General features: G+C 46.5%; 1 protein-coding gene across 3 annotated transcripts; it reads left to right on the top strand.

Moving 5' to 3' along the window:
• The first annotated feature begins 16,016 nt into the window (after window positions 1-16,016).
• On the top strand, window positions 16,017-31,213 carry LOC146188489 (uncharacterized). Of its 3 annotated transcripts, XM_084603119.1 has the most exons (5): window positions 16,017-16,073; window positions 18,305-18,398; window positions 25,466-25,590; window positions 27,361-27,613; window positions 30,476-31,213. In XM_084603119.1, the coding sequence occupies exons 1-5, from the start codon at window positions 16,020-16,022 to the stop codon at window positions 30,685-30,687; spliced, it is 738 nt and encodes a 245-aa protein (XP_084459245.1). In that variant the 5' UTR covers window positions 16,017-16,019; the 3' UTR covers window positions 30,688-31,213. The 3 variants fall into 3 exon arrangements, with proteins under 3 accessions (XP_084459245.1, XP_084459247.1, XP_084459246.1); XM_084603121.1 differs by lacking the exons at window positions 16,017-16,073; window positions 18,305-18,398 and adding an exon at window positions 22,049-22,379 and having other exon boundaries at window positions 25,475-25,590; XM_084603120.1 differs by lacking the exons at window positions 16,017-16,073; window positions 18,305-18,398 and adding an exon at window positions 22,054-22,379.
• Window positions 31,214-67,317: the final 36,104 nt, after the last annotated feature.

Below are 67,317 nucleotides of genomic sequence, written 5' to 3'. Positions count from 1 at the left end.
CGGCAACAGCGAGAGTACAGGCTGATCAACGCGTTAACATCGCCTTGGAGAACCAGGAAAAGAGAGAGAGAGAGAGTAAACAAAAGCTCAAAGAGGGCCACTGATCACCCTAAGTTCTAAAATGGGCTCTGACAGCCACTAAAATCGGTATACATAGTCATGCTCCTCTTGTTACAGCGCTCTTAGACGATGGGAGCGGTGAAAAAAGGAAGAGATAGAAGCAGCGTGCAGAGAGCGTTCGGACTCTGGGTTTGGCACGGGAGAGCGAGAGAAGGAAAACATTTATTGCGAATATACTTAGCAGAGAGAACTGGGAAACCCTGCTGTGCCATGGGCCAATGCCTGTCAGCCAGCCTTTAACGCGGCGGCCCCTCCTTCCAGGACTGCGTGCCGGGGGCGATCACCTTCTTCTGGTGGAAAATGAAGTTTTTCAATCAAATCGGCACATTGAATCCTCCAGCATTAAACTAGGAAGTAGGGGTACGCCACAGGGTTCGGCGCTGTCCCCGTTCCTCTTCAATGTGGCTATGCGAAACCTCCCGGCAGAACTCGCGGACGATGTCAATCTATGGGCCACCCAGGGGAGTGACGCGAGCGTCGAGGAGCACTTGCAGGCGGTGGTGGTGGTGGAAAGCATTAATTACAAAATGAGAGCTAGGTTACTTGGAGACCCACCCCTAGTAGGCCGCTCCCCTTACAATACTAGGTGGAGTCCCTTATTCCGGGGCTCCATTGGTCTAGGCAGCCACACGAGCTCACTGGACCAGCGCTTGTTGTGCCGCTAGATCCAGGCCGCCTCCCAGTCCTCCCGTGTAGGGGAGGGGGTTATAGGTAAAATAGAAGGATTTAGCTGGCATGCTCAGACCATGTGAAATGTGTCAGCCACCTCTCCACAGAAAGGGCAGAGGCCAGAAATGGAAGGGTCGAAATGTTTGAGTACTGCCGGGTACAGTAGAGTGTTAGCAAAGTCTAAGAAGTATTCTTTCGCCCGCTTTCCCTAGCCCATTGAGAAGAGCCGGCCACTGACGGTGCGAGTCCCTGTAATAGGCACAGACTTCTTGAAAAGTTAAGAGAGGATAAGCGTCCTGGTCCTGATCGGTAAGGTCTACGCTGGGGGCCCGGTTAGTGAGTGCGCGGGCGGCCGAGTTGGCGGCCTCATTCCCTGGTAGGCCCTGGTGGTCTGGAGTCCAAATGAGAAATCGGGTCTGGGGATCCTGATCCCAAGCTGTTCTCCGAAGTATTCTTTGTGCTGTAAGCGTTATCCACCCCAGCTCATAATTCCGACAGGCCCCTCGCGAGTCGAATAGGAGGAATTTAGATTGAGGGTGGGAGGAAGCCAGGGCGATTGCTACCTCCCCCGCGTGTGTTGTGCTAAGGTCCTTAAAAGTGAGGCCATCCACCTGTCTTTCCTCGTGAACAACTGCCGCCGTGTACCATCCTCCCCTGGAATGGTGCGGACCCGCAACATCCACATAGAAAACATTGTGTTTAGAGCCATAATGGCGGTTCAGGGCATTTGCCCGTGCCTGACGCCGTCCATTGTGGTCTTCTCTGTCCATTTTGGTAGGAAGGGGTCGAACACGGAGGGCGCCTTTCCATAGCTCTGGCACTCGTACCCTTTCCTCATTGTGATGGTTGTGTTGTTTATGTATCCGGCTCAAAAGGTGACGACCGGACACGGTCTGGGCAAGACGCGTGTATTGATTAGTGAGGTGCGCCTCGCGTAGCTCCCGATATGTGTTCACTACCCCCAATGCAAGGAGCCTCTCATTGGAGGTAGAGATGGGAGGTCGAGCGCCTTCTTGATCATCTTGCGCTGTCTTCATGCTTGCGCAAGTGCAGTTCGAAAGAATTCGAATCGTCACAAAAGCATGGGCGAGTCGCATCGCATCCCTGCTTCTGAAGCCCCCACGCTTATTGGAGACGCGGCGGACCATGCGGCCCACTTGGTCGCCAACCTTGCGAAGCTTGGCTAGTGTTGTGTCATAGCCTCCGTTGTGTCAGCGCGACGAGTTTGGTGAATAAAGAGTTCGAGGACTCCAATCTTTGTGGCTTCGCGTACGGGTCCACTATAGCCAGAGAGAGAAGTATTGGTGTCTTGCATCTCCGCGAGGGGCGTAGATGCACGAATTCTGATTTTTGAGGAGAGCACTGGAGACCACAGTACGTAGCATAGCGATCCACTATGCCCACCGCTGTTTGCAGGCAGTCCTCCAGTTAACCAATGTTGCCCTCTGTAGCCCAAATAGCGATGTCGTCGGCATATAGTGCATGCTGTATACCTCGAACCTCACTTAGTTGGGCAGGAAGATGAAGCATTGCCAAGTTAAAGAGTAGTGAGGACAGCACTGCGTCTTGTGGCGTGCCCCGCGTACCCATCGAATAAGAACCGTGTTCCTTGTCCTGAATGAGGATAAAGGCTTCACGGTCCTTTAAGAACTGTTTTACGTAATTAAACGTGTTGTGTCCGCATTGTGTCTCATTGAGGTGAGCGAGGATGACACTGTGTTTGACGTTGTCGAAAGCACCCTTCAAATCCAAGGCGCGAACCACCTTGTCATTGTGAGGGCGCTCGACAGGCGTGAGTACCTCGTGGCCGAGTTGAAGCAGAATTTGTTCTGTGCTGACTTCTGAGGTCGGAATCCGAAAATCGTGTCTGCGAAAGTATTGCGGGCCTCCATATATTCAGAGAGGCGATCTCGAACCATGGCTTCCATGAGCTTGGCTGCGCAAGACGTTAGGGAGATAGATCGGAGGTGATCGGTATTGATCGGCTTACTCGGCTTAGGGATGAAGGTGACAAGCGCTGTTTTTCATTCTAGGGGGAGGGGTGTTTATTTCCAGATTGCGCTCATATATTTTAGCAGGGACTCAAACACCGGATCAGGAAAGTTGGCCAAAAGTTTGACCGTAACTGCCGGGAGCGGTATACCCCGTTTCATTTTAGCAAGCGCTGCCTGCACATCATGGAACTGGAACGGACGATCCATATCTGGATTATCTCTGCCTGCATAGAGATATTCCTGTCCACGGGTGTCTTGGACTTGACACAGATACTGATCCCGTAGAGTCTGTGCAAGTTGGTCCTTATTGCCCTTGAAATTATGAATTGCTTGTTGCAGATGTTTCTGTGTTTCTGTGCGGGTCTGAGTGGGATCTATGAGGCTACGGAATAGCCTCCGAGTATTGCGACTAGAAATTTGTCTAGCAGCAGAGTTACAGCGATCCACCCAGTTAGAGTCGGTGAGCTGGGCAGCATACTCAGTCGCCTTTTGGGTGAGATCGCGAATCCTCAAGCGGAGTTTCGTGTTATGTTTCTGACGGCGCCATCTCTTAGTGAGGCTGAGCCGCGCCTCCCAAATATGAAGGAGATGGTTGTCCACATCCGTTACATTATCTATGAGTTGTATTTGCTTCTCGTGTTTATGTAGTGTTGGATGAGGCTCTGGGCACAGGAAGAATAGTCGTCTCCGGGCATACTGCAGGCTGTCAGGGATTTACGGAAAGCCGTCCAGTCTGGCAGGAGGGCCTGTGTTATGGCGCGGTGTAGGGGACGAGTGTAAATGGTTGTGTTGATGATGCAGTGGTCGCTGCCAAGAGTGTCCTCGGTGTTGATCCAGTCTGCGTGTCTTATGTTGCGGGTGAGGGTAAGATCGGGACAGGTGTGCCTGCATGGTTACGGAGTTACCCACACGTGTTGGACGGACGGGGTCAGCATGAAGAGTAATGCCCAACATGGAGATTAGTTCCGTAAGCTTTCTGCCACGCGACTCTTCCTTGCGATAGCCCCATAACCGACTGGGGGCGTTGAAATCCCCCCAAATTACAAGGAGATCACGACCTAGCTGCTACCTTTAGCGCCTTAATTGCTAAAGATGTCCGAGAACGTAATGTTCTTAAGTTTAGGGGGCGGGGGGGGGGGGGGGGGGAGCAGTATATATTTAAGATGTGTACGGGTGAATCAGTACGAGGCCGTGGGAGGACTGTCACCATCACATACGAATAAGATAAAGTTCGAGATCGACCTCCTGCGCGGTAAAGCCTTTGTGGACAAGGAGACAGGTGGACGGATCCCGTTGAAAAGTGTTGTTCACAACACCTTCGAAGAGATCAAAGAAGCCCAACTGGTCACGCAGATAGCCAGGCTCCAGCAGACTCCTACGAGGCGTTCGCTTCTTAGGCGACTGGGGCTAGGTGGAACTGCGGAAATCGAGAATTGTACAATTCGCCAGACGCTAAAGGTTAGCTCCCTTCCCCGGAACATGGACCCCAACTTGCATGTGGCCCGTAGGGCAGCCCGAGCGAAGTATGTACAACAAGATGTAGCTACAAAATCCACAACGGTATACACGGACGCGGCTCCGTATACAGGAAGCTCAGAAATAACAGCGCAGTGGCGGTAGCTATTGATTCTAACCTAAAGGAACTAGCTAGCGCCTCAGTCAGGGATTGCACGGTAGCTCTAGCGGTGGTAGCCGGGTATCGAAGCAGCACGTTCCTTATCAAGCTTAGAAAAAGGCTCAGGTCTGTGGGACATTTTTAGTGTTTATAGAAGATTTAAATTTACCATAGCTGCAAGCAGGAAACCTAATTTACAAATTCCGTTGTGACTTCATCAGTGGTTAGTGGTGCCGCTCTTTGGGCTGTTCGATGCATCAGTGAAATCCACTTCCGCCGTTTTTTACGTCTTCAGCGCTTCATGGCTTTAAGATGTCAACATAGTTTAAAAAGAACTTCAGCGTATATGACTGTTCGCCACCCGCACTTCAGCTAGCATATATTGCTTGCTTTTTTTTTTTTTTTTTGGTGACAGATGTATGCACATCTGAAAGGCGCACAAAATGGTATAGGGAGGAATGGCAATTCTTTCTCCCTTATGTTTGTGAGTTTGTTCTTTTTTTATTTTCTAGAAAAAAGAAATATATGCGGCATTTTAAAGTTTAATGTCTAGTTATACACAAATTTCTGAAGTGATTATGAGAATGTCATTGAGGTCACAATTTTATATGCTTAGAAAAAAATAAGCCAGGATATTGGCAATCTTATACAGATTCTGCCTGGAGCTGTACTGAGCTTCGACTCCGGTTTCCTTAGTGCAATGTTTTCATATGCCGTGTCCTTAAATTTATTCGTTCAAAATAAAGGTTTCTGCTTTATTGGTGGCCATCTACCACGGGGTGCTACAGTTGGCTGCCGGCTGTGCACACTTCTTTCAATGTATTCATTGATTTCGTCATGTCATGCAGTTAAATAACGCATCCAATGCATTGTGGCTTTGGTGAAGAGTTGGTCAGGCGTGACAAGGTGCTTTTCCCAGTAGAAACCATGCTCAATGTTTTAGCCAACCTAACCTAAATGTACTACACTGAGCGTTGAAAGAGTCAGCGCCAGAAGCGCCAGGAGTAAGTATCACCCAAAAAACAAATCATTATGGATGCCTCCTTATATAAAGGCCTTCTCGGGGTTAAGCATGGAACGTGAGAGAAAACCGTGAATATTTAACCTTCACCGGCAGTCGTTCTGCGATATCAGACGGAACTCTCTGGAAAACTGTTAAAAGGTTACGTTTGGACTCAAGCTCAGGCCTGGCGAATATACACTATCTCTAATATAAGGCAGCCACTGAGCTAATCTTTAGGAATTCCCCAATAAAATTTACCCGAGATACGAGATTTTACGCCGGTCGTGAAGCTGTTGTTGTATGTGCAGGCTGACATATTTTGTAGGAGTGTGCTCGCTCATTGTTTCTACTTGCAGCTCGTGGAGCCTGCTCCCCGGCTGATTACAGCGGTAGCATCACTAAATCATCATGAAAGATTACCTGTCTTACTTCCCTTACTTTGAGTCAAATAATGCCCCGTCTTGAGCAATAGTTCTGCTTCTCACCAAACCGAGACGGGCAGCTCTGTTGGAGCTTGTCCAAAACTGTTTTGTTTGTCGTCCGGAGAATGCGATGAATTTTCTTTTATGTTTAACGGAATGACGTTAAAGGCCTTCTTCTCCAGAAAATCCGCCAGCGTGGGTGTTGTGACTGAAACCTCACTGTGCCTCTAGCGGAGGTAGTTGGCAAGGGGCAGGGTTAGGTATTAATTTCTCAGCTGCTTGTGCGGCGTAATGTGACCACGTGCCATCTTTCCAACCTATGATGGGAACAGAACCTACCGGTACCCCTGTATCCCGATCCGAATCACGCTACCTCTAGGCCATGAAGGCATGTTCATTGACCTGGGCTAAAGTGGGGCTTTATATTTATGCCGGGTGATCTTACACATATAATACAGTAGCTTACAACTGTGTGCTAAGGAGCATATGCGAGATTACTCACACACTAAGACATTTGTGCATATGCGATTAGAAAAACGCACGGACGCGCAAAAAGATTCGCAAGGGGAACTTGAGTGTGCACCGTACTATTTGTTGTGTCATTTGTTTGAGTAATATGCAAAATTGTCGATAGCAGACGTTAGCAAAGTATCCTAACACTAGTATTAGTACTATAGACGTTATGATGTAATGTTAGGGGAAATACATGCAGAGAGCCGCTGATCCGGTAAAAGAAGAGAGCAGGTATAGTGGCGTCGTCCTAAAGATGCAGTCCAAGAGCAAAACTGAGCACTTATGTTTTCGTAGCCTTATCGTATTCTTTAGCACAAGCGTCAATAGTCTGGACATAATTTTTACATTCTCGATAACTTCAAAGCACTGTCCATACTGTGACAGCCAATTAACCGATAGTTTTGCATCACTATAGCAATTGTTCTGCACCATATAGTTCTATTGTTCCCTGCCAGAGGGCAGCGTAACATATTGGTGCAGCCCTTGGGTACCGCACTACACTGGCTGCACTCTTCCTTTCATTTCTCTATTTCTGTCTAAAGTGCAGGTTCAGTACAGTGGTATCTCGAGGGCTCACGAGCACCACACATGCGGTTTCGCTCTCTTGCACACGGCTGCCGAGGTGCTTCACGTTAACGTAACTCGTTCGCGGGAAGTGCCATCCTGGATGTGGTGAGCAACCTGGACTTTTGCAAGCGGACATAATATGAATTAGGCAACGACACTGGCTTTTGTGTCGAAGAGCCACAAAACGATAGACCAACGATATCTCTTTTTCATGACTCTGTCATAAAGGTGTCCGTGTATGACGAGCGCCGTGTATGACGAATGGAAGCAGACAACGACGCCATCCAGGGCTTAAATCGCTCAAACCGGCGTACAGCTGGCAGATGCCGGCTGTTAACAGAGTATATAAGATCAGCGAAACTCAGACGAAATGGGCAGAATTCATTTGTGTTTCAGCCATGCTTTGAGATATTTTCGCTGCATTTTGAGTCTTAAGTACGATAATGGCGATGTTTGTCTAAAGACAAACAACTGTAAGCATAAGAGAATTACCTCTGTTTAATGCTTGCGATTGGGTTTGTGGGTGCACCATGTTTGAGGAAGACGGCAGTGCAAGAAATGACCGCGGATAGGAAATTGCCGTAGGAGAGAATAGCAGCTGATCTTGTCAACTCGTCTGAGTTCGCGTCTTTCCTTTTACGGTAGTCTTTATTAAACACCTGGCTTTCTTGAGCAAACCATAAACTGAAATTTATATCTCTATGTCACAAGCTGCCTCAACTATTATACAGCGGAAGATGCGGGAGCTTATGGCTGGAATATAGAGCGAAATTCACGGGACTCCGTCGCTCCTCTGGACAAGATTCGACAAGCCGATGGGGCAGCGACCGCCTGTCCTTGACGCGGCTGCTGCATAGTCGGCAGAGGGTATAAAATATCCGACAGCAGCACGCCCTCACCAGTGCGTTTGGGAAGATTCAAACTTCCGGCCACTCCGCGGTGCTCCGAAAGCGTATTGTGTTCTTCGGGCCCGCGATCGACGCATCGTCCTCTGCACCTGTACGGCCGCCGCTACCGAGCAACACAGCCTTCGACGCCTCAGCAAACAAGAAAGACGTGAGAATTTCATTCGCCACGGACTGTTGTTCAATCGAACATTATTTTCGCTTTGTTAACTTTTGACCTGACTTAGTAGTATTTTACGCTGTGTTCTTATGTAACTTTTGCTCATACTTATAATATCTGAAATACCTGCTTTATTATCTTTATAGTCTTCATATTTTTTATCACAGTGTTTTGTTCATTGTCGGGTTATTTTTTTTTCTCTTATCATTTATTTCTTCGTCTTTATCAATATCTTGTCGTGGCGTTGTATTCTCTTTCATTGTACTCTATTATTATCAGTGTAATTTTGGTCTGCTATTTATAAACCTTCAATTGTTTGTAAAAGAAAGTGACCTATTTGTACTTATTCCTCAATCACACACCGACACACGTGCTTCACGGGTTGACCGGCCTAACTTTTAAATGTGTTCACAACCCTCATAGAGGAACGACGAGTAATCGTAAAGGGGATCCCGCACCTCTTTTGACCGTAAAGGCGGGGGTTTGTGACACTCTAAAAAACAAATCTGCCTGCCTTTCTTCTATTGAGAAGTGACAGAGAGCTAATGCCTGCGAAACGTAAAAAAAGGAACGTCCTGTAGCTATATTTTATCTTGCCCCCCCCCCCTCATATCCCGTCTGTCTCTTCCTTACCTAGGAGAGTTGTATGCCGGTCTTGTAGCCCACTTCATTTATACTGTCGACTTCATTTGCAAGTCGGTCAACGAATAGATTAGAAGATTAATAGGTGAGGAGCGAGTATTATTATATCTGTGTTACTTTCAATTTGAATATCTTAGGGAAGCCTCGTCCAGTATGAACAAAGGCGGGACGGACACCTCTATCAGCTGCGCAGTACATCCAGACAAGAGGAGCCAATAATCTTCTGGAACGTACTGGTAATCTTGCCCTTGTTCGTTGAGTGTTCTCAAAAATTTCATTTTCTGTTTGGTTCTGTCACAAGGCGACATCAATGAGAGGTACCACATATTGATAAAATTATTTATTTTATGTGGGAAAGAAACAAGAACACTTACCACAGCAAGTACTACAGAACTATCAGTAAGGTTCTGAACCCAGAAGACGTACGAAGCTCTAGGTAGGTTATTTACTAATTAATTACTTCCTCATAAGCAATTTGGTGAGAGCGAAATTAATATGAAGAGGGACAGCAAAGTTCGTAACTAACTAGAAAATTACAAAATTGCTAAAGAATCATGTAATGTATTTGTACACCCAACAACAAAGACATAAAACGAAGTCATCAATAATTTATTTCAACGTTATTCCTCAATCGCAGTGCTCAATCACCGCAGGCGAAGTATATCCTTTCTTGGATAGTTGTAAAAAAGCAAACGCAAGTACTGGTGGAGCTACTGACATAGGCGCCTTTGTAAAAGAAAAAAAAAAAAAAAAACATTTCACGTGAAATTTAATTGCATATTTTAAAACGAAGTGCAGCATGATTAGTATGGTATTAATTTATTTCAACAATTTTTTTTTCGCACCAAGAAATATGCGCTTACAAGATGTTCCGCGTTTTAAGACGCACTATAAGAAGCAACTTGGCCTCTGAAAATCAGGTGAGCGAAATTAACGCGTAAAGAGGTTTGGTTTGGTTTGGTTTGTGGTGTTTAACGTCCCAAAGCGACTCATGGCTATGAGAGACGCCGTAGTGGAGGACTCCGGAAATTTCGACCACCTGGGGTTCTTTAACGTGCACTGACATCGCACAACACACGGGCGGCTTGCTTTTCACCTCCATCGAAAAGCGGCCGCCGAGGCCGGGATTCGATCCCGCGTCCTTGGGAGCTCTTAGGATATAACAGCGGGTGCTCTTATGACACCAACAACACCCCGCATCATGTTTGCGTAGGAGTCCATAAGTACTCCCCACAAAGCTCGTTCCACGTTCTCGGATGCTTTCTTCGCGAAGATTTCGTCGACGTCGGGTTGAACCAGGATGCTCTCCATCTTCTGCATTGTCACGTTCAAGGACTGCAGGCTGAAAGCAGTCAACTGCGTCCGCCTCCCTATTAGATAGCAAGAGAAGCACCATCGGTACTTTAGCGATGCAATAATTCAGTCATAGCTTCTTGATAAAAATCAACTTTCTTTTAGCACATTTCATTTTATGGTTTGCCCTTGGAACTTTGTCCACATGAATGTCAATCGAAAAAGCCAGTTACAGGTGACCCAGCATTTGTTCAGCCTTCCGAAAGGGTCACCCACCTGATAAAAAAGAAATACCTTGGAAAACTGAAATTTTATTTTGGAGATGAACATTTCGCGGTGTTTACAAAGACGAAGTTCAATGCACAAAAGCACTAATTTCTGTCCCATGCAAATAACACGTTTCTATGTAGCATGTTTTTTGCTCCTTAACTCCCGGATTCAAGTGCTTTGATCAGCTTTCCTTGTCTTTCTTTCAAATAGTTCGCTAAACAAGCTGGTAGTAAGCGAGGGCGCATCGAGTGTTAGTTCGAAATAAAAGGGAAGCGGGTTAGGGAAAAAGCCTGCGAACGCCATTAAAATGAGTCGGCAGGATTCTTACCAGTAGAAATCCGCCGAATGTTTCAGTCTTCTGCGCTCAAATAAAATAAAGAAAATAAAATGCTATGTTCAGCTAGACAAATAAAGTGTATAAGATAGAAAATGGTTTATTCGTACTTAAGCTAGGTTAAATCAGAAATTTACGGATTAACTTTGCCTGCTCAAGTGAATGTTTGTCCAGTCATGAAGGAATCATCGCCAGCAGCCATCGCCCATGGGCGATGGTTGCTGGTGAAATAGGAAACTACGATATTATGACCAGTGCTGTTGACAAGCGAGGAGGTGAAGTGCCATGCTTGAATCACATGTCTTCGAGACCGCCTGCAAGAAGGTGGTGCGCGTATCTAGAAGTGCAAGATAAGCTTTACCTCTGAGAGTCATTCGCGCTATTTCCCTAGCACTGGAGTAGCCCTCACCAGAAAGAGTGAAACCTCCGTTTCGTGGAGGACGATCTACTGTCGCCCTTCTTAATAATTATTTCACAGTGCTGTCCAAACAACACTGAACGACTGTTTCGTTTACGATTGTTTTCTCTGACTCACTGGAGAAACCTCAAATAAAGATTACCCATCATCGCTGGCGTTTACAGAGTAAGTAGAGGCAATCCGGAACCTAGCTTTTTTCTTTTTTGCGAAGGATGCCTTTTCAGGCTGAATAAAAAGGTCGAATAGCTGGTTGCTGGCTCGAAAGGTAGTTTATCAATCACAAGTGGATGGCGTTTCTTTTTGCTTCTCTTTAAGCTCGATTTATTGCGTCTGCGCAGATTAGTGAATTTTTAAATTATACTCAGCGAAATTGATATTTAGAGTCGAAGCCCTTCAGAAACCTGATGGATGTTAATAATTTTGATGTGACCGGCCCTGGATTCACGGTCACATGACAACCACTTTTCACCACGCTTCCAGGTGCCAAACACTTGACTACGCACCCTTTGCGAGCTTAGCAGAAGCCCATATCTGCCGCAAAGAGAGTATAGATCCCTGACTTTACTGTATAATTCTTAGGCCTTAGCAGAACAGCCGGCAGCACGGTGACAGCTGAGTTCAGCGCGCCACAAAGCGCAGACACTTGCCAGTTTGGGGCACAGAAAAGTAATAAGTACGACTTGTATGTTTATTTTGTTATCGCTAAATAGAGCGCGTGAGAAAGTAAAGACACCTAATGCTGCCTTCTGCGACCATTGAGTCTCGGACACTCATTTCGACCTTATGGCTGTAATGTTAGCTAAGGCCTGTGGCATTCGTAGACTGCCACAAATATTTATTCTGACACTTATTAGACTTCTAAACTATGCCTAATTTGACCGCACATAAACTACTGCAACATTTTGACGAAGGCAGTACTTAAGGACAACTATTTAAACACTCGTTTTTATACAGAAAGAAAAAAGAATTGGGTCACTGTATTGCAAAAATACCAAACAATGCCTAAAGTTGGGATTCGTTACATTTACCAATGCTCCGTTTCCTGTTTGGTGTGCGTATTATATTTAATATATTTACGAAGCATGAATACAGGGGAAGATCTTGCAAACAAGTATCATGAATTCACGACATATCTCTTGCATGCCGTGCGCTTATTCTACACTGAAGTTGGATGCAGTGTTCATTGTCCACATGCTCTCCGTAGCCAACACGTTACAGTTAACATGCTTGATCACACTGTGGGCAAGCCGTGTGAAGGAAATCGAGGCTCGAATAGGCGATTTTCAGTCAGCCTCCAATATGTTCGTGGCATTTTCTGCAAATGTTGCGGGAAGATAGAGAGGCATTCGTCATCTAAGAAATAGTTTCCTATCTTTCAGCTGCCAAGTCTATGCGCGGCCTTATATGCCGCTCTCAACCCAACTCGTTAGCTGCATTAGGTGCGCGAAATGCTTTCAATGGTTGCCGATTGGCAACCTACTGATTGCTCAAGTGTTAGGAGGCCATTTGCAGCGGTGATCCACAAGACTAGCAATGCCTGGTGAACAGGGCTGAAGCTTAGCTGAAAGCCAATGGAAAAGCCAATGGATTGCCAGACTACACTCTTAATCTGGTTTCACATAGGTTCCAGTTATAAGTGGAACTTTTGAAAATGTTCCGCTTATAAGTGGAATATTTTTAAAAGTTTCACTTGGTATGTGGAACAAGATTAAGAGTGTAGGAGCTCCATCTATTTGGCTCTAAAATAGCCTATTCAAAGCTAATATTGAGTTTCATCCATACATCAGGTGCGATAACAGAATGCTTTTGAAAACAAAATATCTTCGCTGTGTATCTAGGTAATAAATGCGTTATACCACACCAGGCTAACAACACTTTTATGTTTATGTCTCCGAAGAAGTGAATCTCTAATACGTATGCCTAGAATGTATGTGCAATTTTTTTTGTTCGCTGTTATATCGGTTGAGGTGTAAGTGCAGCTCATATGTTATAATCAAATAGCATACTACTTTGTTTCGCTGCGGAAACTGCACCGGTACCATGGAATGAAGGTGCACTAACCTCGTCCACCTGTCCATAAGAGCATTTTATCCATGCCCAGGTGCTGCTGTCAATGTATGTCGAAAAATGCTGATTTAAAATTTATCAGATAATAAAGGTGTTGGGCACGTCTGCATTGCTTATAATGTCCGCAGCCAATCTCACACTACGACGAGGTCAGATTAAATTCAGGTATAAGTAAGGTGTTCCCTTCTTTTTCTACTTCGCCATTGCTTCATTTTATCAGACAAGGTTGAGCAGAAGGACATGTACATATCGGTCTACATTTACAGGCGTAGATATAGAATTAATAACCAACCTCACTAGCTCTACATATGTTACAAATCTCGCTCGAGAGTTTAATGGCGGAAGCCTTTACCCATTTTCTTCGAACCCGACCTCGGCGGCTGCGTTTCGATGGAGGCGAAACGAAGTGGCGTCCGTGTGCTGTGCGATGTCAGCGCACGTTAAAGATCCCCGGGTGGTCGAAATTTCCGCAGTCCTCCACTACGGCGTCTCTCATAGCCTCAGTCGCTTTGGGACGTTAAACCCCACGAACCAGCAACCAACCTTTTCTTCATCCTCCTCTTTTTACTTCTGTATTGCATATTTGTGTTCTTGTTGTAGTTTCATTTCTTACTTTCGTTTCATTTCGTTGTCGGTGGCATCGGCATATCAGGACTTTATCCTCGACACGCGAGACTGAACGGACTTACACGTGTCCGTAAGGGACTCTTTATAGAAACTAGGCCTAACTAGCTAAACTGGGAAATCATGCTGACGCCAGAGCCTACTGCGACGTCCTGCGGACACATCTCGTGCACTCTCGCAGAATCTCGCGAAGAAATCTCACTGACAAATCTCGTGGGCGCGAGATTTTTATGACGAAATTAGAAATGTTGTCGCCTAGGGCAACTCCGCTGGTTTTTTCATCATTTTGTGTTTTTAATTGAATTACATTCCTCGGCACGCCCTGACTCCAATACAAAAAACCGTTTTCCAAAATTCCAATTAGAAGTATTTTTAAAAAAGAAAAACAGCAAATCGAAACCGAAACTGCTTTCACGGCCAGAAACGACGTCCCATTTGACGAAATGGTGACGTCACACTCAGTACTAGAAAAACACTCGTACGTGCGTTGGATGGTGAAAATAAAGTATTGACATCATGATGCTTAGCATAAAATGTCTGAGGTAGTTCAATATAAGTCCCACAATTTCATAATCACGCGGGAAGTGAACAGTAACGCCGGTATGCTGTTTGTGACGTCAGAAACTCAGTGTTGCCTGCAGAAATACTCTCAACTTAAGCCATGAAAACGGCATATTTTAAAGCCGTATTGCGCGTGAACGGATTATCGTACGGCGCCCAAATTTTGTAGAATGCGTCAGGACGGAGAGGAGAACCTATGGTAAAAGTTTCACTACAATATTCGAATGTCAAAAAACCCTCGGAGTTGCCCTTTAAATAATTGCAGGTCAATGAAACACAAACTTCGTGCGCCTTGACAAGCTCACCAGGTGTCGCGGCGACCTCGATCTGGCCTTGCCCTTCGTAGACGAAGAAGCGCACGCGACGATTAGCCGCATACGGCATCTCGGATTGTGCGATGTACGACGCCGTCAGTCCGGCAAAGGACAAGGGGCAGGTGATGACATTGGCGCCACCAGAGCGCGCCATGCGACAGTCGCCCAGACGCTGGACCCGGCGGCGAAACCGCATGGCTGTGCCAGCTGGAAAGAGTAGAACTCGAGAACCGTGTCGTTCTGGACGTCTACTTCGAAGTCGGCATCCCGAAGAGGGAAGGCATCTTTAGGTGCGGCACGCAACAAGTTGTCCATGAAGTAGTTCAGAGACGACTGACCGGATTGCACTCCATCTGTTAAAATGAATGATAAGCGAGCGCGTTAAAATTACCTTAGTATATTAACTCCACAGTGCTTACCTCCATGCACCTCCCGGAACGTCCCTTTGGGGAGTAGATTTAAAGGCAGAGATTAAATACCAATGAAGCTAAAAATGAAACTATTCAGGTTACATGCTTTTCCACTCATCATGAAATCACATATTATGAGAAAGAAATACTAAATTTCAAACCCTGTTTTAGCTGAAGGGCCTTTTTTATCTCGCTCCGTGAACCATTATTTCTCGGTGACAAATTGAATGCGTAGCCCTCAGGTGGCTCCTCTGAGAATGTAACGGTTTGTATTGTTGAAAGGTGTATAATGAGTCCCTCAGACTCGAATTCAAACCGATGTCAAAATAAACCGTCACACCATCGCTGATAATGATTGCACTAATTGAACCATTTGCAAACGCGCAATGCTAAATGGTCGAAATGCAAATCACTGATTTTTACTAGTGTAATGAGGTCACAATGAGCACGAAAGCATACTAACATTGATTAGGTACAGCATCGCTATTTTATAGCGAACCTAGTTAGATTAGCTGATGGAGCGACTTCCTCCGATAGACGATGATCCCGGGCTCCGTATCCTGACCAGGATGATTTTCCTTGACATAAGTCATTTTCAGCAACCCGTAAAGGTTTTCTTTGTCGTCGTGGGGTAAGAGTTAAGTTGAGTGGATAAGTATTTGTTCCAATATTACAGTTATGCGCCTGATTGTGGGTTGAATTTGAGATTAGACTGGCCACAACGGCCACACTCGTAACGTTAAGAAGCATGTAAAAATATATTATACACGATAGTAATGGGAGTGTAGAGGCGTAAACGTAGTAGGAATTCTACATCCGGGTTTACTCAGCAGTCAGATGGTCAAGGCAATCTTGTGTCACTCCACTTATATAAAACATTTGCTTTGCCAAGATGATAAGGCTTTATAAAATTATCCCCCCCCCCCTACCCCTTTAGGACAGGAGAAAAAAAAAAGACTCACGAAATAGGAGAACAACAGCCACTATAACGGGAATCAGCATCTTCATGTCTCTGAAAGGAAACAATGAGGACTTATTAGCGCATCTGATGTCAACTTCTCAGAAAATTGTTTTTGCTAATGAATTATTTTACCTACGCTGCACCATCTAGCTTGAATATGAAGAATCCAGCACACACGGATCCTCGTCCGTCGAGCTACAAGTGCTCCCAGGTGAGATAATCAGCCTTATTTCTACGTTCGCGAAAATGTATGTAGACAATGATATATAGCTACTACCAGTGAATGATTCAAGTGGTCCCCCTCAACGTTTTATAGGGGGGAAAAGAAGGGGAGGGTTGTAGTTTTCGTATAAATCCTAAATTTCGGAACAACCTGGGTAAGATCCGCTTTCTCCTTTATTGGAACGCTAGCTGCACGCTAAAGACCCACAGCTTTGCCCAGAAACCAATTCCTCAGTGTTCCACTTCTTATAAAGCAGCACATAATTCGATAACTGCTCAAGTGTGTCGTTCACACCCAAGAATCGGCTACGTCCTATGTCATCCATACAAACGGATCCAACAGGCGAAGACACTGAAGAAAGTAGGGATTTTTTTTTGATGCCGATCTTCATAATGCGCTCGTAAATGCATATTGCTTATAAAATTGCAGCGTGGTTTCGAATTCTAGCGGCAGCATAAGATGTTTTATGTTCTAATATATTTTCTTCATGTATGCAATAATGTTTCACACTCATCATTGTACAGAAAAAAATAGCAAGCTTTTGTTTGTGTCAGTGAATGTTGACTCCCTTTCCATGTCACTTATTAAGAGCCGCCCATTTTCTCCGTAAGAAAAGCCTCGAATCTGGCAGCCCTGTCATATGTAGCGTAAGATAGTTGTCACACAGAGTCTTCTCTCCCGTTTAGACCACGTTCCACGCGATACTGGCAGTCACACAGGACACTCCAAATCCGCCACTATGGACGAGGGTGAGGCTGGCAACACTCTCAAGGATAGGTCACACGCAACATAAATGGCGATTTCCACTGGTCGCTACAGAGCACGTTTTCTTGCTCCGGGACGACGATTTCGATTTCCACTGGTCGACCAAGATCGGTTGCGCGTATTCCGCTGGTCGTTTGGGGCAACTCGGGACACTCCAGCTCGATGCGCCGACCGAAGTCGGATCTCGCCGGAAGTCCTAGTCGCTGATGCGGTCACTTCCGGATGCTGCTGGATTCTTTTGGCTGTTTTTGACCGTTTCAGCGACATCGGCAGAGGACACTGGGCATTACCGTTTTTTGCGTGAATATGTCGAAGTGCGTCTATCGAAAAACGTCTGCACCGTTAAAAAAGTGAGAAATCAAGTTGTTGAGGGCCGCACTCCTGCCTATTTATCAACCGCAAACATTTTGGCTCTGGGATGCGGCTACAACTTTCGAAACCGGCTCAGCTTTACTTCCGCCGCGCGCTCTACACGTTCCGCTGGTCGACCAAGGCTGATTCGCTCTGTAGCGCTTTAGGTCGGCTCGGGCGCCCAGCTCCGATCGACCAGTGGAAATCGCCATCAGATAGAGAATTGATCTGCCACCACTGTAGCTCAGTCGGTAGAGCACTGGTCGCGAAATTCGGAGGTCGTTGTTTCTGACCCCACCGCCAGCATGTCGTTGTTTGTTCTTGTGGATTGCAATTACTCCCTTTCATAATTAGACAATTTTTCACTTTGATTAACATCAACAAAATAAAAAAATAATTGAAAACGCTTCGCTTTTTTTTTTTTTTGCGCCAGTGTCTGTAGGCTCCCTTGAAATATATCGCATAACAAGCCTCTCATTTTCGCTACTTACATGTTTTTCGAACTGTAGGCCGTACTGCATTAAAGGCCACGAACGCTTTGACGCCAAAAGAAGCGCTTCGAGGCACCTTTCTACTTTCTTTTCAACAGAAGGAGTTCCTCAACATAGGGACGTTGGAGTGAAGCTATTAACCACATTGCATTAAGAGCAAGTACAGCATGTCACTCACACCCTGTATCCGTTAGCAGTACAACAGAGTAAATAACATGCGTTCACTCCTTGGCTCATGCTTCTTACACTGCACCAAGTGTTATATCACGGCCGTGGTTATATGTAGATACCATTAAAATAACCTGGATAGTGAAGTATCGCGGTAGCAGTGTATGGTGCTGGTAAAGGTATAAACCGAGCTATGCGGTAAGCTTTGTGTGCTAGGGTATCCATATCCTAATCTGAAAGGGCTAAGCATGAAGATCTCGCGACCCCTTTTGTTGCATTGTGACAGGTCCGCTGAACGCACTCTCAGTAAACAATCTGTCGTCAGCACAGGTGACCAACTTACATTGCAGCAATTCTTCCGATGAACAGCCTTTGTGGAACAGAAAGCAAAACACTACCTACGTTCTGTTGGCAATCCTAATTCTTCTGCTGACCGCTTCGCAGGTGGAGCCCCCAGAAAGAAGCAGTGACGTCACGGGCCGGGCCCCTCTTACTACAGATAAGAGAGCAGAGTACGGAACAGCTTCTATCTCGATCGGTAAGCGATTGTCTGGCCGCTGCTCGCCTTTGTATGTTTGTTCGTCGCCCACCTTGTCTACACAGCAACTGAATGTGTTGACCTTGAGCAGGGATATAAGTGAGTAGCTGTAGAATGCTGATAGCGCAGAAAATCTGCACGTGCTGGAAATGTTGGCTTGTCACTGCTTCGTTTGATTGTCGGGCTTTTTATGCTTGTTGCTTTGGTGTTTTTCATCGTACCACTGTGCAGGCTTGCAGCCGACGCATAGCGTTTCGGAGAATGCGGTGAACAGAAAGGTGGTGTACTGTGCCCAGTAATGTGCCTCGGCTGCGTAGGCTTTTGAGAGTGAAACAAAGGATGGAAATCTGCAGTTCTAGCGCGGATTTCGCATGCGGTTGGCTGAATAATGGGATGTAAACAGGTATCACAAGTTTCCCGCAGAAACCTAAGCTCCCTGTTATGGTTTTCAATTCGAAGCGAAAAAAAAAAGTAGCATTCCGTCTTTACGGCTAGGAATACTGATGAGAATAAATACCGTTTTTTACACAGTAACTGCCAGACTCTTTGCAATGCCGGTTTTCTGCCATTTTTCATAGACAGCGTTTATCACAGCGGCTAACTCTTGTACTGCTTTTTCTAATCGAACTCGGCGAACAGCAGTGGAAGCGTTAAATAGTGCTGTCACAAGTTGGGCTTGTTAAAATTTGTTTGGCCTACTTCTTTCTATTCAAACGTGTGTTAACGGGTTATGATAAGTATATGGATCGCCTTGGTTAATATAAATGCTGCAAAATCTAATGCGATATTTTGTGTACTCACTGGGGTTTTTCTAGCTATAATTCAATGTTTTAATTACTTTGAAGCTTTTTTGTGCTTTCTGTGTGGTATAGATTTCAACTTTCCGCTGGAAAAAGAGATATATCAGTGTACATTTACTAAAAACAAAAAAACTGTCAGACTTATATACTGCTCACTTTTTCCACATTGTAGATGTTGAACATGAACCTAAGGAAAATGTGTTTTCGCATTAGCCTAACACCCCTTTATTGTCATGCGCCAGATGTAATGGACTTGAATATCAGAGACATTCTAATAGAGTGTTTTAGAGTTATTACAAATCAAACTCTGAAATAGTTAAGCTTGATTATTTGCAAGACATTTAAATGTAACCTGAAGTAAAGTATGCAGAAAAATGCCGTCGCATTCTCGTACTTAACATTTTTTGATAATATTACAAAATGAAATTTCATCGCAATGAGTTGGTTGAACATATTGTGAGAAAAAAATGCACTTTTTAAGCTTGCGCTTCTAAAAGCATTATTTAGAATACACTTATGGGATGTATAAACTTGAAGGCTTTTTTGTAATTCTTCCTGACGTCTTCATTCATAATCATCTCCTGAGTTTAACGTCCCTAGTTTTATAGCAAGCTTCAGAACTCAGCCCTTTTTACACGCTCCTGCAGGGGCTCTTGACACCAAACTCAGAAATACTCCTGGTTGGAGGCTAGTGCTGTCATTATTAGCACTTCCCGTTTCCTTGCCATGGCTATAGTGCATCAAAGCATAGCAAGAGGCAGTTTTATTGTGTCAGTTATGACAAATGTTGGTTTAGGACAGCGGCAAAAGGTTTGGTAATTCAAGTATTCATTGCTGTTCTGTGTCCCGCCAAGAAGATATTGGAAGGCTTCGTTATGGTAAGGGCGGGAGGACTGACATAACTGCTTCTGGAACGGTAGTTAGCATGCTGTTCTTGATATAGTATGCGCTCAGGTTACCTTCGTGGAAGGCACGGTTGCAACGACACCATTACTTAGAAACCAGCACTTCGATGCATCGGCTCTTTGGCAGGAAATCTCCCGTTCGCCCTCCGTTTACTTGCCGCTCTCACCGGGAAGAATCGGAGTTTAGAGCACACTTTTGTTCTGTAGACACCTGAAGCGCAATGTAATAGAAGGGAGGAAAGTAGGAGACAAAGTGGAACGAGAGAATGAGGAGCCTTAGTGGAGAGCTGCGTAGTAATTTCGGCCACCTGGGGATCTTAAACGTGCACTGACATCGCAAAGCACACCGACGCCTCTCTGCTGCGTATGTACCAAAACAGACACAATCTTTACCCCCACCCGTGTAAAGGATTAACGAGACCGGAGGAATGCGTGTTTCTTCGCCTCCTTACGAACACCATGATGTGCCCGGCGTCACTTAAACACTTTGACAGTGCCTTCTCCGGGGAGTGCCCACACTGTAGGGAAATGTCGTCGGCCCTCTTCCACATGGTGTGGGCGTGCCCTTACAACCCTGCCGTTGCACCCCCCCCCCCCCCCCCCCCCCCCCCCCCCCCCCCCCCCCCCGGGAAAACTGGGAGACGATACTACTCGCCTGCTCCGACCTGAAAGCCCAAAAGGCGTTATTCAAACGAGCAATGGTGGCAGCGGAAGCCACTGGGACTCCACCTAGTGTTTGTGAGGGGAAGGGCACTATGCCATATCCCAGTGCAACCTCCATGTAACTCTATTTTTAATAAACGTTTTCACCACCACCACCACCGCTACCGGAACGCAGCTGCGTCTCAATGGAGATGAAACTTCAATGTGACCGGAAACGCTACCACGGGTGTAGAACCGTATTTCGCCATGTTATTGTACTCGAAGAATAAAACTCTAATGAACGAAATGATCTTGTTTAATTCACGTCTGCATGGCATTGGCCGCCGTACTCTCGAAATGCAGATATAAAGCTATCTCGCCACGTGCCTGTGCTTCAACCTTATCTATAAACATACGCTGCCAACTGTCACTTGGATACGCTGCCTGACGCGCACAATTTTCTTATCAGAGGCCGTTTCAACGTTGGGAATCCCCTATCTTTTTACATCAGATACATCCACTGGCAGTTCTCATCCGCTTTATTGCACTCGAGGCTGATAAGACCGAACCCGCTACGGACATCTGCGAAATTAGCACTAGGATTTGTAGGCGAAGATAAGTATTGACGAAAGTAAGCGGAATAAATTTGCCTGTTGGTGAGTCTGTTGCCTGTTGATGTATAACGAATCAAGATCGCCATAACATAACTTCTGACATTGTGGAGAGGCACTTAATACTATAGAGTAGTCAAGCAGATTGTTACAGGCAGTTTGTTTTCAGGATAAATAATTAGAAGGTAATAATTGCACTGAAAGTGGACTTATAGCGAAGATCTGTTAGTACAAGAGAATTAGAGAGGTGCACGTACGCGTCGAGTTCTCGTAACCTGGATTCGAAGAAGGAACCGCGTTGCAGTCTGTGAAACGCAGCATGTCGCACAGGTAGGACTACATACATAGACAATCAGGCATAAAGATTGTATGTGTATGTATTTTTCATGATAATTTGATCACGATAGATTTGTCTCAGTGGTTCTTCCCGTGCCTGCCATGGTCATGCTTTGCGATTTTCACCTTTAACGAAGCCGCTGTTTCGAGCGCGTTTTTTGTACTGCGAACGGTACTGTAATTTCAACACTGGAATTCCTACGCATGTTTCAACATGCTCGTGCGTTAGAATGCAATGTTTTGCTGTTACCGCTAATACATTTCTGCTTACACACATATGGAATCGCCGGGACATCACATACCGCTGATAAGCATCCCTCTTGTCTATTCCCTGCCCTGCACCCATTTTTCTCCGAACGCGTTATACAGACACGTTTACAAAGATAACGCGTGACCCTGCCTCGGAAATCCCAACCGGCACGTGTGCGAAAAGCAGACGACTCGGGAGAGATATTTATGGCCCGATATGTTATCCAAATATTGCACTGCGCGGCTACGTTCCACCTCATCCGCAGCTCTCGAAGGCTAGAGGAGTGAAACCTTTAACTCATCTGTCAAACAACGAAGAGTCACTTCTGAAGTGAAGCGCAACCTTTTTTTTTCTCCCGAGCTGGATACTTCATCCGTATTTTGCTTCAGCAGAAATCATGAGGGGCACTGTCCTCGTGGTGTGCCTCTTCCTTGCAGGTGAGTTGTTTTAATGTCATTGCATGCTCAGAAGCGTTTCAGCGAGCGCTTCAAGCAGTTGACACGTTTTCTATGAACCACGCTATGTTTGCGCCGAAAACCTGTGAGCAACCGCAAATATGTGGTACCTAATACTATATCTGTCAAGATATTCATGTCTATATTTTTGTTATGGCCGCACCAAGGCACGCTGAAAAAAAAAAAAAAAAAAGAAAGACACGCTACTAATAAGAAGAATACTCAACAACGCTTGCATAGTGCGTCAAAGTTAAATCGCTAATGGTACCTTAAAATGAAATCTTTTAGTGCAGTTTATAAAAGGGCATATATCCTTTCCATGTGTTTGTCCCCTCGACGACCCAAATGGCTCCGCAGGTAGAACCTTATTTACATGACGTCAGGTCTTCTTGTCTTCTTTACACATGATGAAAGTATATGGCCTCAATAACTGCCTCGAAGCTATAAAAAAAAATAAAGTGAGGTGCAGCTCCACAGGCAACAGAAATGGAAGCATTTTCCAAACTTCTTTTCTAGATTTAAATAATATCAAAATAACTGACACCCAGCGCGCTTTACTCATTGGGAAGCGCATTTGTATATCTCCAGTTTCATCTCAACTCTTTACAATAATTTGTTTCAATCATTGAGCCTCTCCAAATATTTGCGATATTTTGATTATTGCTGTGGTTTTAGCAAGTCAGTTGCGAAGGCATACCTTAAATAGCGCCCAACAATGAAGAAAGGAACATGCAGTGGAAGCGCTGACCCGTAAGTGGCTACATGCCCTTCGTTTTTTGTGTTTAAGGTGAAGGCTCATGGTGAATTCTGACATCTGCTATATGTGTCAGCGGGATTCCGCGAGACGTCACAATAGGTTCTGATGTCCACATAATACCCCTGTCACACGAGCAAATTTAATGTCATTCGTATCGAATGACATTAGCATCTAATGTCATTATTCCCATGCTACACGAGAAAATTTAATGTCATTAGGTTCATGTCATGTCTTCATCGAATGAGTTTGGGGAACTCATTCGCATTCGATCGCGAACCGAATGTGTACTCTTGACGCCAGATACGCAGCAGAAACAAGTAACGCAATAACATATTCTGCGCACATTGAATTTTAAAAATTATATTTCTAAAGCGTTGTTTTAAAACCTGTTAATTTAGGTGTAAAATTATTAGCACTGCAGACTCTCGCGGAACGGCATTACTCTCGGTCACAGCAGTGGTCCAGTAATGGCAGCGACTCACGATCATTTTGGGCTCTGTGTTCCTTGGTAACCGCATCTCCCGGTATGTTTATCTCGGAACTATTTAAAGTTTTGACTGAGCGCCTCACAGTTTGGACGCCAAATGCATGCTCTACGTGTCTCCGTGCGTCTCCGCACTGTGTATCCGCGCTCCGCTGTGTTAGCCATATTGTTTGTTTACATATTTCGGATTTCTGGGTGACTCGATACTTGGCTTGGATTTTTATGGCTAAAGTGCTACAGTACAGCCAAAAGTAATGGTTTTCGCTTGAATTATCGTACAGAAATGTTTTGATCACCGTTAAAATGTTACATAGTGATTTCAAACGCCTTTTATGCGCACTGATGCTCCTTAAGTGCAGCATTTTTTGTAGCTGATCGTAATTGCTACCATTTGCGAATTACATTATATTTTACCGTGTAGCACCGAAAGAAACCGAATGAAATTCGATGCATCGAATGACATTCGATTCGAATGACATTAAATCTGCTCGTGTGACAGAGGTATTCCCCCTTTCGTAAAGTTGCGCTTTCATTTTCGCACGTCTAGGAGGAAAGTCCTGGGATGCCGATGTCGCTGACGACTCAGCCAAGGAAAAGAAAGTAATGAAATTATAGCACGTACACGAGCGTGCAAAATAGAGCAAGAGAAGTAGACATAAGGGGTGGAAGAGACTGAGGACGAAAGGCTTTCGCCATTAAGCTTATAAGCGAAGCAAAGTGCAATCCTATAATTTTCGCTTTTCTGTTTTGTAAAGTCTAGATACCTTAGATATCGCCTTTGACAAGGAGCCAACTAATACAAGAAGTTTCCAAAATGTAGATGCGACTTGCAAAATATTTTGATGCACAATAACATTTTCTGTTCGTATCTTTCCCTAGCCTCGCACCAAGTTGAGATAGCTATTAATACCGTCAAAAACAAGGACACAAGCTGGTTGCGTTTGCGACGACGATTGTGAGGTGACTGTGAAATATTTGTTAATATTCGCACATCAAAGGAAAATTATGGAAGTTTTAGGGTACTAGCCAAGTTGTGCTCTTAGAATTTTTTACTGACCTTGCAATCAGTGGCTACAACTGCCATAGAAAAACAGTGGAATGAATTTTTACAGATAAATTAGAAAACGCGCACACTTCTCGAAGGAGGGGTTCGAATATGTTGATTTTGCCACTGCGCTGTCTAGAATTTATTAGTACATTTAACTTATGTAATAAGGTTCTGAGTTGTAACTGCTACTTTTGTTCATATCTTATAACAAACTTTATAACAATAAACTCAATTTGGATTCCGGCTTGTACTTGCGACCGCCCGGGAGACTGTCATCTCGCACTAATCATTCCTTTGCAGTGATGTCGTATGTGCCGAGAGTTGATGTATTTAAATTTTCGTTTCTGCCTAAAACAATCATTGAATGGAACAACCTTGACCGAAGCGTATTTGAAAAAACTTGTTCTTTAGAAACTTTTGAGAAAGAGTTGGAAATTTGTTGTACTGCTTGAATGTACATTGCCCACCCTGTAACAGCCCGCAAGGGCTAACAGTACTTGCAAATAAATAAATAAATAAATAAATAAATAAATAAATAAATAAATAAATAAATAAATAAATAAATAAATAAATAAATAAATAAATAAATAAATAAAATAAATATCTTCAAGACAAAAAGACAGTATTTCAAGACTACGCATCCTCATTAACATCATACATTCTTCATGAGCAAAGGAATTAGTGTTTCCCAAGAGTGAAAAAAGGCAAATGGCAATTAAATCAAATTAATTCACGTTCAGGCTGAAGTTTTCATAATGTTTATATAACAAGGTTTTTAGCATCTTCAGGCACAGGAGCATGGCCCGGGCAGTCACAGGCGAATTACTTCTTGGACGAAGAGCTGCTGAATTACCCTAATGACTGGGTCCCTATGCCGGATTTTGGACTCGATGTTGATATCTTGGTGAGTATTGAACTGTCTTAGTGATTAATCGCGTATTCGTAAATATTACAGCAGAACCACCCATGTCTACTGAAGCAAAATAGGTTGTGAACAACTCACCGTGTTTTTTATATCTTCACAGTTGTGTGCACGTAAAGTAATCTCAATTTCACTGGACGTCAGCTACATTAAAAGCGGTAATCCCATACATCATTGCTACTCACAGTTGTGGCATTGTGCCACGAGCCATATTCATGAAGCATAATATCTGATGCACAAAGTCAAAAGCGGTAAAGGATAAAAATGATACATTTCAATACGTTTACTCGAAAAAGCGGACAGTGCTCATGTGTTGCAGTGCACCATTGCTCCTATTCAACACTGCAGTCTGAATACCGAGTTGGTGAAGGGCAAACATGCGAAATGCAAAAAAAAAAAAGCAGAAGAACGACATCAACTGTGATCCTCCTTGCTTTTCAGGTACAGGTGACAGGTGTGCTGGTTGTTGAAACGGTCTTTTTATGGTTTCTATAAATGATCCATCGTATAGCAGAATACCAGAGCCTGGTTTCGGTGCTTTAGCATTTATTATTTTTTTCGTTCGCTTTTGTGCTAGGCAATGTGGTTAAAACAACACATATAATCGCGCTCAATATGACTTACAACCAGCGAGCGTGTGGCTGCAGTGCTTTCCGGAAGCATGGTGGGGCAGACAGCGGAGCACCTGAAAACTATCTGGAAAGGATTCTGCTTCTCCACAAGCCAAGTGCAGCCCCTGTGTCTTCTGATAAATGAAATCCGAGGTCGTTATCACAGGAGCCAGCACGTTTAACTTTCCAGAGGTGGGTCTTCAAGCTTGGGCCAACGAATTCATTGGGAAAACCAGGTGCTAACAGAATGGACCAACCAAATACAGTGTGACATGCGCCCAGCATTCAACAAGCAAACGATGACGGCGCGACAACGCAATGTCAATGCCAAGACCAGACCACACAGGAGACAAGGCTGATTGCTGTAACAACAAAATCCTTTGCTTCTTGTTTTCAAGCGCTTCGCTTGTCAGCACCACTCCAAAAAAGCCCTCCGGCCATGCTTCATGGAGCTGCAAGTCATATAGAGCGGCAAGTTCTTACGAAGTTCTGATGGCCATGAAATAAGCGCAGTAATGCTTGGCCTCTGTTAATCATTATTGGCTACTGCAACATTAATGTAAGAAGCGAATTCCTCGCCAGGTGGGTAAAATCACGTGCACCTAAATACTTAGCTTTGGTTAGGGACTAGAAAATAGAGGAATACATCTACAAAGAGTGGTCATAGTTGCGGTCATTCGCCTTCAATCGATGGTTGAGCCACTGAGCTTAGAATGTTTAAACATCAGATCAGATGGTGCCGATAATGATGTGGCGCAGCAAACTGAATGTCTTACCTAACATTTGTTCTTGATTGGTTTGGTTAGCTTTACACCGTTTTTTTCTAAAGCGACTGCAGCTATGACAAACCTCGTGGGGAAGTGCTTTGGATAATTTAGAGCGCCTGGGGTTCTTCATTTTGCCCCGACACCGCTCATTACCAGGGCGCCATGTTTCTCGTCTGCGCCGAAACGGGGTCGCTGCGGCCAGAATCGGACCTGTGTCTTCGTGTTCAGCGGTTGAGAACAAGTGATCTACTCTGGCGGGGCTCACACTGATTTTATGCAGGATTTTGGTTTTGTGAGCATTACAAGACCTAATTTAAGAAATTTCTCCATGCTTTGATTCAGCAGGGCTCACTTTTCTACCTCCTTTGTCACAGGTTGACGACTTCTTGGATTACGTCCAGTTCGAGTTCTCCAACGGGACCGCTAATCGATTTCAAAGGCGAGTCCAGCGCCAAGGGGACTGCCACAATCCTTACGGACAACGGGTCTCCTGCCCAATAAGCTTCGTTGGCCTCACTGTCCGCTATGGATTCGTCAAGGCAACAAGGTCCAGCGGCGACAAGATAACCACTGCTGATTTGTTCGTCAATGCTGGATCAGCTACCGTAGAGATAAGCTTTCCGCGCGGTGAGTCAATCACGGATTTACTTTGTTTCCGACGTCTATTATGCCTTTTCGGGGGTGGTTCATAGTCAGCTTCGAGGGAAAGGAAGTTTTCTTCGGGCGCTGGAGCTGCTCGAAGTTTAACCCTGTCAGTAAAATAAGCACGACACCTTCAGCCTCTTTTTTCGGTAAATGCCGTTTCTAAAATGCTTTCATCAAAGGCTCGCTGATACTGCCACTTGTAAGTTCTTAAAGGGGCTGTCTACTGCCGATTATAAAAAATTGGCATTAGCTGGAAGATCTAATTTGCTTAGTTTGGTTTGTGGGGTTTAACGTTCGAAAGCGACTCAGGTGATTCGAGATGCTGTAGTGGAGGACTCCGTAAATTTCAACCACCTGGTGTTCCTTAACATAGACTGACGTCGTACAGTACATTGGCGCCTTGCTATTTGCCTCCGTCGAAAAGCGGGTGTCGTTGCCGGGATTAGATCGCTGGATGATCTCACCACATGATGGCAGTAACGAGCGCAGGCTCACGGTTCAAGCAGACATTTATATTTTAAATTGATCATAAAAGTCGGGCTTAAGTCGATGGTGGCTCCATGATATGTTTTCTCACTGCGGCTGACACGTTAGCCGTGTGAAGAGTTTGAAGTGAATCTACTCAATGCTTGACTATGCGACAGCGTCATACGCAAGGTTACTGTTGTTTATATCAACCTAAGGAAGCATAATGTGGTCTCTTTCAGTCAGTAGAGGTACTCTAATTCTTTAATGCTGCTTGACTAGATTTTAAAAGGCTTTCAGATAACAACTCAGAAAAACAAAGATGCGCTGCCATCGGCAGTGCCGATACAAAATAAAAACCGCGCTTAGTTTGTAACTGTGGTACGATCACCGGGTTTATAAAGCAGTAGCTGGTTAGGCTGAAAATTCGTCAGCGTCGTAGTTGTCCGCACCATGTGCCGGAAGTAATTAGCGGCCGCGTAAAAAAGTCGTATCGCGTTAATTTCGGGTTCTAGTGGTTGGTAATTATAGGTGTGTGATAGGTGAGGACAGTTTAATGAAATCATTGTTATTAATTTATTAGTTAACGGAAAAAAAAATACAATCTCAGATTAAAAGGTGTCAGAGGGCACATTATGCAAAGCCAATGTTTCTTCAGCCAAATAAAAAATTGCAGTTTAGATAAAAACAATTGAAAAACAATAAATATCGGAGAAGGAATATTCAAAGGTGTCAGATTGCTTACAATAAAAAAGCCAATGCTTGCTCATGCTAATTAAACAAACGTGGAAAGAATAATTGATGTAGTTATAAATTAAAATAACTGAAAAATGGAAAATTGGGGAAGGGGTATTTAAAGGTGTTAACATGGGCAGCATAAGAAATCAGTGCTTAATGATGCTGATTAAGAACATTTACAGCGTTAGTCCCTAAGTTATATAATTCAAAAAGTAAAGAAATGGAAAAAAGTAAGGGTTCCATTTTCAAAGGTGCCAATTTTTTGAGTAACAAAATCAGTGTCCCCCGAATTATTATGTTGATTTATGCGTTTCACATTATTTAAATTAACTTTAGTAATTTTAAGATACAGTTTTGACAAAATCTGTTCATACTTATTCCCTCCTAAGTCCTTACTTAGTAGGCAATCTTAGAAGTGCACCAGTCATCTTCTCTACACATCAGAATATAGTTACAATACTGTCTATCGTGACCACAATGTGAAGGTTTGCATACCGGATAGTGTTGAGAAACATGACTGCCAATAAAAATTAAGTTTTAAAATGAATATCAAGTATTCTTTATTTGGAGGCGGAGTTTTGGAATGATGCAAGAAGAAAAAATTAGCGAAAATATTTTAATGTCTCTTAGATATCTTTTAAGAGGAGAACAACGAAAGCCTAGGCTTCCTCTCCTATCATTCGCTTCTGATCGCTAACTATTTTAACTCCTTTTCAGTCAAGTGCGCTGATACAAGTCGTCGTTTCACATATTGGTCGTTTCGTAGTCATAATGAGTCATACCTAGCCATTGTAGTCATTGCCACTCATAGCTAAGCACTTTACTCATTTCCTGTCAGTTTCGGCCTTTAAAAGTTGTCGTTTGACATATTGGTTGTTTCGTAGTCATTAGCAGTCAGGATGAGTCGTGCCTAGTCATTTTATTCATTTCCAATCAGCTGTGGTCACTTGAAATCGTCGTTTGACACAGTGGTCGTTTCGTAGCTATTATGAACCATGCCTTGTTATCGTAGTCATTACCACTTATAGCTAAGAATTTTTACTCATTTCCAATCACTTGCGGTCATTACAACATGTCGTTTGACACATTGGTTGTTTCGTAGTCATTAGCAGTCATGATGATCATACCTAGTTATAGTAGTCATTATCACTCATCGCTAAACATTTTCACTCATTTTTAAAAGTCACATTCGGTCATATAGGTCATTACAAGCCAGCTTTGGCCGTTATTAATCATTATTATTCATCATTAGCATTAGTCATTAACTCCATCGTTGTCCATAACTTTTATTCATTACCTGTTCTCATTAACCATTTTCGCTACTAATCTTCTTCCTCACACGGTCACTCTTTGCGAGTGACACATCAGCGCACAGATGCGACGCGTAGATCATACGCCAAGCTTCCGCGCACTGATTTTCGCTCTATGAACATTGAAAGACTTTCGCCCTAAAAGCCAACAGACAGTCTCTTTAAGCCTTATAAGGCGCGATGCTCCAAGCTTTAAATGCGTCCTAGCAAGTGCTTGCTTACAGGGTCAGTGAACGTCATTGTCACTGGGCAGAATTTAGTTTAGAGCAATCACTTTCTCTTGTTTTCTCTAAGCTTTAAATAATGAGAGCTTGTTCCTTTTCCATCGCAGGTGGGAAAAGCAAACTGGAGACGTTCACGATGAACAGCCTCAAGATGACCATGCGGCTTCCTTCACAAGTCCTAATTACCGAAGAAGTGGATAAGGTGTTCGTACAGAAGACGACGGAGAACTGTGAGCGCTTACTTTGGAGGATCCTGCAGACTGACTACGCGAGGACGCTGGCATCTCGGATTGCGAACAAGCCGTCCATAGGCATTTGAACTGGCCCTACTGCTTTGGTTTCCTGGTAGTGGACTTATTGAACATCTTGTTCACAGCTGTTCTGACTGGTAGCAAGATGAAGGTAGAAAAAAGGGCTGCTTCTACAATATTTATACTCTACCACGTAGATATGTTATGACTGTAATGTTTGCGCAGGCAAGCAGTGCACGGTCAGAACAATTCATGAGAGAAGCCACATTCCCACACATTACAGTTGCCTGAATGGGTCTAAAAACTATAAAAAGTTTGCGCAAGGATTACACTACTTCAACCTTGTTGTATACGTCTCCGATTTTTCTTAACAGAATGCGGGATAAATAATTTACTAAACGCATAGGTTGCTATATTAACCTATATTCACTCTTTCCAGACTTTACGCATTTCTTAAAAATCTCCTCAAAACCCCTGTTTTGAAAAGAGTAGCATCCCATTTGCCAGTGGAAATTTGAACGGCAAAAGATTAAGTAGAGTGGAGTACTTCAAGAACACCTTTTGTATTATCAATAAAGTTTTGTTGCTCTCAAAGGCTGCGTGAGATACACCAGTGCGGTCTCTTCATTTAAATTGCAGGGCAAGGTGGACGTTATAGACATTATATTGGCTAATTACTAGAGGACAGAAATTTTAACCAGCCATTTTTTAAATCTCTAAGACAAGCTAACAATGCGAAATTGATCAATGCGAAATTGGTTAATAGGACAAAAGTTGCAATTTGTAACTTTTAAATTATAGGTACACAAAAATATGAAAATGTGCATCTTTACAAAGGCTACCGTATTTAGAGTGAAATACTATGCCGGAGTACCCGGGTTTGATCCCAAGCATCGGCAGTTGCGCTTTGATGGAGGCAAAAAGTAGAGGCGTCCATGTGCTGTGCAATATCCCCAGGCAGTCGAAAGAACTACGCAGCCTTCCACTACGGCATCTGTTTCTCTCTGTCCATTTTTACTCCCACCATCCGCTCTTCCTTTACGGTGCAAACAGGAACAAGTGTCACAGACATGGCGCGTTTCCCTTCCTATGAACCAATTATAACCAACGTAGCAAACGAGCGTGATCGTTATAAATGTTGTTGATTATGATCTCAATTTGCACACCAAATGACTTCTAAATAATAACACGGCGCTTGAAAATTAACCCGCTTTCTTCGTATAAGATTACTGAGTTGTTATCAGTGACTCGTGCATGGCCATAAATAATTACTCAAAGGGCAGGATATCAGTGGAAGCCTACCGGGCAATCGACAACCTGGAACGCGGTCTCCGGACATTAAGGTCGAGTTAGTTTGGTTCCTCCCAAATCGCTGACCCGCGTGCGCGTACAGTCCTCAGTGACTCAAAAAGAGCAGTTCTAAATTTTTCGGCAGGCTACATCTGCCTTCCTGCTGCACGCATCCTGCGCGGCTGCACTCCCGACCACAAAATTAACCTAGTCTGGGTACCCACTCACGCGGGCAACTCTGGAAACGATGGGGCCGACCAACTTGCCCGAGGATTAACAATCCGGGTGGTCGGTCTCACGCATCCAGACGCACTTGCTGAAGCCCCCATACTTTCGCCGAAATTACCCATTTTCACAAAGAGACGCGACGCCTTTTCCCTCCTCCCCACCCCTACCTCGACCGAGCACAAGCCACCCTGCTCCGCTGATTACAGACACAATCAATTCTTAGTCACTCCAGGCTAACACTAATTACTAACGGGGAATACGACCCCGCATGTCCAAATTGCAACAACGGAGAACCCGCCACTCAGGCGCACATCCTCTGGGGATGCGAAAATAAGCCGCCCCCAAGGGCCCTCCTGCCAGCTCTCTCTGCGGAAAGCTGGCACCAACTCCTTACCAAGACAGACAAGAACACTCAGCTTGCGCTTATTTCATTGGCCCAGGATGCCGCTCCCATCTGGAGGTCACACAGGACCCACTTGCCATAATTCACTACATCTGGGGCAAATAAAGTCGTTCCTCTCTCTCTCTTCTTCTGCATCTCACCAACCTCAAAGAAGTCGGTCACTCCGTCGCACGAGGTCTCGCAAAGCGTGCCCGAAAGAACCATGGTGACGAAGAGGGAGCTGACGAGCTGCAGTGACTTAACAAAAGCCTATTATCTGCCTCGCCGGACCTCCCCTCTGCATAACAGCAAACTATGCAAAGCTCGGCCGTCGCCTGGAGACAATTACAAACAAGCACGTACCCTAACCCGCTACACAAGAAAAGCATTCACGAATAAATATATGATACCAACACGTGCACGCCTTGCAGTACATAGTCACGCCCCGCGGGGGTGGCGCAGTGGTTACGGCGCTCGACTGTTCCCCAGGAGGCGGGACCGAATCCCGGCCTCGGCGGTCGCTTTTCGATGGAGGCAAAAGGCAAGGCACCCGTGTTCGGTGCGATGTCAGTGCACATTAAAGAACCCCACGTGGTTGAAATTTCCGGAGTCTTCCACTACGGCAGCTCTCATAGCCTGAGTCGCTTCGGGACGTTAAACCCCACAAATCACCAAACCCCCCCACCACAAGTCACACTTACCACATACTCTGGGAGCGTACGGCACAACTGAGCGGTGTTCCGAAATGCTCTCGTCGAGGCGGTCCGCCTTTCTGCGCAGCTCCCGCCTCAAAGATCAACTCTGGGCCGTCCTGCAAACTCTCGGTGCGGTGAAGAGACGTGATCTCGACATTCCTACGTCGAAGACATAGGCCCAGTCGCGGTGAACTCTGCCAGACAATAAATAAATTCATAAAGTGGTGGATCAGCGTACCAGCTCGGCCAGAGCTAGCTACAATATGCCACTTAAGCTGTTCTAGCGACAGGATGCTGTGTGCTCCCGCCCTAGAACACGCAGCGGTGCCAATGCCGTTGGCGACAAATGAGGAGTCGAAACTTGCGCTCAAATGAACTCTTTATAGGGCTGACTTGTGCCCGCCAAAGAATCGGCGGCGGCGATAGCAGAAAGCGTGTTCGGCGGTCGTCAATCTACGAGTTCCCGGTGCAATCGGCAGGGCCCTGTTGAAAGTCGTCCCAGAAACATCTAGACAAAGAAGTAAAAAGTGGCAACCACAACCAAAAATATTGTAGAAACAGATGCGCTTGGCTCGAACCTTTCATGACACATCTCAGTGCATCTCGCGCAGCAAAAAAAAAAAAAAAAAAAAAAAAAAAAACACCGCATCTCGCGGCAAAGACCACGATCAAAAAAAGAGTGGAGAATCTTTCCGTGAGCAAAGGGATAACGCCGCATGCTGGCGGCTGATGAAAAACAACAAATAATGTTTTGAATGGTTTGGGGGCAATATAGAGCGAATTATATGTGATGAATACATGCAACAATGGCTACGCAGTAGCGTGGGAGTGGTCGGAACTTTTTGTATTTTGAAAATTGTGCACAAAGCTCATCCCGTCCTTTCTCTCTATTATTGTCCTTCGTACTTTTCTCCCCGTGCAATTTATACCATGGCCAGTATCTCTGGTTCTTCAGTTGTGGGATAGAAGTTACCACTGGCATTAATATTTTCACCACCCTTTTTGTATTCTAGGTGAGTAAACCATTACTTCTAGTTTTGCGTGACAACGGCTAAATTGTGTGGCTTTGGATGTCGTATGCAAAATGGCAAGTCGCCTTGTTTTTAACTAAGTAATTTTTCAATGAAAACACCCCCTAACACTATGCTTTCTTGCTCTACTCATTTTGAGCGATTGGAATAAGCATTAAGAATTAATATATTATAGGAAATGCAATGTTCAGACTTTGTTTTTTCGGCGTATCAACAGGAGCCTCTTTTTCAAGGCATCAAGAACGTTCGGGACAGTGCCGAGCCACCGCTATACTTTAGATAAGGAGGCCTGCTGCCAGGTGTGCGAAGATTGTGCTCTTTCTTCATGAAACCCAGGGCCCATTGTAATTGCCAGTTTTTTACGCGATAGTTAACTAATTAATTAACGCTTTTAGAAGACACTCGATGAAGCGGTTAATCTTCATTTTTGCTTTCATACAGTGAAAGCAAGTGGTTTTTGCGGCAATGTACCTGGCGCCTTGCGTTATCAGTTGTACTCGTAGCGCTGTCCGGGAGCCACCGCTCAAATGGCGTAGGTTTAACCGTGGCCTCCGCTATCAACTCTGGTGCCGCGGCGCACTTCATCCAGGAGACAGCTAGTTTAGCCCTATAATTGTGGCACCATATGGGAGACGCCACGTCGAATGGGGGACGTTTGACACTGCTTAACTAGGCAATAGTGAGCGGAAGCTGCCGGCGCTGTAGCTCATTGCTTAAGGCTCTTTATTACTGAGCGCAAATACCCGAGTTCAAACTCGAGAGCTTCTCATGTGCTCGTATAGCTTTTTGTGTGTGTAGGAACAACGGACACAACGCACTATGCTAACAGGCATCGAGTCCGTTCACACGTTCATATTGCGTGACAAACATCGGTGAGCGAAATGTGTGATGCAGTCAACACGACTAGCAGACGACAAGCGACACGAAACCTAAGGCCACACGCTGAAATAAACTGCGTCATTTTTGTCCTCATGAGGCGAAAGCGCGCAAAAATATGCTTTGCTCCTTGCGAGTCTGCGCGCTACTCTCACCGGCAGTTGAAGGAAGAAGACGCATTCTCCGCGCGCCATTCCGAATTAGGGTATCATCATCATCTGCATTATGGTTACAAATCGCAAGCGGAGGCTGTGCCATCGCCTCTACGTCAGCGCTTCGCAGAATAGGTAAGTACCAGCTGCCACGTCTCAAGCAGGCTGCCGTCTCATGTAGCCCATGTAGCCATTTATTATGCTCCATTCTCAGACGCCGGAATGAGCGTAGCCTTTATTCGCGGCAATGTGCGCTGTACCTGTTCCTATCAACAATACTGCTACAATTAAAGCGATGCTTAGCGAGCAAAGGAGGCAAAGCTTCACTTGAATCATGATGGTTTTTTACGGCACCAAATTTTGTCTTATATGTGAGCCATCAGCTTGAGTTCACGCAAAAGTGGGCGCATCACTGCTTTTGTGTGTGAGGCAGTGGACACCTAAGGTACGTGGACGCTCCGGTACAGTGTTGCATACGGCATCCGGTTTCAACAGCTCTCTGTGGAACGCTTAGTGGTTCTGTGTGTTGTTGGCAGTAGCCACATGCAGTGGCTAGGCCGGTTAGCTTGGCTGCACTGCTCCGTTCTCGCGCGACGCTCGCTTGCGAGATGCCTTGCGGTTGGGGCTGGATTTGCGACGCAGAGTTCAGAACAGGGAGGCATGTTTGGTTCGCGGTCACTGTGACGACGGTATGAACAAGGACAATGCGTCGGGAGAGGGGAGCATCAAGGGTTGGGGTAACAATATAGTGTCCATCGGAAATAGAGGGTAGATGACAAAGCGTAACATAAGCTGCAGCTTCTGGTGGCAGGCGGACAAAGTCGACACTACAAAGGCGGGGCAGAACACGAGAGTGTAGGTCGAAAGGAGAGGGCAGGTGAAGTTCAACGACACTGGTAGCACAGTCTATGATGGCTGCATGGTCAGAAAGAAAGTCGAGGCCAAGAATGATGTGAGGACAATGCTGCAGAACTGTAAAGAGGACTGTGGTATGGCGGCCAGAAATCGTTACGCGGGCAGAGCACAAGCCAATGACCTTTGACGTTGCTCCATCTGCAACATGCACAAGCTGTATAGGGGCAGGGGTCAGCACTTTTCGCAAGCGAGAGCGGAGTTCTGGGCTCATGACAGAAACTTGCGCACCTGTATCAATGAGGGCTTGGACGGCTGTACCATCCACGAGCACGGTGAGCAAATTACGGCGCGCACGAAGAGCTAGACGAGGATTTGGGATCATGGTCCATACTGCAGCATCCCCTCTAGACGCTGCAGCACCTAGTTTTCCGTCGGAGAGCGGTAATATGAACTGGGAGATGAAAAGCGACGGCGTTGAGGCGAACGGGACTGACGGTGGTGGGGGGTGATCAATTGAGGCGTGAAGACTCGGTATTAGCGACTGTGCTTGAAGGGTCGTGACGAGTCTGTGTGAAGGGAAGAGAGTCGTCATCGTAGATACAGGAAAGTGGCAGGTGGGACCTTTGGGGCTGGAACCATCGATTTCGGCAATAATGGGCGATACGGCCGACGCAGGAGCAAGTAAAACAAATAGGTCGGTTATCAGATGTGCGCCATTCGTCTGGATTGCGTCGCCGCTCGGCAACATAGGCAGGTCGGCCAGAATAAAGGTTGTGAACGTCGAGGTTATAAGCAAGTTAGCCAGGGTAAACTGTGCGAACGTCGCAGTCATAAGGAGGTCGATCAGGATAACTTGAGCGAACTTCGCCAACAGGGGGCGTGCTGACGGCAGCAACGGAGCTGAGTTCCAAGGTGGCGAGCTCTTGGCGGACAACGGCTTGAATTAGGGGAACGTCCGGGTGGTGGCTGTCGGCCAAATGTGGCGGCAAGGTAGCAGGAGCTAGCGATGGCCTCGAGTTCGAGGCGGACGATACAGGCTACATTTTCGGTCGACGTTGGCTGGTGTTGGGATGGCAAATCTTGACACGAAGGAGTCGGATCAGTATTTATAAGGTGGGCAAATGAGTAGGCTATGCGACGACTTTTGGCGTCTTCAAAACGGCGGCATTCTTTGATGATGGCACCAACTGTGTTGCAGTCTTTGTACACAAGTAGGTTGAATGCATCGTCTGCGATACCCTTCACGATATGACCAACTTAGGTGGACTCCGACATGTTGTGATCTACTTTGTGGCAAAGGGCGAGAACGTCCTGGATGTAGGCTACGTATGATTCGGTAGCTGTCTGGAGACGGGTCTCGAGGGTTCGCTGTGCGGTAAGCTCTCGACCAAGAGGTTTTGCAAAGAGTTCGCGGAGCTTCTCTTTGCAAGTATCTCAGCTGGTCAGCTGGTCTTCATGAGTCTCGTATCGGGCGAGCGTAGTGTCCTCGAGGTAAAAACAACATTGGCTAGCATGAGGGTGGGGTCCCAGCGATTATAGGTGCTCACACGTTCGCTCTTGCGTATCCATCCGTCCACGTTCGTAGTGCCGGTACCAGTGAAACTGCCGGGATCGCGCGGTTGGGTGAGGATGACCGATGGCAAGGCCGTTGTTGGTGTAGGGACGATATCTTGAGGCATCTTTGGGCAGGAAAGCAGGCGGCCGCTGCGAAGTTCCGTCGTGCGGAGGCTGACGCCGGGATCAACGGCCGCAACTCCACCTAGATGTTACGTGGAAACTCGATGTATTTACAGTATATTTACAGCACAGTTTGAACGGGTATAGCAGCGAGCAGCAACACGGAACCCGTTCCACTTCGTCATCGTCACCTTGTCCCTTCCGCGAGGCAAGGGAAGGACACACTTCGTCGTCGTCATCGCGTAACAGCAGGGCCGCATGTCTGCGGCTGTCGAAAGAGAACAAATAAACATTTGAATGGCTCGCGGCATTACTCCCGCCTTAAAAAACATAGCCTCGATGTTCCAAAACAAACACAAACATTACAAAATGTAAACGCAATGGGTTCTTTAACGCGTGTATGATGGCTTCAGACGAACAACATGAACGATTTATGGGTGTGCACGTCGCCGTTGGGATGCTGTCGTTCCGTACGAAGAGCAACTAGGTGTTTCCTTCAACGACGTCTTAGGTGGTTTCGACGTCTGAATTGCCCACGCAGGCGATGAGGATTGTTCGGGGCGGCACGGTGAAGTCTCCGTCGAGGACGTTTAGAGAAACGCGTTGCGTCGAAGTCGTCGTAGTAGGTATGGCTTTGTCCGCCGAGAGCTTGATGAGCTTAGATCGCATGTCGATGATCACTCTATGATTATTTAGGAAGACCATGCCCAAAATCACGTTGCGCGAACACTGCTGTAGAACAACTAAGCTCGTGCGGCAAATACGCCAATTTACGGTTACTCTTGCAGTGCACCGCCCCGATGGAGTAATGAGGTTACCACCAGCGGTGCGAATCAGCGGGTCATCCGTAACTTTCCTGAGCTGGGAGGCTAACTGTCCGCTGATGACTGAATAGTCAGCTCCGGTGTCTACTAGGGTAGTGACTGTGCGACCGGAAACAGCAACTTCAAGGTCGCTTGTTCACGTTCTCGCATTGCACGTGGACCTTGGTGTCCGATCTCAGCTCCGTCGTTTATTGAGGTCACGGCCGGGCCTTACCTTTGTCATTTCACCTGGCGGTGGTGACGGCTTGCACTGTGGTCATGTTGTCATCGATGTCGTCATCGTACGTAGCGGCGGTGTCCCTTTAGAGCCTGGGCGCATGATCGTCGAGGTAGTTTCATAGGATGCATCGTCGTGAAAGCGGTGTCGTCGTCTCTCAGCGTCGTCGGCGGAGGATCTTCGGTTTTTCGCCATAGAGCAACCTCACCTCCGAAGGTTGCTACTTTTGTTCCCGCTACGGGGTCTAGGGTACCTTCCTGCGCACTGTCACCATAATTGCAGCCTGACGAGGCAAAGTGGGCCCTGTACGGCGATGGGGACCTGAACCGACGGCTTGATGGCCCAAACTATCCGCTGAGCAGATAGTTCTCGATTTATTGCTGTCGTTCAGCGGGGTGGGGCTGTGGGCCATCGACTGCGACACCTCACAGGCCAATTCGTCGGCATGGGAAGTGGCGAAGCATGTGGTCGGCTTCACCACAACGAAAACGGCGATCGGGCGGTTGTTCGAAGTCATCCAGGCGTCGCATTTCCTGGGGCTTGAGGGTCGTACGTAGGCTTGGCGGGCGGGAACCAAGGCGCGTTGTTCAAGAGCGGCTTGTTCGTATCGAGGGAGGCTTGGAGTGTCTCGTCAGAAAGCAGGCCGTCGTAACGCAGCAGCATAGTTCATTGCTGCTTGTTCTTGCGTCAGAGCTGTCGGAACCGTTGTTTGATAGACGACCAGTGCCTGCTGGACTTCTCAGATGAAGTCCGTGAGCGACGCAACCTTCGGCAGGATTCGGAACAGCTCTTCACGAACGACATTGCGGATGAGTTCCGGCAGGCGTCTGCGCTTGTAGCTGAAGTGTCCCATCGGCCTGCAGTGAGCATGTGGAGAGGTCGGTTGTACTGGTGCATCCTGGTGTCCAAAGTCTTCTCAATTGCTGCTGCTTCGTGGCAAAACTCCGCCACTGTCTTTGGCGGTTGGCGTAGAAATCCTGCAAATAGTTGATCTTTCACACCGCGCAAGAGCAGGTTCGTTTTGCTGTCCTCATTCATGTTGGGATCGGCGCAGCGGAAGAGACGTTTTATCTCCTCAACGTAAGCCAGAACCGACTCATTGGGGAGCTCAATTCTTGATTGAAGTAGACTCTATCTTTCCTCATTGTACTCGTGAAACTCTTCAAACTTTTCGCCTTGAGTATGTCCCAATCCTTCAAATAAGACTCATGATTCTTAAACCATATTCGGGTAGACCGCTGGAGTGCAAAGCAGACTTGTCTTAGCTTGGCTGCGTCGTTCCAGACGTTGTGGTTTCTACGTGGTCATAGGCCACCAACCACCGTGGGTTCGAGCGTCGCGCGAGCCGAAGCCCCGATCAGCCGTCACCACGCGCACACTGAAACACTGCAGCGCGCACTCAACATCCAAAGGAAGGAGAGCACTGCGCTGCAAGGACACAAACCTCCAAGTTCACAAAGGAGACGTTTATTGAAACGCCATCCTCCAGCGGCACACACACACACACACACACACACACACACACACACACACACACACACACACACACACACACACACACACACACACACACACACACACACACACACACACACACACACACACACACACACACACACACACACACACACACACACACACACACACACACACACACACACACACACACACACACACACACACACACACACACACACACACACACACACACACACACACACACACACACACACACATTTACAAACGCACATACGCACACACATATTTACAAACGCACATACACGCACGTACGCACACACATACACATATATACAAAACGCACATACACACACATACGCAGTCACCGTGTCAAGGGAGCGCGCGAGGAGCTAGGCTCCCCTGCGCGCACGAAGTGACACGGAGTGTGCGCCGCAAGCACGCAAGGGCATGCTGTGATCTCTCTCTCGCAGTAACCAAAGGGTTCCTTTGATAGAGATTGGGCAACCACCGCAAGGTACGCCTGTCGCGGATCGTTGGATCACGATCGACAGGCTCGAGCTTCGCTCTCAGGTAAGACCCGGAGCAGACAAACTCGAGTACACACTGGTCTGCGCGGACAAAGGCCGGCAGACAAGAACAGTTGCGTACGCACCTTGCGATGTCTCGGAGGGGTCTCTCTCTGGGCTCCGCTCGGACAGTCGCGCGAGCGCGGCTGTCGAAGTGGTGCCGTGTTCCCGCCAAAAGGCGCCAATGAGAACAGCCACTGGGACGCCAGGGCGGAGCTGTGGCCCGAACGACAGTGACAAGTCGCTCGAGCCCCTCTCCGCCGCATCAGGCGGGAGAAAGGGAACGGGGAGAACAACTGGGAAGCGGGCGGCGGCCGCGCAAAGGGCAGCCGCAGCAAGCCCGAATCCCACATCCTCCTCTCTTTAATTGCCCTCCTACCCATCAGTGAAAGCACGCGGCAGGTCCCCAGCATGAGGAAACGAATGCTATCCTCACGCAACAAGTCAACTACACTTCAGTTCCAGCAAGAAAGATCTCGAAAAGACAGACACTCAAGAAAGACAAACATTAGCAAGGCGCACAAAAAAAAATGAACAAGATGACATGAAGAATAATGTACAACGTTCCGGAGACTAAGTAACAACGGCTATGTACAGAACACAATCATGTACAGAACACCACTATGTACAGAATAACTATGTACAAACACAACTTTGTACAGAAGTTCCAAAGTTCGTAGGTGCAGCTCAGGGAGCCTGCGGTGACTCACCGCTCGTTGACTTCTGGGTGGCCAACGTTCATCCTTGGCTGCAAACGATCTCGGTCGGTGGTGGTATAGGTTAGGTGCAGGGACAGCGAACACGCCGAAGGGGCCCCGGGTGTGGAAAGTCCGTGACTCCGTGGCGATCCAAGGCGCACATGGGAAGACCGCGCGGGGCTTCCTTTCCACCGCGCTCCGCACACGCCGGCAAACACACATGGCGCGACGTCGTCGCCTCCACGCCCAGGCACGCACACGCACAGCCACTCACACACCAAACAAAGGGTGATGCCGACCTTCAGCGGCGAACCTGTCCCGAGCACCTTCGCAACTGCGGCGGCCTTGGGTGAAAGGGGCATCGTCATGCTCCCCGTCCCCAAACGGCCCCAACTTCATTTCCACACACATCGGAAAAGCCGCGCGTCGGGGCTGCCTAATGAGCAACCCTCGCAATTTCAAAAAAAGAAGAGAGATCACGCGCTGTACAAAAGAAGGCACTCACTGTACAATATTTACAAGATAAGAAGCAAGAATGGAAACAGAAGAAAGTGAAAAAAGGGAACAGAGGCACACACACACACACAAAAATAATAAAGCACACAGGCTGGAACTGAACGAGCCAGAAAAGGGGGAGACCAACCTTGCTTCCGGGTAGGGTTGAACGAGCAAGCTCGCTCGGTGAGGCGGTATGCCTTCGGTTGCGGAAAAGGCCCGCCGTCCGGCATCAATCACACAAGTGAACGTCGCCTCACCTTGTACCGGTGCGGGGCACGGCTGCGTTCCACCGCATCGAGTGTGCCTTGGCGCTTGCCTGTGGTGACAATGGGCACCAGCGCAAGCTCGTCAGACCGTTACGCATGGGCCTTCAGGTCTGCGATGTAGGCACGGCTGGCTTTCCCCATAGGGGGATTCTCCAGCAATGAGCCCGTGCTTGTTACTGGGGAAATGCCCCATGAAATCGCAGGTGGCCATCTGCCATGGACGCACACTGTCAGTTGGTGTCGTCATGCCCGGTGGCTTGCCACCCCTTGACTTATCCATTTGACAGACATGGCAGGAACGGCAACAGCGGAAAATGTCGCGCTTCATGCCGGGCTGCAGTCACCGATTGACTCAGTTTCTTGAAACCTTGGAGCCACTCAGATGACCAGCCAATGGTTTGTCATGAGAGAAACGCAACAGAGCGCCGCTCAGACATTGGGGAATAGCCACTTCAAATGGTTCATGGACTCATCATCCGTGGCTATGTATTTCAGCGCGAGCCCGTCATGGCCCAGCAAACATGAATCCCCGGGGCACGCCGCGACACACGCTGGCTCGTGCCCCCCTGCGCCCGCTCAATACAAGTAGCGTAACGGCGCTGCGCCCGCTGCAATACAAGCAGCGTAACGGCGCTTCGTCTCCCAGAGACCGTCGCTGACATCGCGACAAAACGGGTCATTTTGCTGGACCGTCGTAGCTCTTCATGGCCGAAAACGATCCCAGTCATCTCAAAGGAGAGCCTGGTTTCGTCCCCCCGCAGGTTCGCAGCAAAACTTCCGCTAGCATCGGCGTCTCAGATGTGCTCACAAAGAGCTTTCACCCTCGCCTGCTTTGCGAAGCGCTGCTTACCCGGATAGCGGAATGGGGAACCCGCCTGCGGGCGTCCCCTCCGTGCCGCTCTGCGGCTCGTCCGCTGTTTCGCCCCCTTCGCCCGCCGTCCGTAAAGACGCCGCCGCGGGCGAGTGGAGCACGGGATAGCGCGTCAGCTACCACGTTCGTTCTCCCCTGTAGATACTGCACCGAAAAGTCGAAATGCTGTACCAAGAGAGAATGGCGCGCCAGCCGGCTCGCAAGCTCGCGGAGCCGCATCAGCCAACTGAGCGCGTTGTCGGTGCGGTTTCCAGAGGGAGCCCGGCCGACGCCTTGCCGTTCCCCGAACAGAAATGACTGTAAGCGGGGTACGGGTGCTGTTGTGCGGAGATGCCGGCAGTGGCGGCGTCGCGCACATTGCTTCCGCAACGGCGTAAAGCTGAAACAGCGGAGGCATATGGTCAAAGGTCCCACCGCAGGGTGGTCCGAAGAACCATGTTCGTGTTTCAGTGCCTTTGCCGAGTGCCGCGCAGAGGGCGGCAGGCATGGCGCATGAGCTTGATCGTCAAGGCGACCGGCTCGGCCGATGTGCTGTCCAACGACTCATGGAGCCAGGGACAATTCACGTTGGGCGCCAGTTGTGGTTTCTACTTGGACATAGGCCACAAACCACCGCGGGTTCGAGCGTCGCGCGAGCCGAAGCCCCGATCAGCCGTCACCGCGCGCGCACTGAAACACTGCAGCGCGCACTCAACCTCCACCGGGAGGAGAGCACTTCGCTGCAAGGACACCAACCTCCAAGTTCACAAAGGAGACGTTTATTGAAACGCCATCCTCCAGCGGCACACACACACACACACATGCACACACATACACATATTTACAAACGCACATACGCATATTTACAAACGCACATACACACACATACGCAGTCACCGTGTCAAGGGAGCGCGCGAGGAGCAAGGCTCCCCTGCGCGCACGAAGTGACACGGAGTGCGCGCCGCAAGCACGCAAGGGCGTGCTGTGATCTCTCTCTCGCAGTAACCAAAGGGTTCCTTTGAGAGAAATTGGGCAACCACCGCAAGGTGCGCCTGTCGCGGATCGTTGGATCACGATCGACAGGCTCGAGCTTCGCTCTCAGGTAAGACCCGGAGCAGACGAACTCGAGTACACACTGGTCTGCGCGGACAAAGGCCGGCAGACAAGAACAGTTGCGTACGCACCTTGCGATGTCTCGGAGGGGTCTCTCTCTGGGCTCCGCTCGGACAGTCGCGCGAGCGCGGCTGTCGAAGCGGTGCCGTGTTCCCGCCAAAAGGCGCCAATGAGAACAGCCACTGGGACGCCAGGGCGGAGCTGTGGCCCGAACGACAGTGACAAGTCGCTCGAGCCCCTCTCCGCCGCCTCAGGCGGGAGAAAGGGAACGGGGAGAACAACTGGGAAGCGGGCGGCGGCCGCGCAAAGGGCAGCCGCAGCAAGCCCGAATCCCACAACGTTGAACGTTGTCACGCGTTCGAACAGGTCAAGCCAGGCTTACGCATCTTCCGTGGGTAGTGCTTGGAAGATGGGGGGCTCCCGGGGATGCACAAATACAACCGGTACTGTAGACTTGGCCGTTGACAACGTTCAGGATTTCTTCCTGGTTCGAACGGGGTCCGGTAGCAAACCGTGTTCGGGTTGGATCCTTTGAAGTCGGCAGCTGGTTCGGTCGCCTTTTGGCTGGTCCTCCAGGGCGGCAGGAACAGAGCTGTGGTAGCTTCTTGAAGGGGTAGACTGGAATATGAAGGCAGCACTCCCCCCTCATGTTACGTAGTGGTGACAAACCTGGTAGCCACAAATTAAGACACTGGCTTCGCACTCGAATGAAACTCATTATTGGGCTGACTTGCGCCCGAAAGAACTAAAAAATCGGCGGCGGTGATAACAAAAATCGTGCTCGTTGGTCGTCGAACTAAGAATGCCGGTTTCATGCGTCAGCGCTCAATTTAAAAGCGGCGTAGAAACATCTAGATAAAACCGTGAACAGTGACTAGCATAACCGGGAGAATTGTAGAAATACATGTGCGTGGCTTGAATCCCTTGAGATACATCTCGAATTATCTGCCGCAACAAAGGAAATGATAAAGACACGTCTCGCGACAACGAGCATGAAGAAACAAAGAATGCAGACGTGATTCGCGTGTTAGATTCCCAATCGTAAGGCGGCATGCCCGCGGCTGTCGAAAGAGAACCAATAAACATTTGAATGGTTCGCGGCAATATGTGTGGAATGTTCACTGAGCTTTGTTTGTAATCTGGACGATAACACTTCTAAAAGGGCAGACAAGCGGGCCTCAGCCGTAAAGAGGTCCGTTTTTTTTTTTGTGGTGGGGGTGTACTTGTGTCCTCGTCTATTGATGGTTTCTTATCTAGGCCTGCTTGAACCTCTCCTTATGAGCGCAAGAGCACAAGATCTTAAGGCCTTGTGATTTGATTTGACGGGAAAAAAGTTGCACGTGGAAGGAGCGTCGCTAAACTGTGGAACGTTATTGAGGTGTACGAAAGCGGGCTAGCCAGCAGCTTTAAATCCCTAGTTAGGCGCTAGACAAAGGCCATACCTTCAGGTCAAAGGGTTTTGGAAGCGTGACTTGCACAACGGGAAACGCAAGTTAAAGCAGGAATATTAATTTATTGCCAAAAACAAGAAAAAAAGCACCATTCGCATTAGCGGGGCTATTCATAAGGCAACGCGTAAACACAGCGATGGGCAACAATCTCTGAAATCGGAGAAAAGGTGGGCGCAGGCAACCAAACAAGAACACATGTCTTTGGTATTGGAGGTATGCCATCCTACGCTCGTCCTTCGCTAAAACCAAAAGCCCTCCGCGATTCCCGCCCTCACCCCGCTTGTTCACGCGTGCGTTTATAACGCCAGGTCCCTCAGACACCTCTGCAGATGAATCGCTCCTGCAAGTTCCAAGCGCGGCCTGGTAAGAGGGCGTGGGTCATGCTGTCTACAAGACCTTAAAAGAAGATATTTTTAACCATTATTAAGCGAACTTCTCGAAGGCGCGAGCACAGCAACGTTTCTTCCATTACCCAAGAAATCGGTACCACCAGCTTTGAGCCGCACGGAAGCAAAGTACAGGGTATATTTCGCAGCTGGTAGAGTTCACTTATCAGTGAGACTAGGCAAAAAGCAAGCTACTCGAAAGACGCGGCTGCAATGAATTTGTCTACAACATAATGTCTCGCAAAAATAATCTCGGAGATGCTTTGTCGACTCCCGTTGTGTCTTCCATATTTACTAGCGAAACCTCGGGCTCTGTCCTGCGTTTGAAGCTGATGAAGAGGTAATTATCCAATAACACTTTCACTAAAACACTTGAACAACACGCCGTAATGTATGTCTGGTTGAACGAAATATGCTTTTCTGTATATTTGTGACTAATCCGTCGCGGTGTTCGAGTTATTAAGGCCCTCCGCTGCTTAAACGAAAGACGCGGGATCGAATCCCATGCTCTCGGCTGCGGCCGCCAATTTGCGATGTCAGCGATAAACAAGGCGCCCATATGCTGTATAATGTAACGCACGTTAATGAACACCAGGTGGTAGAAATTTTCTAGTCCTCCATTACGGCGTTCTTCATAGGCTTGGTGGCTTTGGGACGTTAAATCCCACAAACATAAATCTAACAGTATATTTGAGATAAAGACTAGTGACATCAGAGAACTTAGGACGCCCGGCGAAATGAACCGACTCTGGCAGAAAGCGTAGTGGATACAAGAAAAGCAGAATATCTGTGGATGAAGCTCAGGTCTACCGAGGCGATCATATGCGTTGTTGTGCGAGCTCCTTCGAGTCATTTGATTCTATCATCGCATATCGCTGTTGTAGACATAGCCAGCAAGAACAGATACCGCCGACTTAACTTAGTGCCGATGAGCAACTCATGAGCACGTGAATGGGGAGAAGAAAAGGTGTCGATCTGCGTCAAGGCCGTTTTCTGCCGTGAAGTGAGCCCATGGGCAACTAGCAACGGGGAGGAACAGCTTACATTATAAAAAAAAAATGTTTAATAATTGAAAAAAAAAGAGACCCAATTGAAAATTGCTGGGTGGAATTACAATCGCATTGGAAATAACCTGAGTTTTATCTTGCAATTTTGCAATCAGCACATAAGCGCGAAAGTTTGTCCCAACACGCAACAGGACAGAATTTGGCACATTAATGCGGATTTGTCCTAATGCATGTTATGGCATTACAAGAAATTTCACATATGTAATGAAATTTGCGCAGGTTTAATAATTTAAAAACTGAGGCGTCTTCCGCTAAATAGGAATGTACAAGACACAGAGAACTTTAGCCTACCCCCAGCGCGCCCATACGACAACATTCCAAAAGTCTTTTTCTCCGCACTGCCCTGGATTGGAACGACCTTCCCGACCTTCCCGACCACATCCTCCCACTAACCGACATTCATCATTTCAAGACTGTCATCGAAAGACATTTTTTATTGTAACCGCCGTACTCCAAGCGCACCACTCACGTAGTTCCCCTTAAATGGGGCCTTTGAGGATTCAATAAATAAATAAATAAATAAATAAATAAATAAATAAATAAATAAATAAATAAATAAATAAATAAATAAATAAATAAATACATTTATTTTATGCTAACGAAAACAGAACTCATATACAGCGTTCATTAAAACGTTTTTTATTTTGCAAAAACAAAGCAAATTTGATTTTTTTTTCAGAACAACCTAGTTTTCTTTAGTCTGAAAATATCGAAATTACAGGAGTTAAGCTTTTTATTGGGCTAGTTTGTCCATACAAATTGAAAAAAACTTTTTTTCTGGATTCTGGACAGAAGTCGAGATAGCGTAGGCCATGAATTAAAGGAAGCTTCCTTTAACCCGAAAATGTTTAGCGTGTGTGAGTGAAGCGTCTAAAACGTTCTATGAGAGTGAACTTGCCTTCCTAGGAGCCCTTTGTTAAATTTTAGGGAATGCATTTAGTCCATCTTCTTTTAGCATTTCACCCTGTTTTCGTTTTATCGCTCTTGTGACATTTTACTATGTCGCGCTGACTCAACTGGTTTTTTCTGACAATGATTCCGCGCATGCCTGATTCATTTTTCGTCCATGTTTGTTCATGGTTAAATCTTTCGTCCATATCAACTGAATATCTTAACATTAGATTTGAGTTCCAGCATATTTTAGCTTTATCACCTGTTTTGTGTTTTATTGCTTTTAAGGCCCTTTACACGTTTGACTGTATCTGACTGTTCTGCTACCCCTGTCGTATTTATTACGCACGCTTTTGCTCAATAAAGATTAGTCGTAAGTCAGCGCTCTTTCCTGTTCTTTCTTTTCGCCTTCGGGCTATATTGCATTTGCGCTGAAGGTTTTTCAAACCGCTATTAGAGAACTGGGAGATTTTTGTTCTGGAAGTTATTCAGCAATGTAGCACTTACAGTTCAATAAAAAGCCACAATTCGTTTAAGAAATCCTCGAATGCGTTGGCGTCGAATGCCCAGTAGAAGCTGACTAGGTTTCATACAACACTACAAGTTCCACTGTAAGGTACTGCAAGCCGTTTAGGAAATTCCGTAGTGGGGTAATTGTTGCGTTTTAAGCTATAATACTGGTGCTTTGAATTTTTACCAAGATTAAATGGGGTAGCATTCAAGGCCCCTTTAACCAGAAAATATGGCCCCAACGTTTTCTTTCCCGGGCTTTCATATAGAATTTGGAATGTTTTCAACATAGTAAAGAGAAAATTTATTTTCTTCCTGAAGTCACCGCATATTTCTCACAAAAAAAAAAAAAAATCTCGCGAGAGATTAGTAGCATTTTCTATCAAGTGCCCGACTGCATGCTTGACAGTCGAGATAAAAACGCAAGCGACATATCCGACATTTTATTCCTTAATGAGGCTTGCGCAGGTTCTATGAATAATTTTTGTTTTCAAGAGAAAGTAAAAGTTATGCCGAGCCATCCGATGGCTCGGAAAAGGCCCGCCGTCACAAAGAACTCGACGTGCTTATGCTGAATTTTCCCTCAGAAATCAAGTAAGCATGGCATGGCGTCGGCAAGTGTCCTCTGCTATATTGTCTGCTAACACCCTTTTAGCCTTCGTAATAATTGATGTACTCCTGTCGAAAGCAAACTTTGCCTCATACTTTTGCTATGCGTATATAAGGGAGCTAAGAGCCAATGACGCAAATGAAACCATGGGGGGGTGTGTGTGTCACAGAAGAGAAACTGCCTGCGTGTGGAAAAATTTCCGAGAGCGCTGTGGATTCTGCACTGCAGAAATACGAAAGCTTGAGCGTTGCTGGTGCATGCGGTGCACTACCTTTTCGCTCGTTATTAGTATCAACCAAATGCACCATCATTATCATTGCTAATGCCATCATTGTCATTATTATTAATTGACTGTCCTTGTCATCGCTACTATCATCCTCATGGTAGATATGTGTTTCACGATTCCGAATGTGGCGCCTGGACTAGAGCGATCTGTGAATTTGCACGTACGCAGTGACAGGAGCGGTGAACATTTGTTCCGTGTTACAGAAGATGCAGGACTAGTTGATACAGGGGTGTCCTGCCGTGCTTCTAGATCATTCACCCACATTCAAGGGCATTCTTCCGCTCGTCTAGACCATGTTTATGCATCTTTTACATTAGTTTTCCGCCTGCTTGTGGGCGAAACTATACGGGTTTCGTTTTCTGATTATTGCATGGTAGTGGCCCGGCTCGGTGGCAGTGACCATTCAAAGTTTAGGCATCAGTGGAAACTTTGGAAGTTAAACTCACCGCTGGTAAAGGACCAAGAATTTATCATACGTGTGCGCTCACAGCTCCAATCATGTTTTTTCCGGATGTCTACTCTTGTTCGCCGCTTGGGAACTGTTCAAGCAGAAAGTACGTGCGATAGCAATTGAACTTGGCTCAATTAAATCTTTCTACAGGAAACATCAGGAACAGGCACTTAACAAAAGCTTGTGTAACCTTTATGAACTAGAATGTGAATCCCGTGGCTCGTGTGCGGACGAAATTGCTAGTACCAAAAGTGAACTACAAAGGCATGATGCGGAACGATACAGAGGGGCCTTAATTCGATTTCGTGTCGAGCGTGCTTTGCATTGCGAACGCCCGACGTGGCAAGCTTTGCTTGAGGAACATCGTCATCTTCGTCGTCGTCGTCGTCACCACCACCACCACCACCACCACCATCATCAGCTGCTGCTGCTGCTGCTGATGCATCATCATCACCATCACCATCACCATCACCATCACCATCACCATCACCATCACCAGCAGCAGCAGCAGCAGCAGCAGCAGCAGCAGCAGCAGCAGCAGCAGCAGCAGCAGCAGCAGCAGCAGCAGCAGCAGCAGCAGCAGCAGCAGCAGCAGCAGCAGCAGCAGCAGCAGCAGCAGCAGCAGCAGCAGTAGCAGTAGCAGTAGTAGTAGTAGTAGTAGTAGTAGTAGTAGTAGTAGTAGTAGTAGTAGTAGTAGTAGTAGTAGTAGTAGTAGCAGCAGTAGCAGCAGCAGCAGTAGTAGTAGCAGTAGTAGCAGCAGCAGCAGCAGCAGCAGCAGCAGCAGCAGCAGCAGCAGCAGCAGCAGCAGCAGCAGCAGCAGCAGCAGCAGCAGCAGCAGCAGCAGCAGCAGCAGCAGCAGCAGCAGCAGCAGCAGCAGCAGCAGCAGCAGCAGCAGCAGCAGCAGCAGCAGCAGCAGCAGCAGCAGCAGCAGCAGCAGCAGCAGCAGCAGCAGCAGCAGCAGCAGCAGCAGCAGCAGCAGCAGCAGCAGCAGCAGCAGCAGCAGCAGCAGCAGCAGCAGCAGCAGCAGCAGCAGCAGCAGCAGCAGCAGCAGCAGCAGCAGCAGCAGCAGCAGCAGCAGCAGCAGCAGCAGCAGCAGCAGCAGCAGCAGCAGCAGCAGCAGCAGCAGCAGCAGCAGCAGCAGCAGCAGCAGCAGCAGCAGCAGCAGCAGCAGCAGCAGCAGCAGCAGCAGCAGCAGCAGCAGCAGCAGCAGCAGCAGCAGCAGCAGCAGCAGCAGCAGCAGCAGCAGCAGCAGCAGCAGCAGCAGCAGCAGCAGCAGCAGCAGCAGCAGCAGCAGCAGCAGCAGCAGCAGCAGCAGCAGCAGCAGCAGCAGCAGCAGCAGCAGCAGCAGCAGCAGCAGCAGCAGCAGCAGCAGCAGCAGCAGCAGCAGCAGCAGCAGCAGCAGCAGCAGCAGCAGCAGCAGCAGCAGCAGCAGCAGCAGCAGCAGCAGCAGCAGCAGCAGCAGCAGCAGCAGCAGCAGCAGCAGCAGCAGCAGCAGCAGCAGCAGCAGCAGCAGCAGCAGCAGCAGCAGCAGCAGCAGCAGCAGCAGCAGCAGCAGCAGCAGCAGCAGCAGCAGCAGCAGCAGCAGCAGCAGCAGCAGCAGCAGCAGCAGCAGCAGCAGCAGCAGCAGCAGCAGCAGCAGCAGCAGCAGCAGCAGCAGCAGCAGCAGCAGCAGCAGCAGCAGCAGCAGCAGCAGCAGCAGCAGCAGCAGCAGCAGCAGCAGCAGCAGCAGCAGCAGCAGCAGCAGCAGCAGCAGCAGCAGCAGCAGCAGCAGCAGCAGCAGCAGCAGCAGCAGCAGCAGCAGCAGCAGCAGCAGCAGCAGCAGCAGCAGCAGCAGCAGCAGCAGCAGCAGCAGCAGCAGCAGCAGCAGCAGCAGCAGCAGCAGCAGCAGCAGCAGCAGCAGCAGCAGCAGCAGCAGCAGCAGCAGCAGCAGCAGCAGCAGCAGCAGCAGCAGCAGCAGCAGCAGCAGCAGCAGCAGCAGCAGCAGCAGCAGCAGCAGCAGCAGCAGCAGCAGCAGCAGCAGCAGCAGCAGCAGCAGCAGCAGCAGCAGCAGCAGCAGCAGCAGCAGCAGCAGCAGCAGCAGCAGCAGCAGCAGCAGCAGCAGCAGCAGCAGCAGCAGCAGCAGCAGCAGCAGCAGCAGCAGCAGCAGCAGCAGCAGCAGCAGCAGCAGCAGCAGCAGCAGCAGCAGCAGCAGCAGCAGCAGCAGCAGCAGCAGCAGCAGCAGCAGCAGCAGCAGCAGCAGCAGCAGCAGCAGCAGCAGCAGCAGCAGCAGCAGCAGCAGCAGCAGCAGCAGCAGCAGCAGCAGCAGCAGCAGCAGCAGCAGCAGCAGCAGCAGCAGCAGCAGCAGCAGCAGCAGCAGCAGCAGCAGCAGCAGCAGCAGCAGCAGCAGCAGCAGCAGCAGCAGCAGCAGCAGCAGCAGCAGCAGCAGCAGCAGCAGCAGCAGCAGCAGCAGCAGCAGCAGCAGCAGCAGCAGCAGCAGCAGCAGCAGCAGCAGCAGCAGCAGCAGCAGCAGCAGCAGCAGCAGCAGCAGCAGCAGCAGCAGCAGCAGCAGCAGCAGCAGCAGCAGCAGCAGCAGCAGCAGCAGCAGCAGCAGCAGCAGCAGCAGCAGCAGCAGCAGCAGCAGCAGCAGCAGCAGCAGCAGCAGCAGCAGCAGCAGCAGCAGCAGCAGCAGCAGCAGCAGCAGCAGCAGCAGCAGCAGCAGCAGCAGCAGCAGCAGCAGCAGCAGCAGCAGCAGCAGCAGCAGCAGCAGCAGCAGCAGCAGCAGCAGCAGCAGCAGCAGCAGCAGCAGCAGCAGCAGCAGCAGCAGCAGCAGCAGCAGCAGCAGCAGCAGCAGCAGCAGCAGCAGCAGCAGCAGCAGCAGCAGCAGCAGCAGCAGCAGCAGCAGCAGCAGCAGCAGCAGCAGCAGCAGCAGCAGCAGCAGCAGCAGCAGCAGCAGCAGCAGCAGCAGCAGCAGCAGCAGCAGCAGCAGCAGCAGCAGCAGCAGCAGCAGCAGCAGCAGCAGCAGCAGCAGCAGCAGCAGCAGCAGCAGCAGCAGCAGCAGCAGCAGCAGCAGCAGCGCCGCCACCGCCGCCGCCGCCGCCGCCGCCGCCGCCGAAGCCTCCGCCTAATTATACCCACTGCAGGGCGAAGGCTTCTTCCATATTTCTCCAATTAAACCGGTTCTGTGCTAGCTGCATCCACTTGAACCCTGTGAACCTTTTATTCTAATCCGGCCACCGAACTTTCTGCCGCCCCCTGCTGTGCTTTTGAAATCCAGTTTGTTACCCTAAGCGACTATCGCTTATCCTTTCTTCGCACTACATGTCCTGCCCATGCTCATTTCTTTTTTTTTCTTGATTTCCACTAGAATGCCAGTGACTCGAGTTATTTCTTTGACCCACTCTGCACGCTTCCTATCTCTTAACGTTATTCCTACCATTTTTCTTTCCACAGCCCTCTGCGTTGTCCTTAACTTAAGTAGAATCCTTTTTATTAGCCTCCACATTTCAGCCCTATAGGTAAGTACAGGTAAGATGCAACTATTAGACTTTCCTCTTGAGCGATACCGGTAAGCTGCTGGTCATACTCTGCGAGTGCATGCCAAATGCGCTCCATCCCAATCTTATTCTTCTTGGTATTTCCTTTTCATGGTCCGGATCTGCGGTTACTACCCGTCCTAAGTAGACATATTCGCCTACTACTTCCAGTGCTTCGCTACCTAACGTAAACTTCTGTTCCTTCCCTAGGCTATTGAACATTACCTTAGTCTTCTGCATATTGATTTTCAAGCCTACCTTTCTTCTTTTCCTGCTTAGGTCATCGATCATTCTTTGCAATTCATCCCCTGAGTTACTTAGCAAGGAACTGTCTTCAGCAAATCGCAGATTACGGAGGTATTCTCCCTCTACCCGTATTCTTAAATGCTCCCATTCCAAGTCTGAATACTTCTTCTAAGCAAGCTGTGAATAGAACTGAGGAGATCGTGTCTCATTGCCTAACACCTTTCTTTATAGGAATTTTGTTACTTTCTTTATGCAGAACTATGGTTGCTGTGCAGCCCCTCCTCACCAGACGTGCGGCTTGAAGGGCCGTGCCATTCAAAGTAATGTACACATTGCGCGCACGATACTCGAATCGTGCTCCTGCTCTCTTGATCAGGTTGCTTTACTGCAGGTCGACCTCTCAAAAGCATTTGATCGAGTTCGTCATTCTTTTCTGTTTTCTCTTCTGGAACGAGCGAATGTTGGTTCTGTAGTACTGAGGGGGATGCAACTTTGCTATAGAAATTGTTCGACTCGCCTAATTGTAAATGGCCACCTGTCAAGCCCCATACCATTCAACTCTTCTGTGAAGCAAGGCTGCCCGATGTCTCGGCTGCGTTTTGCTCTTTACTTGGAGACACTTTGAGTGTTTTAGATAACAATAGTATCCATGGCTTCCCTATCCTTGGAAATGAGGTTAAAGTGCTTGCATACGCGGATGATATTGCGTTTTTCTGCACTGATAAACCAAGCATAGAAAAAGTTATATCCAGCATAGAACAATTTGGCATTGTTTCTGGTGCTCAGATGAATCACCACAAGAGTTCTGGCCTTTGGTTTGGTTCGTGGGTCTCAACACCGCCCCTATATGCAGAAGTTGAATGGTCATGTGTGCCCCCTAAACACCTGGGCGTTCCACTGCATGCAATTAAGTCAAGTACAAATTACTGGAAAGAGCGAGTTCCAGTCGTCGAGCGTTATGTTAACACATTTGTCCCCTATCAGCTTTCAATCTTCGGTCGGGCTCAGGCCTGCAACATGTTTCTGGCGACAAAAAATTATTACGTGCTTCAGGTCCTCCACTGTGCTAGACATTACATCCAGCGTTTTCACCGAATATTTGCGACTGTTATTTAGTCATCAAATTTTGAATCGATTCGACGTGATGGCCTATTTAGACCTGTTTGTGCAGGGGGGCTCGGCTGAGTGCATCTGGATGTGAGGCAGTTAGTTGCCCGTTTCTTCTTTTTTCATGATTGTTCACATCCGATTATTAGAGCATTCCTGCAAGATAATTTCATGGATTTGCTTCCCAACTTATTGATTTCTTCAGATTTTACTGACCGCCCAGAGTTACTAGGATTTATGCTGGAGGTTATGCTTCGGTAAGGTTTTTGACAGTACGATTCTCGAATGAGTACTTATATTCTGTTTCGCGCAAGATACTATACAAGGAATTGATAGCAATGCTTTTTCTGCCACCACTGTATCGTTTTCTATACTTTGGTCATGAGGGTCATGATGTACTAAAGAGAGTGCGCAAATGCAGATGTCTCCTTGAACGAGAACATTTTTCTTTAAATTACACACCGAAGCTCTACCTTTAACATATGGCTCCATAGGGAAAATATTTTTGTATCTTCTGTAAACTGCCGTCTGTGTGATGTGCCTAAAACAACTGAGCACTGTTTTATTATTGCATTATTGCATTATTGGGACGTGCTACAAAGAACTCTAAAGAAAGACCTTGTTCTAAATGCGTGCAGTTTGCGGTATCTTGCTGCTACACAATCTGATTACGAACCATACACGTTTTTCCTTATTGGACTTCATAGTTTGTGGACGACACGCATGTTGGATCGCAACGATGCTACAACTGAAGGACATTTATGATGCCAATGACTTTCAACCTGATTGGTTTCCGCTCGTGACACGGCGTTTATCTTTGCCTGCCTTTTAGTTGTGTTTTCTGCTGTGCGGCTCAGCAACGGCTGAGTGCTCGCTGTGGCGGAATGGTTAAGTCCCGGATGTGGCGCAGTTGGTTAAAGCGCTCGGTTGGGGATACGAGGGATGTAGGTTCGGTTCCCGGTGGAGAACATATTTTTATTTTTCTGATGACGTTAGCTTCGGTTTCGGGCGATGCCATCATTTAATTACAGCAATTGTGTGACCGAACGAACGGCGACAGTATAAGTCATTAAATGATTTAGCCTTAATATATTTAAGTAGCTGTCTGTTGGTCAACTCTGCATGTCACCTAGGCTTTCTGGCCGAAAATAGCAGTGCTGGCCGAAATAGAGCATCTATTAAAGTATATTCAGAGTGTACACTGCTCGACCAACTTCCGATTTCGATGACTCATTTTTGCCTTGAAGAAATCCCTTTAAAAATACTGCACGGGCGTCCCTTAGCACAAATGGCTTTGCTAAAATGTATTTCAATCATAATATATTAACCTCATATAATTGTGTATTTTGTCCTTATATCTAAATTCCAGAACAAAGATATTCTAAATATACCAGGAGTAGATCATGAACCTTTTTGGAAGGTTGCTAAAATACAACTTTATCGCCTTTCAGTGTTTGTGACATATGAAAAATACACTTATGGGAATTCGGCTAAATATTAAGCGATTAAAACTGTGGCATTGACATAGGGACGATATGCATTCGAAGAAACAGTAGTTTACTCATTACCTATGGTGCTGCATGTCGGAAGTGCACGGATTGTATATAAAAAATTGAATTTCTAGCATACATCGAATACACTCAAAATGCATCAGAAAGAGGTTGCACTTTTTGAGACTGGAAAAAAATATACACAAAATCCACCAGAAATGTACTCATCAATGCTGTAAGGAAATAAAAATACACCAAGTGTTTTTCAGAGCTGCTAAGAAGAAAAAAAAAATGTTGATTTTCAAAAAGGTCACAATAAGTGACCTTTATCTACGCTCTAATTGCGCTTGCTACCGAGTTTTTAAAATTTATTACATGAACTGACATTCTATTGTTAGGAGAAAGTCTGCGGCCCCGGCTAGCTCCGTCACGCGATAAAGCACTGGTTTATGTGCCTGAGTGTGGAACTTAATGACTCAAAACGATAGCATTGCTGCAGGCGGCGTGTGGTATTAGACGTAGACTTCATCCCTGGCGGGCGTTAATTTGGCGCCAATTGAGGGAGATTTGAATACCTATCTTTGTTCAGCATTCCGGGTGGAGCTGTACAGTTTCTGGTTCGAGCTAGCATGGTAGCATGCAGTGGTTAGTGAAGTTACACCTTAGTTTGCGACAGAGGTTAGAGGTGACGCGATAAGGGCTTCCCATTGTGAATATTATCAGCATCTTCTGAGATTCGTATCAGACTAGTAAAACGTATATAACTAGTGAGTGAGGTTCGTTTCAAACTAGTTTGTCATACAGCCTAACAGGGGATTTCATACTATTTTTTCTGCTCATACCATGCATCACTCAGTCAATTTTTAGGCTACACGCGACCATTTTGCTGGAGAAGTTATAATGAAAACCATTACCGCAGAAAGAAGCAATACTTTTGCATTCGAAAGCGTGAGCAGATTCCAGTCTGTAAATTATATTTTTTATTTTCATCCCGGCATTTACCCAGCTAAAATGAGTATGCAACACACCTTGTGAGCAAAGCACTATAGAATATACCCCCCCGCTAAGGCACTCATGAATACTTTTGTCGTGTTATAGAAAATAAGCTTTGAAAGAGAGATTTCGGACTGTTAGAAATATCCAAAATTTTATTACCCCTAGCCTCTTATATTAATTAATTTATTATGTTGAGTGGTAACTAGTCGCAAGTTCGTGAGTGGTTGCTTGTCAGACGTTATATTAAAAGAAATGATAAGCAGCAAATAAGGTTTTTGCTTCCCCCGAAATATGAATTTAACAATTAGGCTTCTACGACAGGTTCAATGATACAGAAAATGCGTCTGAGGGCTGCTGTTCCTTTAGCTTTAAATTATTGTTCAGAAGAGTTTCATATTGTAGAAAGTACATTTTTAATTGCTTGCAAGCATGGAAAAGCATTCTCGAAACATACTTCCGCATATTTCAAAAAACATACTGATCATACTCAGAGCATACTTTCGGTCGGGCATATTCGACAAATTTTAAAGAGTATTTTGATTATTGAGCAAGGCCTGAGGTGTAATTTAGACAAAGTACCTCATATTTGTAACAGGGCATTTTTAATTCATTGCTAATATGCTGAAGCGGTCTAATTCGTGCTACACCTATATTATTCCGCTGTATGACCGAAGGCGTGCTGACCTATGTTCTATTTCCGTTAACAAAGTACAAATTTTGAAGACACTTAATTAGGTTTAATCAAGCCTGTGCTCTGAGCTGTCGCACAGGACAGCGAATTACGCCACGTGGTGACTGAGTAAGACACATAGTTCCTGCTGGCTACATCGATGTGTCATGGAACAAAGTAATCAATGAAAGAGGCACTTCCAGTAGTTGCTTGAAGTGGTTTGTTGACATCTGTGAGCCCCTGTAGTTCGCTCATGAACAATGGCAAACACTATGATTTCTTGGGGTCCCTTGAGGTCACCGCAGGTGTTGAGGGGAGTGTCCGGTGGCTACGCAATGCATGTGCTCATATTAGCGTGGTTCAATAAAACAGTTGCTATGAAATATTTTATGTACTCTTGGGTGGTGTTTGGCGAAATGTATATTGACGCTGTCACCGCGTCTAGTCCGCTGGCGTCGAACGGGATTGCGCGTGTCTCCAAACGTGAGCTTCGGCTTTTCGACAGATGTGGTGCCCTAAGTACACATGCTTTCAGTGCGACTTTCATAAATGCCGACGACAGCAGCTCTGACATTGTGGCGTTTGAGCAAGTTCAACTCAGGCGCATCTTTCAAGTGCGACAGGCAAGCCATTCTTGATTGAATCTCCGCTATTCCACGTTGAATCGTGGAGCTGGCTTCAGACTTGCGCAAAAAGTGGCTGAAAACGACCTTCTGCCCCGCGCGGCGGCGGCAATTCTTAGCGCAGGGAAGCACGAGCTAGAATCTCTCCCAGCCTATTGTTCCTTTCTCTTGGTAATGTGGTTATTGTAGGCAGTAAATAAAAAGACCGTTCGCAACAAGTACTGCTTCATTTTACAACATTTCGAAAAAACGTGTACTACAAGAACATACGAGAATATGTTTTACTCCCCTGGTCATCACTAGGGCAAATATGGTAGTCCTGTAGCCCTGGTGGACGAAACGTTGACGAACAGGAGGAGTTGGAATTGTAGCCGATAGTTTTATGCACACATTAAAACTACGTATTTATTCGTTACTGTTTGAAGCAAGCACGAAGCGCATCTTTATGCCTAACACTCTCCAACATTTCAAAATATATTTCGAATATGGAGCAAGACTTGAAGTGCAATTCACTTGAGTTATTTCATATTACAAAAGTACATGTTGAACACATTTCCAACATGCTGAGAACGAATATGTACTTATTAGCCTATTTGAAATATGCTTGAAGATGCCTGAAGTGACATTAAGACATGGTACATTTGAAAAATTTTAAACATCTACTTCTAATCTTCACTGAGAAATTATATAAAAAAAAAACTAGATCCATTATATTTTGAGTGAATTCCTGACTATCGGTTAAGTTACAAATATACTACGAATGGCTGCGTATTCCAAGCTTATTTTCGTGTAAAGGTTAAAGAATATTAAATATGCTATCAGATGTGTCACGCCTGAAAATTTAATGCTAAACCGCCGCGTACTATCGACAAAGAAGAGACAAAAATGACGTCTTTCGAATTGTTGCTTTTTACGTGACAAATTTGCCGCAACCAGAAACTCAATAATTTATTCTAAACGTCTTTCAAGTACAGAAACACTACCTATATAATCTGCAAAGAAGCCATCTTTACTTTAAATGTCAGAACTGCAAGTATGTTAGCTACAAATATACAAACAATCATGATCTGGCACTTGTTCAATGCCTCTAACAGCACTGCAGTAAAATGGGCGTAAAATAAAAACTGCAGCTATGCGCTCAGTAGTTCTAGTTTTACAATATATATAACCGAAGTGCCTATCAGCACAAAGCCTCATATGCTCAAAGCTGCAAAATGAATAAAAAAAAAACACTTTGCCTTAAATATTTTCTGCAAATACTACTGCTTATTGATCCAAATAAATTCGAAGCTTTCTAATCGAAATCACGGAGGACCGTAGATGTGTTGGGAACTAGAATGACCAATAATTACTGATAAACACTACACCTTCTATCAAGTCTTGCACCCACTGTTTCCAATGACTATCAGTTGGCAACAATGAGTATTCGCAAAGGGCAGTTATACACTTGCAATATATGCAGGTGAAGAGAACGTACAGATAAAAATATTTTAGATCCATGTAAAAATTAAAAGGCATCTTTACCTATCCAGCTGATCATCGCATGAGCATTTTAGTTCCCTACCAACCCTATTCATTAAATGAAATTTCTGTAAAACTGAATCGCCAATGAAAATTCTATTGAAACTTAAACCCACTGAATGCGCATAATGAGGGTAATTGACTTTAAAAGTAGCGTAATTCTGGCAACTCCAAGGATTAATCGTGGCCACCACAATGCTCGGAATAAAATGGGGGGGGGGGGGGGGGGGGGGAGGGGGGCAGCTTCACGCGCCTAGTGGTCAATAAATTCGTGCTTGGTAATGTTTTATGAGAATATGAGCGTAAAGTTAGTATGGCTGTTTGCATAGCATGACTGCTCATTTTACAGGTGATAAATTAGTCGTCATAAAAAGTTGAAAGTGAAGAGATTACGTTGTAAAGTATTGTGTTTTATGGCACAGATGTAGCTACAGCCATCGTGCGTCAAACAAGAGTTTGACTGTGTGTTGTGTTAAGAAAAACTTGCAAAGCAGGAATGCGAGTTTTCTTTGAAGAATTTATAACACATGAAAATGTGACAAGGGCCTCTGCTCCCAACCGAAGTGTTCGGTGGAGTGAAATGTGTTCGTTGTAGAGAGAAATGAAATGCTTTTTCCTGTTTGTGTGGGATTTGCGCACGATGTGAGAACATGGATGGCTGTGAGCTCATTCATTCGTGCTTCTCATTTAGATTGGTCTTGCCCCAGAAATAAGACGGTATGAATGAGCTGTCCTTGTCCAATGCAGACACGACAGAGAGTAACTTCGACGAAGCGGTCTTGATGGCTACATGATTATCATTCTCCGGTGGTAGACTTAATAAGATGTAGCTTGTTGACTTCATGACCCCATGAATCATGGAATTTAGGTCTCCATTTAGCCTGTATAACCTTCACGAAGTGTTTACAAAACATGATTTTTAAGGCGAAAGCTTTTCAAGGGTCATGGAACGAAATCCCGTGTGCGAGAGTTTTGCGCCAGATGTGCGCGGGATCCGTGCATCGGATCTGTGCGCTGATGTGTTACTTGCTAATAACAGGTGTACAAGGAGGGAAATTAGCGGTTAATCATCCTGATGACGTCATTAGAAAAATAAAAATCCTTTCTCTACCGGAAACCGAACCTCCATTCCTCGGATACCCCCCCCCGAAAACTTTAACCAACTGCGCAACGCCCGGGATAGTGAAAAGCACATCATAATTCTCCTTGTCTACCGTGAGGATGATATTGGCGATGACAATGACACTGCAGTTACAGATAATGAATATGATGACTGTAGCGATGATAATATTGGTGAATATAGTTGATAATGATAATGAAAGGAAACGTGATTTCACAGTGCTCATTCTTCAGAGACCTGGATGATGATATCCAAACGATTGGGCGACATACGTGTTTTGGAAGAGATATTTTTTTTTTTAGTATGCGTCCACGTGTCACCATTGTTCTTTTAGGAACCCTTATCATCTTTTTTTTTTCTTTTGCCACGCAAGATGCGTCGAGATGTATCTGGAAGATTTCAGCTACTCGCTTGTATTTATACAATGTTTCAGGTTATGCTAGTCACAGTTTGCGGCTTTATCTAGATGTCATTTCGCTGTCTTTAAATTGAGCGTCGATGAGTGTGAAGGGCATGCGTATAGATCGACGATCGCCGAGCACGATTCTTGCTATTCCCACCGCCGATTGCTTAGTCCTTTTACGGCACAAGTCAGCCCAATACAGAGATGATTCCAGTGAAATTTCAAGCCTCCTCATTTGTACCCAATGGCCTTGTCACCACTACGTGACAATATCAAGTAATTGTTCTTAAATATATTAAAATGACTTGTTTTTCTTGCGTTTCTCATCTTGTATCAGATCGCCTTGCAAAATCTGTTCTCGTAGAGTGTGCTTCTTATGAAATCTTATCATTGCAGGATCCCACTGAGCGAGAAAGGTGTAATATGGTGACATTGGGTTCGGTCATTAGCAGTATTGGAAAAGAACCGATTAAGTCTAAATGTTTTCATTTTTCTTCACATCGAAGAAACAATGGAATTATTTATCGGAGTTTATTGTTCAGTAAAGACCTGGATGGTGATAGAGTAAAGATAGGGTGACAGACGTGTTTTGGAAGAGATCTGGTTTTTAGTATGCATCCACGTGTAACTAATGTTTCTTTCAGGAGGTTACAGCTCATCTGTTTCGAGTAATATATTACTGGCTACCGATTTCGTGATTCACAAATTGAAAGGCGTAGGCGTAAGCTGTGTACTGGGTGCAGCCTTTACAATCATGGTGGCCTGGCAGAATTATGCACTATGGTACCAAGGTCTAAATTGGAGCGCATCGAGGGCATTAAATCTGCAGAAGGCATGTTCGGTCACCACGAGAGCGCTTTTGTGGTAGCGCTTTAAAGAGGTCGTGAAACGAAAATGTAGCTGCCCAGTTGCAATTTTCCTTGCTTCGGTAAAGATTAGCCCCCCCCCCCCCCCCCCCCATGCCGATTCCAAAATATCTCGTCGAAATATTGCTTTTGCATTTAATAATACCATTCTGAAATCACAGCATCTTTGTGTTCCTGAAGCGACCATGCGACCCTGTAGGCCGGAATTAGAAGTACTCGTCTACGTCATGTTTAGCAGTTTGGAAACGCAGATATTAATCATTATTTCCCATAAGATAATAGGTTTCTGTTAAAGTTAGCAAATAATAAAATAGTATATCAATTATTCGCTTACGCAAACGCATTTCTTCAACAATCTGTACCCGGGCAGTCTCTCGTTGCTGTCACGTGACGCGCGGTCGGCGGCGGCGGAGGAAGACTGGTGGTGCCTGCTGCTCGCTGCGCGCTGGAACAGAGCGAGAGGTGACACTCGAGTTCATTTTCGGTAACGACGACTAACCTCGCTCCGCCGGGTACTCCAAATGACCATGGTTCCAATCTTATTTGTTGTTGTTGTTTTCTTTCTTTTTTTTTTTTTTGTGAACATTCGTTATGGAGCACAACGTTTTGAGCAGTCTTATACCACCGGTACAACTTGGTTGTGCGGCCGCTGCTGTAAATTTTTTTTATTCTTGGCGTCATTAAAGATACGATGTAAATACGGTTTCAGGTCAAAGAAATCGACAAGTGTGTTCAATCCGAGTGGTGGGTGGAGTGTTTCAGGAGCGGGCGCCGCGTCGCGTACTCGTACATTAATTGCTCGCCTCCGCGCTGCATCGTTGAGAATGGCGTGTCGAGCTTCGCTTCCTTTATTTCGGCTCGATGACCTGAACTATGACACTACACAGAAAGCGGGAAACAGGATAAAAAAGGTTGGTACAATGTACTTGGGTGGTCCTTTCACCCAACGCGTTGTCGCAGCTTTGCTCCCCCACCTTCTCGACGCCTCTTTCGTAACCTTTCAAAAAAAAAAAAAAAAAAAAGCATGCTTCCTACAATTTCTACAGTGCTCGGATTTCGCCTCTTTTTCCTGACAACGTTAGGTTAGGCGTGTTGTGCGGATTTGAGTGCTCGCTATGCCAACCGTGTGCGTCGCGCGAGATTGCAGCACAACTGATCCGAGTGGAAGTAACGTACGCTTTCACAAGTTTTGGCACACCGATTGGGTTCATGTGTTGGTACTACTTTCTACTGGAATTCCGGAATGAACCTCGGCGTCATTCGAAGCCTCGGCATGGAAACGAAGAAAGCTCACCTCAAACGATGCGTCGTACCGACGCAAAACCGCTGGCCCAGTGCATTGGCAAAAAACAAAGTGTAGGCGGTCATAGGTAAGTTCGCGTGATAAAAGTAGTAAAAGTAGTTGCGGTTTGTAACCTTACAGATATGCCTATTTGAAAACTACTCGAATCGCAGAAGCCGGCAGTTCTATTTGATTGTTTCCCGCTAGACTGCCCTCATAGCAGTAATATATGCGCATTTTGATTTTTTTTTGTTTTTTTTTTTCATTTTGAACGATACCGTGAGGCCAGCATGCACAACAGGTGCCCCTACCAGCATACCATACCACCCAGAACAGGCCCCTTGGTTCCACTTTGATCACATTCTTTCCACAGCACTCATCTAGTCCCATAGAATCTGATGCCTTAGACTCCAAAGAGGAGGATCTGTTGAGCAGAGGTCAGAATCCTTCACATCATTTAAAAAGACATTTCTAGGGTAAAAATTGTTCACCTCAAAAGCTCATACACCCCATGTCCTTGCATTAAGATGGTGTCATTACCAGATCAACCATCCAGGAGAAATGCATTCACGCAAATGATTGGATAGGCGGATAGGTTGGCTGAAAAGTTTAATATCTGACCTGCTACTCTACAGGCAAAGAGTCGTCATTAAATAACAAAGAGGGTCGTGACTCGATTAAAATATATACAGGAATAGTAACCTGCACCACAGTCACGAATCAAGTCCTGTGTCATGTAAGAAGCAGCAGAAAGCCTGCATTGCCTGTAGAGCTTTCCATTTCTGGCCAACCGGCCAATAAGACCTCTGAGAGAGGCTTGTTGCCAAAACACTTCAAAGAAGTAACTCGAGTTATTGTTTTGCACGCATATACTGGGACACACCACTAGCACACGCTTCACAGTCTCCGTAATGTCACATGTGGAACATTCTGGGCAGTCCACCTGTCCAATTAAGTATAAATATTTGTGTGTGAAACCACATTTAAGTGCAGTCTATCGAGAAAGCATGCACAATAGAATATAATTGGCAAGTGTGCATGTATCCTAAAGCACTATCTTGTGGCCTTGAGCACAAGCAGATATAAGGAACTCAGTGACGTGTAGTGCCAAAGGCTGGTAACGATGTGGTGGTGAAAACTTTCAAAAATTTGTAATGCAGGCTTTCAGACTGTGAATGCACACTACTTCTGAAGTGGTTTCCCACAGATGTGGAAAGCCTCTTACCAAGGAGCCACAAGCTCAGCAGCGGTTTGTGGAGAATTATGCCCTAAAAAAAAAAAATGAGTCGTGTTCTGAGCTGGCATCACCACAGTTGTAGGCGACGCTTCTGGTGATACAGTTCTATCTGTGTATACATGGATATTCTCGCCATATTCTCACCATATTCTCACCAGATGTATGTCAGATTAAGTTGCTTGAATCTACTAACTGGTACCATGGATTTCTTCAGTATCCCGAGAACATGCAAACGCACCAAAGGTTGAGTCATTACACGCAGAGGTTGGGTGGGGTGAAATGGGAAGTCGTAGTGTGATAGCATTTGTGATTAATGGCAGCGGAGTGCACGTGAAAAACTTCTGTTCAGCTGATCGTCATCAGGGGCTGGCAACGGTGTTGTGCAAGTAGTCGTAAATACACACAAAGTGGTTCGTGTGACAATTATGTAGATATTGGGCAGGCACGTGACATTCTGAAGTAACAGCGCAAAATGCGAATGGGAGCACTAGACGAGAAGACGACACAATGTCTCATCGTCTTCTCATCTTGTGCTCCCGTCCACATTTTGCGCTGTTACCTCAGGATGGAAAACCAACAAGCCCAACCTTTCGGTGAAATCCGAGCTCTGGTTGGATGGCGTTCCAAACGGCATCTCAAGTATCCGACAAATGAGAGACACGCAGCAGGGAGGACGCTGGTAGACTCTTTTTAGTTTCAAACCGCCCAACGTTATGGCGTCTCCGCAATGCAGGGTTGCCACAACCACCGCCTGCTAAACCTGATAGTGAATAGGGTCTATAGTGTTTTCTCTTCGCATTGCCAAAAAGAACATTTTCTTAAGGTTGCACTCTGCTACTGTGTAGACCTTAATGGGGCTGAGGACTTTTCAAGCCGCAGGCACGCGACTTGAGAAGTCTTCGGTGCGACAGAAAAATCTGCTTCGATGGCGGTCTTCCCCAAATCAACCGCCGCATGTGGACGTCTAGATTTTTGGTCTTCATCACCAGCTTTTAGTAGATTTTCTTACTGAACAAATTGTACGCCACAAGATCGCACGAGCTGCAGCTACTGCTGCTTGTCTTGTAACAAAAGCATAACAAAGGGATAACAACGTGCCGCCAGGGATGAAATGACCGGATATATATACCCTTTACAGCGCGAGCGCATGGGCGCTGCCATATTTGATCATGTGACCCTTCGGCCATCGCTGGCCTTCGGGCTTTCTGGTTTGACGGCTTTCGGCGCACTAGTACTCGGCTGCACGGTGCGGCGTACCCGCTTTCGCTGGGGACAACGAGCTTGTAGACAGCCGAAAAACTTCCTGTGAATGCTCAGTGTGTGTGTAGGTGCTAAAATATGTTTAATTTAACCACGTATTTCATTTATTGCATCCTCCTAACTATCTGCATTGACTAGAACGTTTCGACAAACCGTCAGCCATCGACTCATTTTTAAATTTTTTTTTTACTAATTCCCTCTCTTGCGCTCTCAGTGAAAAACATTTTCTGTAAAACTGAATAGGTTACAAACTGATTGCCTCCTCAAACTTTTTTCTTATTCTCTTGCGCAGAGGGCGAACGCATGTTCAGACCGTGCTGGCTGAGACGCATTAATAATGTTTACCATTTAACACTGTCCACAATATTTACTGCTCAATATGGACGCGCGTGTAATCCCTGACAATTGATAAGGTATAATTTTACCTCCTGTAAACGTCCTGGCTTCAAAAGACTATTACGCTGCTTGATGGCCGCATCAGGCGCTCAGCGGCAATCACCTGCGCTCGGGCGAAAGCGACTGGAAACTGCATCGGAATTCAGAATCCACTTTATAGGCAGCCCAAGCAAGTGGGGATATAAAAACTCTTATTATGGTAAATTTTATCATTGGTTCGTGCATTAGTTTCATAAAAACAGCAGTTATTACAATTGCAGCAGTGCTTGTCTAATTAAAGTTTGGTTTGGTTTGTGGTGTTTAACATCCCAAAGCGACTGAAGCTGTGAGTGGAGGATGCGAAAATTCCCACCCCCTGAGGTTCTTTAACGTGTACTGATATCGCACAGCACTCGGGCGCCTGGGTTTTCGGCTCCATCGAAAAGCAGCCGCCGAGGCCGGGATTCGATACCGCATATATCTTGGAAACAGTAGCTAATTACAGTAAGCAAATTCACTGACATGCCCATACTGACTTTCCTTCTCTGCGCAATCAATCCTTATAAATGCATATACATTAATATCCATGTCAAGGTACTCCTTAACGACATGCGAAAATAACGCGGCATCAATGGCGCAAT

This window comes from Amblyomma maculatum, chromosome 5 (assembly GCF_055883805.1).
Source record: "Amblyomma maculatum isolate TAMU_Amacu chromosome 5, ASM5588380v1, whole genome shotgun sequence".
Taxonomy (NCBI): domain Eukaryota; kingdom Metazoa; phylum Arthropoda; class Arachnida; order Ixodida; family Ixodidae; genus Amblyomma; species Amblyomma maculatum.
This window is presented reverse-complemented; position numbering and strand designations above follow the sequence as displayed.

Coding starts and splice junctions, on each gene's coding strand:
- LOC146188489 (XM_084603119.1), top strand. CDS start 16,020: ATGAAGAATCCAGCACACACGGATCCTCGTCCGTCGAGCTACAAGTGC. Junction 18,399..25,465: donor AACAGCTTCTATCTCGATCG/GTAAGCGATTGT, acceptor CAAGGTTTTTAG/CATCTTCAGGCACAGGAGCA. Junction 27,614..30,475: donor AGAGATAAGCTTTCCGCGCG/GTGAGTCAATCA, acceptor TTTCCATCGCAG/GTGGGAAAAGCAAACTGGAG.